Source organism: Euprymna scolopes, chromosome 46, assembly GCF_053919585.1.
Source record: "Euprymna scolopes isolate OS-2025 chromosome 46, ASM5391958v1, whole genome shotgun sequence".
In the NCBI taxonomy this organism is placed as follows: domain Eukaryota; kingdom Metazoa; phylum Mollusca; class Cephalopoda; order Sepiida; family Sepiolidae; genus Euprymna; species Euprymna scolopes.
The window spans coordinates 90,055,210-90,127,298 of NC_136527.1; the positions used below are offsets into that span (position 1 = coordinate 90,055,210).

Here is a 72,089-nt window from a genome sequence, read left to right on the forward strand (position 1 = left end):
GAGGTATAGGATACTGTCAGGCGTAAGTAGTTTTCTAGCACGGTAGAGGGAGCCAACCTTCCTTGCAGCAGCCTTGGCAATGCTCTCAATGTATCTATTCCAGTTCATATTCCCTGTAAACGTTAGGCCGAGGAGTTTAAAAGAAGTACTTTGAGGTAATGTGTTCTTGGCCATTGCTATTGGTGGTAGATCTATGTGTCTTACCGATATATCGCTCAATCTAGTTTTTTCCGTATCTATTGATCTTGATCTATCTGGAGACATAAACAAGAGATGAATGTGAAGAATGTTGATAAAAACTGTCAAAAAAGATCACGCTATATCATAGACAAGTTAGAAAAGAAAAAAATTGGAACTGTGGATCTATTTAACCATTAATATATAACTCATTTTCCTTACAAACATTTGAAATGCCCCCTGAAAACTTCTATTTCTATAAAGCTAAGTACGTGCTGGTTGGTTGGGTGTTTTTGTTTTACGGCATAACAATCCTTTTCAGATTATTTAATGCCGAATCCAAAGATTTTGAAGAAAGATTTTTTTAATAGAATATATTTGTTGTTTTCAAGTCGGTTTCTATTTAACCCATAGTTGGGACCCTAACAGGTACTACCACTCCAGGTCAGAGTAAACCTGGGAGCAATGGCAATTAAAGTGTGGCTCCACACTCCCCAAAGCCCACAAGCTGGGGCCTCACCACTGGATATAGTTTAAGGTTATATCCAGGACCTAAGCATGTGTATATGTTTATATATGTGTATATACACGATTCAATTTTAAACTAATTAACCGATCATTATCATCTGTTTAGCTTAATAGAACGTAATGTGGTCTATGTTAAATTAATTTAGTTGGATACAAGTTGGGTAAAAGTTTCGTGAAAAATCAAATACCTCCTTATGAACTTTAATCAATATCCCTCGATCTAGTTATCTCTCTATTTCTCTATCTATCCATCTCGATTTATCTATCTAACTGGTGAGATAAACAAGAGATGAAGAATGTTGATAAAAGCTGTCAAAATATGACAAAGCTATATCATGGACAAGTGTCACTGGAAGCATCTGATCAGCTGACTGAAGTAGATGTGGGTCACATGGTTCTAGCAAGCTGAGAAGAATCATTGGAGTTGGAACTTAGAATTGGAATGGAGCGGTTGGGTTTAACGGTCGTCTCTCCCCCCCCCCCCCTGGGAGGATGATGACATGCCTCAAAAATGGAGACTAATAGAATAAAGATGAATCCAACATGGCAAAAAGAAATTCACGTTCCATATTCATTTGCGTCGACATTCTGGAAAGTGGAATAAAGATAATATAAAATACAATCAGCGTTTTTGGAGTGAACGCATATTCGTCCAAACACGTTCCAGCTTCCCCTCTAAGAACAAGATGGATTCCAGATGGACCAGAATCAAGTATGTAGTGAAAATAAGGTATGTCAAAAATACCTCCGATGCTTATGACGTTCAAGCAATAGGTATTGGATATAAATTAATAAACGTTATGTAGTAGGCGAAGTAGTTATCTGTCTGTCGATATATCTATTTATCTATGTGTATTATCGATATATCTATTTATCTATGTGTATTATCGATATATCTATTTATCTATGTGTATTATCGATATATCTATTTATCTATGTGTATTATCGATATATCTATCGATCTAGTTATCTATTTCTCTATCTATCCATCTCCAACTGGAGAGATAAACAAGTGATGAATATAAAGAATGTTGATAAAAACTGTCAAAATATGATAAAACCATATCATAGACAAGTTTAGTCTATGGAGCTTTCTTTATAGTTCTTATAGTCCAGGAAATACTTGGTTGGTTACTAGTTGCCCCATTCATAGTGTTTTGTCAAGTTATCTAGTTATCTATCAATCTATCTGGAAAGATGAACAAGTGATGAATATGAAGAATTTAAAAAAAAAAAAACTGTCAAGGACGCATGAAAATACTTGTACGTTGAAAATACATGTATGAAACACACACACAGATGCATATAAACACTTCATCAAATCTCCACACTAACGTAATGTACTTGCAATAACCCTTATCCCTGAGTTGCTTCCGGGCCTTGATATGTGGTGACCACTGTGTAAAAAACAAAAAAAAAATTTTTACAGGTTATTTCTTCAGAAAAACATTATTTCAGATAATAAGTTAACTTTGCAGATATTTCTACTAATTGACTTGAGAGGATTTTTATTTAAAAAAGATGGCATAACAAAATGTAAACTTAAATTGCAAACAAAGAGAAAAAACTCTTTTCGACTTTCTAAAAATATTACGGCCTTCTATAAAAAAAACCTATGTTGGTCAAAATCTCATGTCACGAAAAAAACAGCAGCAAAAAAGTATAATCAACCCGTCTTTATTTCGATATTTCATACTTGTTGCAAAATCTTAGCAACAGGCAGATGTGAACCATTATTCTTTTTGACTCCTAAGTTTTTTTTTGTTTTTAATAAAACTGTTCGTTTCTATCCACCAAGTCTTTTCTTCTCATTTTTTATTGATTTTATTCGTCTTGTACGTTGAAAATACATGTATGACACACACACCTGCATATGAGCATTTAAACGTCTACCTCTGTCCTTCTCTGGCAGTGGAAAATAATTAAATGAGCTTAATGTTTAATAAATAACTTTATTTGTCATTCTCGTTAGTAGCGTTAGTAGAAGAAAGGAACTGGTTAGTAGATTGAAGTGTTCTTTTGTGAAGATAGATTTAATATATTGCCGGCTTGTTTAAATTAAAAGTATAATCAACCCATCTTTATTTCAATATTTCATACTTGTTGCAAAATCTTAGCAACAGGCAGATGTGAACCTTTAGTTTTTTTGACTATCCAGGAAATACTTGGTTGGTTACTAGTTGGCCCATTCATAGTGTTTTGTCAAGTTATCTAGTTATCTATCAATCTATCTTGAAGGATGAACAAGTGATGAATATAAAGAATTTTCAAAAAAAAACTGTCAAAATATAATAAAACCATATCATAGACAAGTTTACCGGAAGTATCTGATTAGCTGACGGTGTACGTGTATGTTACCATGTGATCAGATTAGCTGGAGATCACATGGGAATTGGAATTTGGCCGTTGAGCAGAGCAGATGGTTTAACAGGTCGTCTCCTCTTTCACTGGGGAGGGAGCTGACATGTCTTAGAATGGAGAATTAAAATTAACCATTCAAGCAAAGATATTCAATTTCCATTCTTTGTCGATCAACACCTGGAAAGTGAATAAAAATTATATAATTTCTTGGAAATGAATGCATATTCGTGCAAACAGGTTCTCGCCTCTCCTCCAAGAATGAGATTAATTCCAGGTGGATCCAGATCAACGACACATTAAAATAAGGCATGTCCAAAATACATGTATAATGCCCACACATGCAAGCACACCCGCATATGAACATTTAAACGATCTAGTTATCTCTCTATCCATCTCGTTCTATCTATTTAACTGGAGATAAACAACAGATGAATATGAAGGATTTTCACAAAAACTGTCAAAATATAACAAAACCATATCATAGACAAGTTTAGTCTATAGAGCTTTCTTTATTGTTCTTATTAATTCATAGTGTTTTGTCAAGTTGGAATAAAAAAATGTAGAATTGCAAACATTTGTTTTTTAGTGTGTTCGCATATGTCTTGCCAAACTAGAACTGACTGCAAATGCCAAACCACAAATGATACAAGAATATGGTTTCTCTCCAGTGTGTATTCGAAGGTGTTTTTGTAAACTGCCGTTTTGAGAAAATGACGATCTGCAGACATTACAAGAATATGGTTTCTCCCCGTTGTGAATTCGCATGTGTTTCGTCAGGTTGGAATGAATCGAGAATGCAGCATCACACACATTGCAAGAATGGGGTTTCTCTCCAGTGTGTATTCTCATATGTCGCGTCAAGCGTGAATTAACCGCGAATGCCAATCCGCAAATTTCACATGCAAATGGTTTCTCTCCTGTGTGTATCAAGCGGTGATTCTTCAAGTGCCAATTCACTGAAAACGCTGCTCCACACACATCGCATGAGTATGGCTTCTCACCTGTGTGGCTTCGTACATGTTTTTTTAAATTGGAAATCTGTGAAAATGATGAGCTGCAAACTTGACACGTAAAGGGTTTCACTCCAGTGTGACTTCGCATATGTTTTATTCGGCTACTACTCTGCGAAAACGAAGCCGGACACAGTTCACAACGAAATGGTTTAATGCCTGTGTGTGTACGCATGTGTAATTTTAGACGATACTTTGTTACAAATGCTGAACCACAAATTTCACAATTGTATGGCTTTGCGTCCACATGGTGTGATCGAACGTGTTTTGTTAAAATTGATTTCTTAATAAATGAAGATTTGCACAACTCACAAAGAAATGTGTTTTCTTCAGATTGTTGTTGCATTTTTTATTTTTCTTATATGATTTACTGTTAAAGTTTTATTTTTTCTATTTTCATATTTCTATGTAAACATTCAAGAAAATGATGAATAAAAATGTTTGAATAATAGAAACACAAGATGTTTCTCTGTTGAATCTGCAAATAAAGAAAAAACATCTTATCAAAACAGATCCAAGGCCATATATTCTACATATACGTATTTATGCACATATGACTTACACGTTTAAAATTATATATATATGGCAGAAACATGTACACACACACACACACACACACTTATATAAGTTTCGTGGTTATGTTTTAAATTCTGAAAAAACAACATATAGACACATATATTCGATTTAAGAATTTATTGCTTGACAAAAGGAATATATAGAAGGGGTTATATTAATTTCCTTAATCCATGGATTTTCAACAATGGCTCATATCATCAGAGGAAATGAATTTAAAACTTAACCACGAAACTTATATATTGCTCTATTCTTAAATATTGAGCTTTTCCTTTTTGGTTAGGATCTCCTTAAAGTAATATCTATCAGGATTTTCATCTGAATTCTATCAATGTCTTATCTCGCTTATATATATATATATATATATATATATATACAAGCCTTAAACTGTATTGTTTCTTTTTCAATGAGTTTGCGTATCTGCTAATGAAAGAAACATCTTAACGGAAATCCTAAGATATACTGTCAATTTAATAGTTTCACTTTTCTATAGAATTAATACATGTTAATATTTAACATTATATATATATATATATATATATATATTGTGAGAAATTCCATATACAGCAGCCACCTTTTCTTGTTTGTCAGCCCTTCACAATTGTATGGTTTTGCGTCCACATGGTGTGATCAGACGTGTTTTGTTAAAAATGATTTCTTAATAAATGAAGATTTGCACAACTCACAAATGTGTTTTCTTCCGATTGTTGTTGCATTTTTTATTTTTCTTATATGATTTACTTTTAAAGTTTTATTTTTTCTATTTTCATATTTCTATGAAAATGTTCAACAAAAAAATTTCCTTGCATTGTTCTAAAACAGAAAATGGTGGATGAAAAGGCTTTAAAAAATGCCACTCTAAAAATTGAATTTAGATTTTTCTCCGATGAATTTACGAATCCGCAAATACAAAAAAGACATCTTATCAGTACAAATTCAAGGCTATATATTCCACATATAAGTATGTCTGTGCATATATTACACGTTTGAGATTATACATGGATGCCTGATACATATATATACATATATATACACACACACACACAAAAGTATTCAATAATACTTAAGAGTCTAATATATATATATATATATATATATATTGAATATAATAAAAAATCTAGATTTGAAATTTCACCATTTCAAATCATAAAATTTAAATTACTAAATTATAGTTTATATATATATATATATATATATATATATATATATATATAAATCTGGGTGGTTATTTTTTGTGTATATCCGTTAGAAGTGTTGAGTGAAATTTGAAGAATAAAACATGTATAAATACATTTGAAGCCAAAACTGCAACACAAATTTTTTCTTTTTATAAAATAAACGGATGTTTATTTTTAAAGAAATATATATATAGTTTTGGCTTCAAATGTATTTATACATGTTTTATTCTTCAAATTTCACTCAACACTTCTGACGGATATACACAAAAAATAACCACCCAGATTTTCAAAATACGCGACCACGCGTCACCTATCCGGCTTCACAAAAACCCCGCAGTTAACAACATCACGTGGACTCTTCATCGAACTATCTCCCACTACATCATGTCGTGGAAGAAGAGAAAAAAAAAAAAAGATTGATAAAGGAGTCTTACTCCGAAATATATTTCTTTAAAAATAAACATCCGTTTATTTTATAAAAAGAAAAAATTTGTGTTGCAGTTTTGGCTTCAAATGTATTTATACATGTTTTATTCTTCACATATATATATATATATATATATATATATATATACAAGCATGGGTGCCCGGCGATGCCCAGGTATTTAGAGGTGTATGTTGAGCAAAAAAAAAGAAAAAAAAAAAAGCGGTAAATTTTTTTAACTTTGACCTCTATTCCTTAACATTTATTGTTTTGGGCTCAAATCAAGTTATTAAGTTTGATTCATGTCCAAGTTTAAATGTAATGTGAACCAATAACAATAAAAGTATGGAAGGGTAGAACATTTGTTAATCCTCATTCAATCCTGGACAATGCCAGGTCTCCCTGTTTGTGTCACATAGTTGGCATACTCATACAGGATATTATGAGGTGCCTTCAATGAATTTCCAGACTTTTTTTTGTACAGGCATTTAAAATTGTCGTAGACTCTTGAAAATTCAGTATGTTATTGCTATAGATCTTATGAGTTGACTGACCAATTTTTATGATTTAAGGTTCAAATCAACAGCTACAGCTGGAATTGGAATGCATCCTACTAAAGTGCTCGTCTGAGCTCCAATCTATGGTCCCCCCTCACCAGATGTTCACGAGAAACACTCGTCTGGCTAAAACCACTATCAATAATTTCCCCCACTTTTTTTCTGTGTCTAAACCTAAACATAGATTCCATGAACAAAGTTTCTTTCTTAGAACTGTGCACCTGTGGAATTGTCTTCCATTTGCCTGCTTTCCAGCTGACTACAATATGGCCGTCTTCAAGTCCAATGCAAACAAGTTCTTGATGAGCCATTCCACTTGACAAATTTACCAAATCTCAACTACTAACGATTACTAGGATTCTGATACTGTACTTTAACCCTTATCCTTCAGTAGCCTCTGGTCCTTGATAAGCGGTGACTCCCATGTAAAAAAAACCCTGATTGTCACAGCTGGTGAATTTCAAAAATGCAATCTGGACGTGAGGACACTTTAGAAGAATGATATTCAATAAAATTGTTTTAAACTTGGAAAAAATGTCACAGAAACGTATGGAATGCTTCAGACTGCTTTTGGACCATCTTGCATTAATTGAAAATCAGTTTTTGAATGGTATAAGAGATTAAAGCAAGGTTCTATAGCTTTAAATGAATTAGATTTATGACAATAACTGCCCTAATAGATTTGTGATATGTTTGAAGTATTCACTTGGGATATTAAGGATTCACGCTCGTAATAAACTTCTGAATATAACGAATCACACTCTTTAATATTTTCTTACAACATTTACAAATGAAACTTCATAAACTAGGTTTCTCTAGTTTGTGCAGTTCTAAATAATGTTTTGGTGATGAGGAATATGGGAACGAGGAAGTGATACCTCCAATTCGCCGTAGAAGTACGAGGAGGAAAAGAACGTAAAAAAAATTACATCCTTGCTGTTGCATCTATCGCCAAACCAGAAATGGTGAAGGTTTAAATCAAGGCTAGTCAATTGAAAAGTGGGGGATGACTTTCGAAAATATCGGCAAAAAAAGTGAGCCCTCCTTGTAGAAAAGTGCCCAGTTGAGGATGAAGGAATTAATGTTTTAGCCAATTTTTCGATATTTGTCGTCCAAAGGGTTGAGCTTCAAAACAATACAAATCTCGTGAAAATCTGTCACCTCTGTTGAAAGTTTTAGGCAGACATACATAAATAATCGCATCAAATTGTAACATAATGTTGACTGATGTTAAGAACAAATTAAGTAAACGATTCAATGATCTTGGCAAAATATCCTGGTTTCTGGGGATAGAATTTACTCAAAGCAAAGGACTTGTTATGATGACTCAATCGAGATACATCGAAAAAATACTATTAAAATTTGGAATGGGAGAGTGCAAGAAACGCTCTGCACCGGTCGAAAATGATATTAATAAAAAGTATACACACAGTCTGAAATAATGAATGACACACAATATCGCGAAATTATGGGTAGTCTTATATATATTTGGACAGAGCTAAACAAGTCCTACATTATTTAAAAGGAACTAAGGAGCAGGAGTTAGTATTTAGAAAATCAAGAAATCCCCTAAAATTAGAAGGTTTTTCGGATTCAGACTGGGCAAACGACGAAGATCGCAAGAGTGTATCTGGATATTGTTTCAGACTCTCAGAAAATGGGCCTATTATTTCATGGAAATCTAAAAAGCAACAGATTGTATCTCTCTCTACGTGTGAAGCAGAATTTATCGCGATTAAACACACAACCCAAGAAGCACTCTATCTTAAAACAATCCTGAAGACTATTTTAGAGCCAGAATTGATTACAAGCCCCGTGGTAATTAATTGTGATAATCAAGCCAGTATAGTCTTAGCACAGAGCACGGATGATTAATCAAAGATCTAGGCATATGGATATAAAATGCCATTTCGTAGAAAGCGAGAGATCTAGGCATATGGATATAAAATGCCATTTCGTAGAAAGCGAGAGATCTAGGCATATGGATATAAAATGTCATTTCGTAGAAAACGAGATAAAGCTACAACGTTTTTTCTCAAAACTTGTTGGTGAATTCGACTGAATATTTTTTTTTTCACTGCCCTGTATGTATATAGATTTCTATATATTAAAAATACAGACCAGCGAAGTTCCACTTATGAGAAGGCTATTACTTTTTTGCATGAATATCAGCAGAAAACCCTAGGGATAATGCTCAGTATATAGATTTTTCTATATATAAAAAGAAAAAAAAAATAGTCCTGGACAAGACGTTAAACTGTATCCATTTTATTTTGTATTAACACTTTAACCTACTAATACTTTTGCTTAGAAAAAAAAAAAAAAAAAAAATCTTTGTAATTTTCCCTTTTTGACGTTTGAACACAATTAAAAATGGCGTCTTTTTAAATGCTAAAATTCTAAGATCCAAATGATTTCTAATTTTTGGTATGTCTAAGTAAATATAAAAATATATATTTATTTTTGAGCAGAACAAACACTAGGGACTTCCCCATTATAAAAAAATAGGGAGGATGTTGGAATATTTTGGGAGACTAATGGGGTATGATCCCACACAGTCGGACGATTCTATTTATAAACGATGCTGCTAAGAACTGACGAATCAAATAAATTCACGTGCTGCTACCAACCAATCAGAAACCAGAATTGCTTCATAAATATTAAACCTTTTCTGGTGCAATTTCACATGTTCTTTCCCGGGTTTCGACACGGTAAGAATATTTTGTTCTGTGGAACTGTCTACTACAAACAAGTCACCTACCAGGACTTGTGTGTAACAGCGAACCATCTGAAACTCAAAATGGCTTACACTTGTACAGGGGGAAACCAGCACCCCATAAAGAGGAGAGTGTCTATATGAATAGCAATTGTCTGATATAAGAAGTTCCCCCACATTGATCATGTAAAATTTGACGTGAATAAATCTAGACGTGACGTGCGTTCACAAGTCTTAGATATTCCTCTCAAATACAGTCTTTGTGCAACTCCACAAGAGCCTTGTGCATCCTATCTTGGAGTATTGCCACTCTGTCTGGCAGCCGCACCATAAGACCTTATGCAGTGATCTGGAAGACGTACAGTGCCGAGCAACCAAGCTGCTGGCATCACTGAAGGACAAGCCATATTCTGAAAGATTGAGAACTCTGAGACTGCCCACTCTTGAGCATCGGAGAAATCGTGGTGACATGATCGATCTCTACAAGTACATCCATGGGATCTATGATACAAAAAAGCCATCTTTTCAGATTGCCAAAAACAGCGCAACCAGGGGGAACAGCCTAAAAATCGTAAAAAAAAACAAAACAAAGGGAATGATCTCACACATGCAGTTGTACACGCACAAACGGTAAACGCATTCAAAAGCAGACTTGACGTCCATTGGAGATTGCTGCCGAGTTTATATTGTCCATCCTCCTAAATGGAGGTGCAAATTCCTGGGTTTCTGTGCCATGCATGCTACAAAGTTGTCTAGGAATTTTTTCCCTTGGAACGATGAACAGGTCCAAAACCTGGACCTCAACCATGTATATGTAAAAGTCATATTATTATCTAGGGGGTATATAAACACTTCTATTTACCCTCCCCCTTCAAAAAATATTACTTCAAAAAATTAAAGATAGACGCAACCTCAATTTGTAACTTGTAGATATTATGATTTAGACAGTATATAAAAAGTTTTAAGGAGTGACCCGACTGAGTGCACTCTCCAAAAAAGCCTTTGACACACACACACACACACACATTTTCGTTTTTATATATACAGGGTGACCAAAAAAAACGGGCCCCAACTCTAATTAGCCCGTTCTTTAGTGTTTTGTCTGAATGAAATGAAACTTTGGTCATAACTAGTTTATTATATTCAATAAATCACATCAAAACACTAGGGTCTTTGGCCTTTTTTCTCCGTTGACTGTAAAATGCTCAGAAAAACAATTGAATATCCTGTTTTTTTTTGTGGGGGGGGGGGTCACCCTGTATAGTTATATTATGATCTTGAGGGACAACATTTTCAAAAAATTAGCAAAAGATTAGTAATTTTGGCTTAAAACAAGTATTGTCCCAACATCTTCTACAAATGACTTAAACCCTTAAGCAAGGTCTTATAACTTTTGATTACATGGAGAATATTAACCATCACATCAGAGTAATGAAGCACACTCGTCACAAACACTGACAGGATTCCTATTTACAATGCCTCCCCACGGGACAAAGTTAGACACCAGGGCCATTTTTTAACGTTGAGAAAAGAACAAAAATAAAAATTGTCTCAGTTATGAAGGATTTCTCCTCCACTGTGAGAGAACAAGAAATTGAAGTGCAGCATCTGAGGAACAGGTACTACACTTTGATCTTGACCTGACGACCAAGAATGTCTGCTCTTATGGTATTAGGGATTGTTCTGAATATAACTACCCTAATAATTTCAGAAATTTGTAATTTACTTCTGAAAAAGTTCTTCAGGATTTCACTGTTTGTTCACCCTTGTCTGTTTGTCTGTCAGCACTTTTCTCATTAACCACGTTTTGAAATTTTTTGAAATTTTGCACAAACATTAAACATGATATGAGTAAAAAAGTAACAAAACGCATTTTCCGAGAAAACTCCGATTGCCCCCCTAGGGGTGCCTTTTGGGTTAAAATGGCTAAAATTGACACTTTTGTGTTTATTAAAAAAAAAAAAATGATGCCTTGGATTTTTATAAAACCTTCTGAAAAGTTGTAACTAACTGATTTCTATATAATTTTGTTTGTCTATACTTCGCAATAACTCTTAGGTGTGCACCAGGGGCTCTTTTAGGGCTAATAAAAACACTCCATCTTTGGGACTATTTTACCATATTTGTCCAAAATTTTCTGTGTATGTCTATTTAGCAGTTTTGCATGGTGCTGAACTCAGATTTAAATATGTTAAGGCCTTGGGAACTTTTGGCACTAAATGGGGGGGGGGGGTTACTTATTCTTTTTTTTTTTTTTTTGTATGGTGCAGAACTCAAATTTTCATATGTTTAGACCTAAAACTGCACTGTTTATGCAGTTTTGCATGGTGCTGAACTCAAATTTAAATATGTTAAGGCTAAATGGGGGAGGGGGGGGCAAATGATGGACTTAGTTATTTTTTTTTTCACATGGTGCAGAACTCAAATTTACGTATGTTAAGGCCTAAAACTGCACCGTTTGTTCATTTTCACCAGGATTTGACGTTCACTGGGGACTTTTATGGCTAAATGGGGGAGGGCGAACAAATACTGAACTTAGTCATTATTTTATGCCTCGTTAACTGTGCACTCACGGGGGACCACGCATGCTTCACTTGTTTATTCCATAACAACCGACATTGGATTTCATAGATTTATTGCAAAACTTTGTTGAAATTACATTCAATGGAAAAATACTTTACAGAAAAATAGTTTCAGATATATTTAAGAAAGGAAAAAGACAAAAATTTGATCGTCTCTTGATGAAATTAGCAGTATTTCTTTGACTACAAACATTTCGACAGCTAATACAATTATTCTTGGTTTCAAATGATTTCAACAGTGTACAGCTAGGGTTAGAGTTGATCATTTCCTCACATGCAAGTATAAGTAAAGAATAACAAAATGGATGAAAGATATAAAATCTCCAATATCATTTTTTTTTGTATATTTTTGGTATTCAGCAGCAAATATGTGGGTTATTCATCTTGATGTTGTCTGGAATCATCTATAATATAAATCTCACCTGTTTAAATTTGTGTATGTATGTTTGTATGTCTTGCAAAAACTTTCGACAGAGGAGACAGATTTTCACGAGATCAGTAGCATTTTGAAGCTCGACCCTTTGGATGAAAAATATTGAAAAAATATGCCAAAAAAAATTCACTTATTAACTGGGCACTTTTTTACAGGGAGGGTAGGTTTTTTCTCTGACATTTTTTGCAAGTCATTCAAACCTCGTATCTACGATGTCAAATAAAAGGTGTTATTTCGACCACCCGTGATGTCACAACCGCAGTAGGCACATTGGTAAGACAGTTTGTTTTTTTCCTCTTTCCTCTGGCGCGTTATGGGTTCAGGACTGCCTGCCTACTACAACTGTTTTTTTTTTTTTGCTTAACACACACCTCCAAACACCCGGGCACCCAGGCTAGTTTATAATATAAATCTTACCTGTCTGTTTAAATGTATGTTTGTATGTCTGCCTAAAACTTTTGACAGAGGCGATGGATTTTCACAAGATCAGTATTGCTTTGAAGCTCGACTCTTCGGACGACAAATATCGAAAAATTTGTTAAAAACATTAATTCCCCCCCCCCTCCTCAACTGAACACTTTTATACAGGGAGAGGTCACTTTTTTCGCCGATATTTTCAAAAGTCATACACTCTTCGATTGACTAGCCTTAATTTAAACCTTCGTCACTTCTGGTTTGGCGATGGACGCAACAGCAAAGACATCACGTTTTTTTTTTGGGGGGGTCACATTCTTTTTCTCCTTTGCAGTACAGGTTTGAACCTGTCTGCCTACTACCACTTTTTTTTTTTTTTTTTTTTTTTGCTCAACACACATCTCCAAACACCCGGGCAACGCCGGGTACCCAGGCTAGTTAATTATCAAAAGTACTGCTGAAATCTTATAAGTAAATTAAGGAAATTCTAAAATGAATAAAAGTTGTCATTCTATAAAAATGTACGACTTTTAAAATCTATAGTGTACAATGCGTACGACATTGTTTTTGTTTTGAAAAAAGAAATTTTTATTAATTTTATTCTAATACAGTAGATGCTCAAATAATGAATGTTTTATTTTGTGTTCTTAGAAATTTTCAGCATCACTTTTGGTAAATATGAAATATCTTCACTCATTTTATTTTTATCGACATCATTTATATTTATAGCATTGATGCAGTGTTTACCGATGTATTGGAAAATTCAAAATGGCGCCCAACACTCTCTTTAACATGGTAAGTTTGGGAAAATGTGTTATAAATAATAAACTAGATAAAATACTATTAAAAAAACACCGAATATATGTCAACTTATGTCACGGTAACATATAATGAGCGAATTTCTAACAGTATTTTGTCTAGTTTATTATTTATAACATCTTTAGGGTTTGTATTACTGTACACATAGATTCGAAAAAGTTGTCAAAAAACAAATATATAACAAATAAATGTTATCAAAGGCAAGATAAGTTACTTTTCTACCAAACTGGATATATTTTTTTGGGTTTGTTTTACAATACACATAGATTCGGAAAGTTATCAAAAAACAAATAAATGTTATCAAAGGCAAGATAAGTTACTTTTCTACCTAACTGGATATGTTTTTAGTATTTTTATTTAATGTAACATGTTTATTAAGCTAAAAAAAACATGGTAAAACTATACAAACACCGTGACAGCGAATTAACCCTAACCCTAACCCTGACCCTAACCCCTAACCCTAACCCTAACCCTAAACCTAACCCTAAACCCTAAACCTAACCCTAAACCCTAAACCTAACCCTAAACCTAACCCTAACGCTGTCACGGTGTTTGTATAATAATACCAAAAACATACAGTGTTTATCGATGTATTGGAAAATTTAAAATGGCGCCGGACTCTCTGTTGAACAGGGTAAGCATGGGAAAATGAGTTAAAAATAAAAAATAAACAAAATACTGTTAAAAGCGTGGGCCCCACCGAATATATGTCAGCCTATGTCACGTTAACATATATTGAGCGAGTTTCTAACAGTATTTTGTATAATTTTTTAGTTTTAACTCATTTTCCCAATCTTACCGTGTTCAACAGAGAGTCCGGCGCCATTTTAAATTTTCCAATACATCGGTAAACAAGGTATGTTTTCGAACTGAATAAACATTTTATATTAAATAAAAACTCTAAAAAATTACATCTTGCCTTTAATAACATTTATTTGTTATACATTTGTTTTTTGAGAACTTTTTCGAATCTATGTGTATAGTAATATACAAACCCGAATCCATTTTTCTAAATTCGAAATACTTAAAAACACACACACACACACTGAATTATTGCGAGATTATACTTACTGTTTTTATCGTCAGTTTTTTTTTTTTTTTTACATTTTTTCTGATTTTCTTTGCTGAGGAGAAAGTTCAATAGATCATAAAAGAAAAGAAAGAATCTAAAATTCTTTCTTTTTTTTAAGTTTAGGAAATTTTCTATCTTGTTTTCTTTTCGCAAAAAAAAAAAAAAGAAAGATGGCGTCGTCAAGGGAGATAATCGATCATGTCTTAATACCTTTACACAAGTAAAGATTTTTCGGTATTTTTTTTTTTTAGATTAGGTCCACCTCCGCAATTTCCTTTGGTAAATGTTTACTTAAACTACAACAGAACGCCGACCAATAAAACTTGTTTTATGAAGGTTTTCGGGGTCGTTGACAACGAATCTGATATTCAAACCCGTCGCAAATTTACCGGTTGCATGGTAATAACCCGGGGAACCCTCGCAGTATTTTCACCGCCATCGTTTAGCGGTTGGTTCGGTTCTAAACCTTTTTTGACCCAGGACCCCTTTTCCCTTCTTTTTTTTTCTTGGTAGACCCCCTTATAATTTTTGGTCATAAAACAATATTCTATTTCTCAATATAATTTTTTGAGCTTTTAATAAACAAATAAATATTATATAATTAAACTTTATTTTGAAATGAAAACTAATTTAATGCAAATAAAGTATTTTACAACAATTATAATAATGAAAACTTGATTAACGCTAACTGTTTTTTGTGTTTTTGTTTTTGTAAATTCACGTAATGGAATGAATGTGTGTGTGTGGTTTTGGTACTTATGCAGGATACGGGCCGTGCTATTTTGTAGATAGGATTTTTAAGTTATACTCAATTTTTACGGTATGTTTTGTTCCTTTAAATTGTTAGGTGAATGTACATACATCTCAACCTTAAAAAATTTACTCGCAAAAATGTCCAAATTTTTCACAGATAAAATTGATTGAAAATCGCCCCCCAAAATTTGATTTTCGCCCACTAGGGGGCGATTCGCCCCCGGTTGAGAACCGCTGGTTTATGTGATGCGTCGATGCGACGATGCGTTCGCGCGTGGACGTGCGTAGTAAGGTGACTTGTCACATTGCGGAAAATTTTTTTAGCAGATATTTAAAATAACAAGAAAGTTTTCAAAAACAAAAAAAATGTGGTTCATTTTTCTGTGTTACATAGTTTTTGATGCTTTTTTAATCTATCTAAAAAATTAAGCATGAAATACTAGTGTCTGTACGTATAAATATGTTACGACGCCATATAAAGCATGTTCACGACTTCGTAAGCAGTATATATATATATATATATATATATATATATATAAAACTACATTATTTAATACAAAACAAAGTAAAGTTCCTACATTACTGCAATAATTTGGTAGGCACATAAAGATGTGTGATAGTGGCTTGTACGTGTTGACCTCTGTGGAAGCGAGCACAAATAGAGGTTACAGTTCATATTTTACACAAGCAATATATAGCTTCATTATAACAGTCTTGGATTGTTCATAGTGTATTAGTTCTACATGTAAGCATCTTAAAGGTACCAATGTTTATACAAAAAATATGCAAGCCTACCTCACATTTTTGTTTGCCATTCTTCGAGTACATGCTTACAAAGCGTGCGGGTTTATACGTGTGCACTGCTTGGTGTTGTGGCAGTTGACACGGTTAAGATTCGGATTAAAAATTGCTATAAAAATAAATACAATTTAGGCGCGCAGTATGATTATGATTATGTTGGCGCATGAAAAATAAAAAATAACTCCCACGCAAATTCCGGCGTGGCCTTATATATTAAATCGACTCAAAACGAGCGGACGTAGTACAGAGCACCCCACGTGATGTTTCCGTCCAATGGGATTTCTCCAAGGACATTTTTCTAAACTTTTCTTCTTAAGCTCGCTTGGAGCCGGTCCAAATAGTATTTAAGCACACACAAACATCAAATCTCTCTCTCAACTGTATTTTCATTCGGACATTCCACACGTGTTACAATCACTCTTCTATTTTCCCCGCTCTGCGCGCTTCATGCAATTTCACAGGCGAACATTATCTATTGCCTCTCTTAACATGTTTTAACATATGAACAGTTCAACAAAAAAAGACATTCTCCTTTTTTTATACGAACACTTAAAAATGATTTCTGAACTCATTATAAAGAGAATTATATTTTATTTGTTAATGGTTGGTTTCTGGGAATAAACCTCCGTTTGTTTTGCATGTAAGTCTTCTTTTTATTTTTATTTATTTGTGGAGGAAGTTAGTTCCTAAAAAGGCCTGACGACCCTGTAGTGTTATTATAGAACTACTTTCATACGCGTAACAAGGAAATCATGGCGTATGAATATTGATGTAAACCGCCTAATACATATCGTATTCGACAACATGGTGTAGACCTCTACACACGTACCTTCAATCTCTCTTCCTATGTAAATATGTAATAAAGTTCTATATCAAATAAAACCACAACTTGGTTATCAATTACTTATAATAACAAACTTAAACTAACGACATGGTGGCAGACCCCCACAGTGTCAAGCAAAAAAGAGGGAAAAGTCAAGGGAAACGGAAGGCTATGTCAGAGGTCACAGGAAATGTATGTGTATCAAAGTTATGTGATGCTTCCACTCCATGCGTGCGGGTGCTACTGCACACAGCTTGTTCCGTGTCTGTGTGTTTGATCTAGACAAAGCAAATTTGGCAGACGTAAACGGCTCAGTATAAATAATTATTTAATTATCTATATATCTATAAAAGTGAACGTGTCTGTCTGTCTGTCTGTGTGTCTGTCTGTCTGTCTGTCTGTCTGTCTGTGTACATTTCCTTACGCAATAACTCTGTCAATTTTTAGTCTATAGACTCGAAATTTGAAATACCGGGTACTGAGATTTGGGAAAATCGATGTGACGGGTGTCAGCCAGAAATTTGGCTGTTAAGGGGTCAAATTTCAACGATTTGACCTTTAAGAACTCTACCAAACTCCTCCAACAATTTTGGGTCTAGACACTTGAAATTTTAGATATAGGTTCCTTGAACCTGGATCTAACTTAATAAAGTGATTTGAGCCCGAAACTATAAATTTTAAGGGGTCATAATAGGGGTCAAATTAAAAAAAAAATTTACTCTTTTTTTTTTTTTTTTGCTCAGCATACACCTCCAAACACCCGGGCAACGCCGGGATGAAATGCTAGTTATCTATATATCTATAAAAGTGAACGTGTCTGTCTGTCTGTCTGTCTGTCTGTCTGTCTGTGTACATTTCCCTACGCAATAACTCTGTCAATTTTTAGTCTATAGACTCGAAATTTGAAATACCGGGTACTGAGATTTGGGAAAATCAAGGGGTCAAATTTCAACGATTTGACCTTTAAGAACTCTACCAAACTCCTCCGACAATTTTGGGTCTAGACACTTGAAATTTTAGATATAGGTTCCTTGAACCTGGATCTAACTTAATAAAGTGATTTGAGCCCGAAACTATAAATTTTAAGGCGTCATAATACGGGTCAAAGTTTTAAAAAATTAACCATTTTTTTTGTTTTTTTGCTTTTTTTGCACAGCATACACCTCCAAACGCCCGAGCAACGCCGGGCACCCCTGCTAGTAATTATATATTATGTAAATATCACCTGTCTCTTTAAATGCATGTATGTATGTATGCATGTTGGTGTCAGGTCATGTCATATGTATATATATATATATATATGGTCAGGTCATGTCATATGCTACTGGCACCATATAACCCAGTACTACTTGCCTCATGGTCGGGTCACCAGTAACTAAACTGGTTCCCCCACAGACTTGTTTGTGTAGGAGGGTGGCTAGTCTCCCTGAAGGATTAAAAACAAGAGCTTCCAAAGGGCGAATGAACCCTTTTTCGGGGTCAACGGCCAATTAGCACCATGTGTTTTAGTGTGTAAGTAGTGGTGTAAGTAATTTTCTAGCATGGTAGAGAGAGCCCACCTTCTTTGCAGCAGCCATGGCAATGCTCTCAATGTATCTATTCCAGTTCATGTTCCCTGTGAACGTTAAACTGAGGAGTTTGAAAAAAGAACTTTCAGATAATGTATAGTAGAGAAGGTTTCTTGTAATTATTGAAGGAAACAAGCTTAGTCTTGGCAGCATTGATTGTGACTTTCTCAAGTGTTTCTGCCATTTCCTGAGATATGTGTTCATTTGTTTTCCCCTCGTGCCTGTTATAGAGTGTGTTGTCATCAGAAAATATGCCCAACTCAGAATAATAAATAATATGACAACAGTACTCCATACATATAGATTGACTCCCGTGGTACTCCTGCATTTATATATTATTTAAGCCAAAGAGTTTGAAAGAATTACTTTCAGGTAATGTAACTTTAGTCATAACTAGTGGTGGTTGAGAAGGTTTCTTGTAATTATTGAAGGAAACAAGTTTAGTCTTGGTAGCATTGAATGTAACCATCCATTTTTGTCACCATTCCACTACAGATTGGAGGCCTTCCTCTAGTGTTTCTGCCATTTCCTTAGATATGTGTTCATTTGTTTTCCCTTCGTGCCTGCTATAGAGTGTGGTGTCATCAACAAATATACCTATCTCCGACACAATTTTATCAGGGAATTCATTTATGAATATTAGGTATAATAAAGGTCCAAGGACAGACCCCTGAGGTACTCCCGCATTTATATCATGTTGTTCAGATGTATGACCATCGAGGACAACCTGGATTTTTCTCTTACTTAAGAAGGATTTAATTACGTTGTATTCTTCCAGTGATGCCATATGATCTAATTTTCTTTAAAAGACCATCATTCCATACCCTGTCAAAAGCCTTATATATATCGGAGGCTATCGCTCTACCCCCCCCCCGGTTTTGTCCAGTGAACGGTATATACATTCAGAGATTACAGTTAATATATCTGCTGTTGAACAGGCTTGCCTAAATCCATATTGATTGTCGGTCAGGAGTTTAGCAGCTGTTAGGTGATAGACTAAAGCTTGATTAATTAAAGTCTCAAATATTCCGGTGAAAAGCGGGAGAAGGCTAATGGGGCGATAATTTAATAGGTCAGTTCTTTCGCCAGAATTCTTGAAAACTGGTACCACAGAAGCGGTTTTCCAGTAGTCAGGAAAGCAAAATTCGTTAAGGCATTTGTTGTAACGTTTGGAGAGAACTAGAGTAACCTCAGTGGAGCATTTTTTTAATAGCACAGCCGGGAGGAAATCGGGTCCACATGCTTTTGAGATGTCTAGGTTTTTTATGTACCTTAGAAGGGGTGATTTGACACACTTAGTCCGTTTTTTAAAGACTCTTCTGTCAAGCGCGGATCGAGAACTTTTTAAGTTATAAATTTATTATATGTTTTTATTAGAATATCTCCTCAACAAGCCGGCAATATATTAATTCCATCTTCACACAAGAACACTTAAACCTACTAACTCGTTTCTCTCTTCTACCAAAGCTACTAACGAGGATAACAAACAAAGTTGTTTATTAATATATAATGAAACTCCATTGCATTTCTCTCATCTCTATAATTCCTTCTTATTATAATCTATTCCTACCAACAAATATCCTAAAAAGGTACAACATCTATATATATCTATATATATAAAATGTAATTCTTGGTTCGTTATACGCGAATAAAACTATATTTCTACGTTACCAATTTATTTGAAATTTTCAGACAACCAATCTTTAGAGTCGAGGGATGTTTTTATGTTATTAAAATAAATTTACCTCGCGAATTATTAAAATATTAAATAAAATAAATATATTTTCGTAACGTTAGTGTGAACCTGTTTTGTTGATAAAACTGAACTTCCAGTTCGATTCATTTCACAGCCACGAATTGACGAAATGAAGTAATTTCATTTTCTTTTTACTCGATAAGTAAAAAAAAACAAAAAAAAGCATAATTCATTTGTTTATCTTCCAAATTTTTTAATTTAAACATTTTTTCTTTATTATATAAGGCAAAAAAAAAAGTTTGTCGCGTGCTTTTTGATTTTTTTTTTGTTCTTTTTGGTTTTTCGATATAAGATTGGTTGGTAAAAGTACAGTTTTTTACGGATTGGTAACTTGCTTAAATAATATTTGGTGCTAATGCAAAGAATGGTCCGCGCTATTTTTTAAATCGTATTTCCAGGTTTAATTAAAGTTTTATTATATGTTTTTTTATTCAATTGTAAGGTTAAAATACAGATTAGGTACAAAACACCCTCCCCATGTTAAGAATGGCTTTTTAAATAACGTTATTATTTCAACACGGATCACTCTCTGCATGAGTACTGTACTTTCACCTAACAATTTAATAAACAAAAGATGGTACTTATGCAGAGAAGGTACCATGCTGAAATAATGCTATTAAGAAAGCCATTCTTAACGTGGGAAAGGGAGAGTGTTCTGTAACTATTTTATATTTTCACCTAACAATTTAATAAACAAAAGATAGTACTTATGCAGAGAAGGTACCGTGCTGAAATAATACCGTTATTTAGAAAGCTATTCTTAACATGGGGCGGGAGTTTTGCATCTATTCTATAGTTTCACCTAACAATTTAATAAACAAAAAATGCATAGAAAATACCGTGCTGAAATAATGTTATTTAGAAAGACATTCTTAACATGGGGATGGTATTTTGTAACAATTCTCTCCTTTCACCTAACAATTTAAAAACAAAACATGGTACTTAATGACGTTATTATTTAGAAAGCTATTCTTGACATGGGGATAGGGGTGTTTTGTAACTATTCTGGACTTTCACCTAATAATTTAATAAACAAAAGTTAAACTTAAGCAGACAAGGAACAGTACTGAATCATTAACATTATTTAGAAAGCCATTCTTAACATGGGGAGGGAGGATGTTTTCTAACTATTCTGTACTTTCGGTGCTAATGCAGAGAGTGATTTGTGCTATTTTTTAAATTGCATTTCCACGTTTAATTAAAGTTTTATAATATGTTGTTTTATTCAATTGTAAGGTTAAAGTACAGAATAGGTACGAAACCCCCTCCCCATGTAAAGAATGGCTTTTTAAATTATAACGTTATTATTTCAGCACGGATCACTCTCTGCATGAATACCGATTAATGTTTTGTTCTTTGCTTTTTTTACCGTATTTTTTTGGGTTTTTTCAAGAAAACCTTTTTAACAAAAATTGAAAGTACACGTTTTTTCTTTTTTTTTTTACAGAAGTTGTTTTTACATAAGAAAATATGAATGCTTTTTCTTTATTAAAGAAATTAGCTACTCGTGCACTTATTGATCCGTGCTGAAATAATAACGTTATTATTTAAAAAGCCATTCTTAACATGGGGAGAAGAGGGTGTTTTGTACCTATTCTGTACTTTAACCTTACAATTGAATGAAAAAAAACGGTAAATTTTTAGATAAGGTCCACCGCCACAATTTTCTTTTAAATGACGACTTTTGCAGGTTTTCGACTATGCTGAATACGGAAATCGCATTGAAATTTTGCAGAAATAAATAGTTATCGAGATATTAAAAATTTGTATAATGCATTGTAATCTCTGGCAGCTGTCTTTTTTACATGCTTGCGCGCGTCATAAACAAATCTATGCGTGTAACAAAGATGGCCGCCAAAGAATACAATGCATAAAACAACTATCTATATCTCGATAACTACTTATTTCTGCAAAATTTCAATGCAATTTCTGTATTCAGCATAGTCGGAAACCTTTAAAAGTCGTCATTTAAAAGAAAATTGTGGAGGTGGACCTAATCTAAAAAAAATACCAAAAAAACATAAAACTTTAATTAAGCTTTGAAATACGATTTAAAAAAATAGTGCGGATCAGTAAGTGCATTAGCGCCTATTAATCGACTCATGTGACCTTATTGCCAAATAAGGACCGGCTACAATGGTGAACGTGCCGTTCACATTGTTTTTTTTGTTTTTTTTTTCAAGTTAAATTCAACTTTCACAATATCTTTTTATTTTTTTATAATTACACAATATCTTTTTTAATAATAAATTTTTAGTTACAAAACACCATCCCCTCTCTATGGTAAGAATGACTGAAAAAAATATTAGGTACTCATGTAGAGAGTGATCCGTGCTGAAATAATAACGTTATTATTTAAAAAGCCATTCTTAACATGGGGAGGGTAGGGTGTTTTGTATCTATTCTGTACTTTAACCTTACAATTGAATAAAAAAAACATATCATAAAACTTTAATTAAACTTGGAAATTCGATTAAAAAAATAGTGCGGATCAGTAAGTTCAGTAGCACCAGAAATTGTTAGGTGAAATACAGAAATGTTTCTACCAAGAAAGCCATTTTTTTTTTTTGCTATTCTTACCAAGGGGAGGGGGATGGTGTTTTGTCACTATTCTGTGCTTTCAACTAACAATTTATTAAAAAAAAAAGGTAAATTTCCCATTAGGTCCATCTCCACAATTTTTAATATGGGTAGGTTGGGGGGTGTTTATTCTGAAAGCCGTTCTTAACATGGGGAGAATGGTGGTATTTATTCCAAAAGCCGTTTTTAAAAGACGAAAGACAGGTAAAAGATTAAAACATGTGGTTAGGCATGGGTGTTGTTTATTCCGAAAGCCGTTCTTAATATGGGGAGGTTGGGAGTGTTTATTCATGGCCGTCAGTGAATTATAGTGCATAGTACAGGTCTTTATATTTCGAAAACTAATGGCCTCTGCAAATTTTGAATGAGATTTTCTTATTCAGCATAGTCCAAAATTGTGGAGGTAGACCTAATGTAATAAAAAATACCTTCCCCCCAAAAAGATATCGTGAAATTTAAATTTAAGTGCGGTAACAAAAATAAAATTAGACAGAAAAATACACCTTTGGGTTTGTACTTGCACAAAGACTTGAAAAAGTTGTCAACAAAAACAAATATATAACAAGTAAATATTTTCAAAGGCAAGATAAGTTACTTTTCTACCTAATTGGATAATTTTTAGTGTTTTTATTGGGTTTGTATTACTGTACATATAGATTCGAAAAAGTTGTCAAAAAATAAATGTATAACAAATATTATCAAAGGCAAGATATGTTACTTTATTACCAAAATGGATAATTTTTTTGTTTTTTTAATGCAAAATTTTTATTCGGCTCAAAAAACACAGCGTTTACTGTTATATTTGAAAATTACAAATGGCGGCAGACTGTGTTAACATATTAGGTTTGGAAAAATGAGTTAAAACTAAAAAAAAACTATACAAAATACTGTTAAAAACCACTGAATACATGTCTGCCTATGTCACAGTAACATATATTGAGTGAGTTCCTGACAGTATTTTGTATAGTTTTTTAGTTTTAACTCATTTTCCCAAAGTTAATGTGTTCAACAGTCTGCCGCCATTTGTATTTTTCAAATATACAGATAAACACTACATTTTTTCAAACCGATTAAACATTTTACACTAAATAAAAACACTAAAATCTTATCCAGTTAGGTAGAAAAGTAACTTATCTTGCCTTTGATAACATTTATTTGTTATATTTATTTTTCAACAACTTTTTCGTTTCTGTGTTTAGTAATACAAACCCATTCTATTTACTATAACGTTTAGTCGGCTCGAAGAACAGTGTTTATCAGTGTATTTGAAAAATACAAACGGTGATGGACACTGTTGATGATGTTAAGTTTGAGAAAATGATTTAAAACTAAAAAAACTATACAAAATACTATCAGAAACCCACCGAATATGTCAGCCTATGTCACAATAACATATAATCAGTAGGTGTCTGACATTGTTTTGTATAGTTTTTAACTGATTTTCCCAAACTTAACGTATTCAACAGAGTCCGCGACCATTCGTCTTTTTCAAATACATGGATAAACACTGCGTTTTTCAGCCGATTAAACATTTTATATTAAATAAAAAACACTAAAAAATTATCCAGTTAGATAGAAGATATAATTTACCTTACCTTTGCTTTCATTTATTCGTTTTTGAACAACTTTTTCGAATCTGTGTATAGTAACACCCCCCTCCTACCCAAATATTAATTAAAAACTCACATTTTTGAATACAATAAAAAAGAAAACTATTTAGCGTTTCAATGGTTTAGCAACTTTCGGCTTAATCCACTGAATGTTGGTCGAGCCCAAACCATGATTGATGGTAACTCCCGAGGATCCGGATCCAATTCTGCAAGAGTACCATTTTTTTTTCATTTTCGCCTTTTTTTTTTTACTTTTTGGAGTGGATTGCTTTACTAAGAATATAAGAAACATGCATTTTCTCTTTTCAGTAGAATTTTCCATTACACGAAATTAAGCCACAGCAACGCGTGGCAGGGTACAGCTAGTATATATCTATAAAAGTGAACTTGTGTGTCTGTGTGTCTGTCTGTGTACGTTTCCCTACGCAATAACTGTCAATTTTTAGTCTACATACATGAAATTTGATATACAGGGTGCTGAGATTTGGGAAAATCTTTGTGATCTGTTTTCGGCCAGAAATTTGGCTGTTTAGGGGTTAAAGTTCAACTTTGAAAACTCTACCAAACTCCTCTGCTAATTTTAGGTCTAAACACTTGAAAGTTTAGATATGGGTCCCTTGGACATGGATCTAACTTAATAACTCAATTAGAGCCCAAAACAATAAATGTTAAGGGGTCTTCATAGGGGTCAAAGTTAAAAAAACACCCAGGCAATGCCGCGCTGAAATGCTAGTACATATATACATAATTATTTACTATAATGATAATTAAATATCTACAGACACTAGTGTTTCATCATTGCAGGGATCATCAGTGCAGGGTGTCACGATTAATACCAGTCAATAGATTTGAACTAGTAAAAATATAAATTTATAACTTAAAATATTGCAGCATTAAATTTTTTTTTTAATTCAGTTTAACATTATATAATCAATTCTTAATGCTGCAATATTTTAAGTTATAAACTTATTATATTTTTTACTAGAATATCTTGTCCTTTTCTTTTCCAGTTTTAACAACTAGTCCTTTACTTTTCCATGTTTAAGCTTAACCATATTACTTTTCATGCTCACACTTTTCTATTGTAATAACATTATATAATCAATTCTTAATGCTGCAATATTTTAAGTTATAAATTTATTATATTTTTTACTAGACTATCTTGTCCTTTTCTTTTCCAGTTTTAACAACTAGTCCTTTACTTTTCCATGTTTAATCTTAACCATATTACTTTTGATGTTCGCATTTTTCTGTTGTAATAAAATTATATAATCAATTCTTAATGCGCAATATTTTAAGTTATGAATTTATTATATTTTTTACTAGAATATCTTGTCCTTTTCTTTTCCAGTTTTAACAACTAGTCCTTTACTTTTTCCATGTTTAAGCTTAACCATAATACTTTTCATGCTCGCATTTTTCTATTGTAATAACATTATATAATCAATTGTTAATGCTGCAATATTTTAAATTATAAATTTATTATATTTTTTACTAGAATATCTTGCCCTTTTCTTTTCCTTTTTTAACAACTAGTCCTTTACTTTTCCATGTTTAAGCTTAACCATAATACTTTTAATGCTCGCATTTTTCTATTGTAATAACATTATATAATCAATTCTTAATGCTGCAATATTTTAAGTTATAAATTTATTATACTTTTTACTAGACTATCTTGTCTTTTTCTGTTTCAGTTTTAACAACTAGTCCTTTACTTTTCCATGTTTAATCTTAACCATATTACTTTTGATGTCCGCATTTTTCTGTTGTAATAAAATTATATAATCAATTCTTAATGCGCAATATTTTAAGTTATAAATTTATTATATTTTTTACTAGAATATCTTGCCCTTTTCTTTTCCAGTTTTAACAGCTAGTCCTTTACTTTTCCATGTTTAAGCTTAACCATAATACTTTTCATGCTCGCATTTTTCTATTGTAATAACATTATATAATCAATTGTTAATGCTGCAATATTTTAAATTATAAATTTATTATATTTTTTACTAGAATATCTTGCCCTTTTCTTTTCCTTTTTTAACAACTAGTCCTTTACTTTTCCATGTTTAAGCTTAACCATAATACTTTTAATGCTCGCATTTTTCTATTGTAATATCATTATATAATCAATTCTTAATGCTGCAATATTTTAAGTTATAAATTTATTATATTTTTTATAAGAATATCTTGTCCTTTTCTTTTCCAGTTTTAACAACTAGTCCTTTACTTTTCCATGTTGAAGCTTAACCATATTACTTTTCATGCTCGCATTTTTCTATTGTAATATCATTATATAATCAATTGTTAATGCTGCAATATTTTAAGTTATAAATTTATTATACTTTTTACTAGAATATCTTGTCCTTTTCTTTTCCAGTTTTAACAACTAGTCCTTTACTTTTCCATGTTTAAGCTTAACCATATTACTTTTGATGTTCGCATTTTTCTATTGTAATAACATTATATAATCAATTCTTAATGCTGCAATATTTTAAGTTATAAATTTATTATACTTTTTACTAGACTATCTTGTCTTTTTCTGTTCCAGTTTTAACAACTAGTCCTTTACTTTTCCATGTTTAAGCTTAACCATATTACTTTTGATGTTCGCATTTTTCTATTGTAATAACATTATATAATCAATTCTTAATGCTGCAATATTTTAAATTATAAATTTATTATACTTTTTACTAGACTATCTTGTCTTTTTCTGTTTCAGTTTTAACAACTAGTCCTTTACTTTTCCATGTTTAATCTTAACCATATTACTTTTGATGTCCGCATTTTTCTGTTGTAATAAAATTATATAATCAATTCTTAATGCGCAATATTTTAAGTTATAAATTTATTATATTTTTTACTAGAATATCTTGCCCTTTTCTTTTCCAGTTTTAACAGCTAGTCCTTTACTTTTCCATGTTTAAGCTTAACCATAATACTTTTCATGCTCGCATTTTTCTATTGTAATAACATTATATAATCAATTGTTAATGCTGCAATATTTTAAATTATAAATTTATTATATTTTTTACTAGAATATCTTGCCCTTTTCTTTTCCTTTTTTAACAACTAGTCCTTTACTTTTCCATGTTTAAGCTTAACCATAATACTTTTAATGCTCGCATTTTTCTATTGTAATATCATTATATAATCAATTCTTAATGCTGCAATATTTTAAGTTATAAATTTATTATATTTTTTATAAGAATATCTTGTCCTTTTCTTTTCCAGTTTTAACAACTAGTCCTTTACTTTTCCATGTTGAAGCTTAACCATATTACTTTTCATGCTCGCATTTTTCTATTGTAATATCATTATATAATCAATTCTTAATGCTGCAATATTTTAAGTTATAAATTTATTATATTTTTTATAAGAATATCTTGTCCTTTTCTTTTCCAGTTTTAACAACTAGTCCTTTACTTTTCCATGTTTAATCTTAACCATATTACTTTTGATGTCCGCATTTTTCTGTTGTAATAAAATTATATAATCAATTCTTAATGCGCAATATTTTAAGTTATGAATTTATTATATTTTTTACTAGAATATCTTGTCCTTTTCTTTTCCAGTTTTAACAACTAGTCCTTTACTTTTTCCATGTTTAAGCTTAACCATAATACTTTTCATGCTCGCATTTTTCTATTGTAATAACATTATATAATCAATTGTTAATGCTGCAATATTTTAAATTATAAATTTATTATATTTTTTACTAGAATATCTTGCCCTTTTCTTTTCCTTTTTTAACAACTAGTCCTTTACTTTTCCATGTTTAAGCTTAACCATAATACTTTTAATGCTCGCATTTTTCTATTGTAATATCATTATATAATCAATTCTTAATGCTGCAATATTTTAAGTTATAAATTTATTATATTTTTTATTAGAATATCTTGTCCTTTTCTTTTCCAGTTTTAACAACTAGTCCTTTACTTTTCCATGTTGAAGCTTAACCATATTACTTTTCATGCTCGCATTTTTCTATTGTAATAACATTATATAATCAATTCTTAATGCTGCAATATTTTAAATTATAAATTTATTATATTTTTTATTAGAATATCTTGTCCTTTTCTTTTCCAGTTTTAACTAGTCCTTTACTTTTCCATGTTGAAGCTTAACCATATTACTTTTTATGCTCGCATTTTTCTATTGTAATAACATTACATAATCAATTCTTAATGCTGCAATATTTTAAGTTATAAATTTATTATATTTTTTACTAGAATATCTTGCCCTTTTCTTTTCCATTTTTAACAACTAGTCCTTTACTTTTCCATGTTTAAGCTTAACCATAATACTTTTAATGCTCGCATTTTTCTATTGTAATATCATTATATAATCAATTCTTAATGCTGCAATATTTTAAGTTATAAATTTATTATATTTTTTATTAGAATATCTTGTCCTTTTCTTTTCCAGTTTTAACAACTAGTCCTTTACTTTTCCATGTTGAAGCTTAACCATATTACTTTTCATGCTCGCATTTTTCTATTGTAATAACATTACATAATCAATTCTTAATGCTGCAATATTTTAAGTTATAAATTTATTATATTTTTTACTAGAATATCTTGCCCTTTTCTTTTCCATTTTTAACAACTAGTCCTTTACTTTTCCATGTTTAAGCTTAACCATAATACTTTTCATGCTCGAATTTTTCTATCATAATCCATGATTCTCCCAGGCTTCCAGTAAATTAATTTGTTTTGTTTAATTTCAGTTTTACTTTTTTGCCCCCATAAACATAACATACACATATGTAATAACAATGTACGGCACTCGTCTGCTTTCAATAAAATCACCCAATTATCTTCCTTTTATTCTCTCTGTTTCACTTGTTACTTCTCTTTTTGAGAGAGCGGTAAATTAGTAGCAATAATACTCGCTGAAGCGACATGGTTGCTATGGAAACCAGTCATAAAAATCGTTGCTCACCTCCTTACGAATAAATTTGTCATAAACGTTTTTAATTTACAGAATTTTATTCCAAGTCTTCATTTATACATATTGGTTTACATTGGAGGAGATGATATATTAAAACGTGTCATGTGTTATCTAGTGGATGTAAGATATTGTTTTTTTAACAGACAGATTATAAACGTATAAATCGTATGTATGTTGTTTAGCCAGGAGGACATGATATTGACGTGTAAACCAAGTCATGTTGTATCAGACTTATCACACGGAATATTTTTACATTTCATATGTAAGAAGAATAATATATGCTTCATACATTTTTTTCAAAAAGTTCTTCTGTATCTTCCTGCTGCTCCGTAACGAACCATGAAACGATCAGCACCATATAATTGAGACAACTGTTCTTATTTGTGAAACCATTAAAACAACTCTTTATATTTTTATAATATAAATTTATTACAGTTGTCTCAATTGCTTTTCACAGGATCTGCAATTTCTACATTTTCTATTCTTACAGCCCGCTCCTAGCTGTCTGTCCGCCCTTGTCTAGACGTCTGTCTGCTCTGGTGGTCAATCCTCAACTCTCTGAATCTCTCCAAAACTAACTACATCACGTGTTCTCTTACATTACCTAATTACATGCCTCATACCAATCTAATCCACCTAGTTATTTGTTTATTCAAAACCCCAAAATAATGTTTACATAAATTTTCTATTTTCACATTCTTTTTGCGATTCACACGTCAATCATTTCTTTCGCAATTTAATTGTTTATTCTTCTAATCATAATAACTGATCCAGTGACCATGCGTCACTCAAATCAATTAACAATAATACAATAACAATAATAATAATGTTTTGACCCTTGACCCCACTTGCCACCGTTAACAGATACTATGCTATGATCACAGCCTAAAGGGTCATAACATTACACATATATATGTATATTTATATATATATATACGAGCAAACAGTTAATACAACATGTTAAAAAACACTTTGAAATGAGTTAAAAAGATATTTAATCTGAAAAGGAAACACTAGATAAGTGGATAGTCCTTAATCTGCGGAGTTTTGAAGAAATACTTTCCTTCTCATCAGAGGGTAGGAATTAGCAAAATGCGGGATCGGATTTTGCTTGCAAAAGTATTTGATGAAACAACAAGTAAGTCAAAGATCTTACTTGAAAACAGAGGAAGTGAAGCAAAGGGAATATGGTGAAGAAAAAGGTGATCACACATGAATGGATAGTCTGGTGGAAGATAAAAATATATATATATATATATATATATATATGATTACTACATTTCCTCACATAAACATACGAAAATATAATTTTATGCATAAATTTTCAGTATTTACTTTAACAGTGCTCAATACATAGAGCTAAGTAATAAGTTATGACAATCTATATAGCAATTAAGCTACACACAATATTCTGCATTTCATTCTCATGAGAATTCATCAGTTGACCATCTATGTAGATTATGCCTGAATGAAAAGTTTGCTATCCTATTCTTTAAAGAACCCCAACATCTATTAAACTTCCAAATGCAATGCTTTCCAAGCAATTACAGTGTCAGACTTGGTAAACTAAAAAAATATATATTAAAAAATGTTTAAGCAAAATTACAAAGATTAATTTATGCAAACCCCTCCCCCAAATTATGCACTACAGAGAAACTAGAAATATAAAAAAAGCTCAACACAATCATTTTCTTGCTTTTCAGCTGACTATAATATGGTTGTCTTCAAGTCCAATGTAAACAAGTTCTTGATAAGCCGTTCCACTTAAGTTAACAAATTTATTGAATTTCCATTACTGACAATTACTATATTGTCCAATTGACTACTGTACACTCTTTAACCCTTATCCTCGAGTGGCCCCTGGGCCTTGATAAGTGGTGATGCCTATGTAAAAAATAAAATAAAATATCAATATTAATATATCTCTATCAAGGCAGGATAAGTCCTTTCTAGCAGCTCCTGCCCAAATGTGGCAACAGTACACAGTCCTTGAACGAACTTGGCTCATATAGAGAATTGCATCAGCAGTGAGATATGTACTGGATCGATAGAAGGATCCCACCATTTTCCCAGCGGCTTTGGCAACAGATTTGATGTACGTGTTCTATTTCAGATTAGGAGTAAAGGTCAAACCCAAAAGCTTGTCAAAACATGAGGCCTCCCAAAGACGAGAGTCATTCATTTCAATTGATGCCAGAGGGGGATCAGAGCATTGATGATGTAAAGATAGAAGCTTGGTTTTAGATGTATTAAAAGTAACCAACCACCTCTTTCCCCATTGTACCACTTGTTCAAAATCAGAGGAGAGAGAATCGGAGAGAACTATATCTATTTTAATTCTTTATCCCCTTCTCCCTCTCACTATCTCTCTGAATATATACATATAAATATACACATATGAAGATAAACATGCACCCACACACATAAACATGAAGAGAAGGGGTGAACCGGAGGTCAACTGTGCTTTTGCTCTGTAAGTGCCCGCTCATTGGCTGATTAGGATGACAACTATGAAGCTGATTGACTAACTAGAAAATCCAATGTATAAAAACACGCAATAACCACAACTTTTCGCATAAGCCTGACAAATTCTCACAAGCATGAAACGTGGAATATTCTATGTAGCTTAATTGTCATATATATTTTCATAACTTTATATAGCTATATATAAAAGTGAACGTGTCTGTGTGTATGTATGTGTATATTTTCCAACGCAATAACTGGCAATTTTCAGTCTACAGACTCGAAATTTGATATACAGGGTACTGAGATTTGGAAAAATTTTTGTAATCCGTTTTCAGCTAGAAATTTGGCTGTTAAGGGGTACAACTTCAACGATATGACCTTTGAGAACCCTACCAAACTCCTCCACCAATTTTGGGTCTAAACACTTGAAATTTTAGATATAGGTTTCTTGGACATGGATCTAATTTAATAACTTGATTCGAGCCTAAAACAATAAATGTTAAGGGGTCATAATAAGGGTCAAAGTTAAAAAAATTGACCCCCTTTTCTTTTTTCTTTTTTTTTTTTGGCTCAACATACACCTCCAAACACCGGTCCTCTTGCACTTTAAGTAAATGGAAATTAGGAAGATAAAAAAGGAACAGCAGTCGTCTTACACCGATTGAAAGAATGCCATTGATTGGATAGAGAAATTATGACGTCATTTTATAAATAAGATGGATTGACAATATTAGAAAACAGAATTTTTGTTAAATAGATGATTTAGGTTTGTATTACTGTACAACACGTAACTTATCTTGCCTTTGATAACAAAAATATCATATTCCAAAAATCACATAAATTTATCCAGTAGCTTTGTTTTAATCAAGAAAATCAAATGTTACGATTTTTAGCGATTAAAAAGTTTTAACTGTTTTGGATTTGTATTGCTGTACACGTAGATTACAAAAAGTTGTCAAAAAAACAAACAAAAAAAAAACAGGCAAGACTGGAGTTTAGGTGGAAAAATAATCTCGAACCCTTTATCACATAAAAGGAACTAATTTCCCTAATCACCAGTACGTTATTATGTCAATAATATATAAACAATAATATAGGTATTTCAGAAGTTGTTTTTGAAAACAACTTTTAAAAAAAAAAAACTTCTTTTTATATTGCTTTTAATTAAAATAAAAAAGGTTTTCGTAGGTTACAAGTCGGGCGCCATTTTGAATATCAGTAAACACTACATGTTTTTCGAGCTGAATAAACATGTTACATTGAATAAAAACACAAAAAATATATCCAGTTAAGCAGAAAAGTAACTTATCTTGCCTTTGATAACATTTATTTGTTACATATATGTGTTTTTTGACAACTTTTTCGAATCTTTGTGTACAGTAATACAAACCCTAAATTCTTTTACAACAATTTCAATTTTTAAATTTTATCAATATTTCATAGTAATGACGTCATAATTTCTCTATCCAATCAAATTGCATTCTTTCAACCGGTGTCAAACGACTGCTGTTCCTATTTTATCTTCTTAATTTCCATTTGATTAAAGTGCAAGAGGGCCCAAACACCTGGGCAACGCGGGGCTAAAATGCTAGTTTATATACAAAAGGTAAATATATTATTAGAAAAATATATACTAGCATATATAGATTTATTAATTTGAAAGAAATCATTTTACACCGGCATATATTTTTCTATTAACAATATATGTTTCTCTTGTATCTAAGCTCCTCCTGCATGTCAATCATTTTTATTATTATCATATCGAAAAGTATGTAGAATAGTCTTGGGGTTTGTATTACAGTCCACATAGATTCGAAAAAGTTGTCAAAAAACAAATATATAACAAATAAATGTTATCAAAGGCAAGATAAGTTACTTTTCTACCTAACTGGATATATATTTTTTTGTGTTTTTATTCAATGTAACATGTTTATTCAGCTCGAAAAACATACAGTGTTTACCGATGTATTCGAATATTCAAGATGGCGTCTCACACCCTCTTTAACACCGTAAGTATGGAAAAAGGTGTTATAAATAAAAAAAAAACTATACAAAATACTATTAAAAACCCGCCGAATATATGTCAACCTATGTCACGGTAACATATATTGAGCGAGTTTTTAACAGTATTTTATCCGGTTTTTTATTTATAACATCTTTTCCCACACTTACCGTATTAAAGAGAGAATAAGACGCCATCTTGAATGTTCCAATACATCGGTAAACACTGTATGTTTTTCGAGCTGAATAAATATGTTACATTGAATAAAAACACAAAAAATATATCCAGTTAGGTAGAAAAGTAACTTAGCTTGCCTTTGATAAAATTTATTTATTATATATTTGTTTTTTGACAACTTTTTCGAATCTATGTGTACAGTAATACAAACCCATAAATGTCCCAATCCAATTCTTATTTTTGAGGTACGTGTATGCGTTTGAATGTAGATATCATTTCCTGGGTTTGTATTACTGTACACAGTTTCGAAAAAGTTGTCAAAAAACAAATATATAACAAATAAATTTTATCAAAGGTTACTTTTCTACCAAACTGGATATAATTTCCGTGTTTTAATTCAATGTAACATGTTTATTCAGCTCGACTCTCTCTTTATCACGATAAGTTCGGGAAAAGGTGTTATAAATAATAAACTAGACAAAATACTGTTAGAAATTCGCTCAATATATATTACCGTGACATAGGTTGACATATATTCGGTATTTTTTAATAGTATTTTGCCTAGTTTATTATTTATAACACTTTTTCTCAAACTTACCGTGTTAAAGAGAAATTCGGGCGCCATTTTAAATTTTCCAATACATCGGTAAACACTGCATGTTTTTCAAGCTGAATAAACATGTTACATTGAATAAAAACACTAAAAATATATCCAGTTTGGTAGAAAAGTAACTTATCTTGCCTTTGATAACAGTTATTTGTTATATATTTGTTTTTTGACAACTTTTTCGAATCTATGTGTACAGGAATACAAACCTGAGAATTCTTTTTTAATTAAGAAAATCTTCAAAGTGCTTTCTTTTTATGTATCTCATCCAAGATTTTGAAAAACTCAGAGATTTTCATCTATATTTTTCGATTGCTATAAACTTTAATTATTTTAGAAGAAATCAACGGGAGACACCTACAATGTACAGCTGGCACCAACGAAATTAAAACAACAAAAAAAAAAACTTCCAAAGGATTTAAAACCTAATAATCAAGTGAACTCCCTCGGGTGGGGGTATATAGTTATTTAGCAAATAGATGCTAAACATTTGCAAAAGGAATAGTCAAGTTATCACTTGAAAGCATTTTTGAATGGCACAGACCTAACAAATGACCATGAAACCCTGCCAAACGATAAATCAGAAAGCAGTGAAACAGATGAACAAAGCACTTTGGTTGATCAGACACAATTTGCAAATTACAGCTTCAGTAAACAAGGAAAGTTTGTGGCAGTATTTGTATGACGATGACTTTTATTTAGGCCAAGTGATTTGTGCTACAAACCGTGAAGAAGAACAGATGAAATTTTTAGATAAGTGTAAGCCTTTTACATGGGCTAGGTCAGAAGTAGAAAGAGTTTCTTCCCTGCATGTGTTTGACTGGGGCTTTGAGGTAACCACCTCAAATCAGCGGATGTGGTCAGTTCCCAGCAAAAAGTTTAACAGAATCACAAAGAAATACCAATTGTATAAAGAACTCTATTTTTGATTGCGTGCAGCTTTCTTTTCTATTAAAGTTAAATTGTTGCTGAACATGTACGTTTACGTATATACATTGCCATGATAAACAAAGTTGAAAACACTGCATGAAATAAGTGCATTTTCTTGAGGATATTATTTAAGACCTACAAGTTGTAAAAAGCTGACATTTGGATGTGATATAAAGAAAAGAAATTAAATGCTTTGAATTAATTTAAAATCTGTAAACGTGACTCTTTTCAGTCTTAAGGTGTACATGAACAACTTCTAATAAATATCCCAGTCCAATTCTCCTTTTACAGGTGCTTGTATAATCACAGTAATAAATGTCCCAATTCCATTCAGAAGAATGGAATTGGGACATTTATTACTGTAATTAACAGAAAACGCGAATCGCTTAACCTACATAGACTAGGTCATTTCATGGAATTAGCAAGGAAAAAAATAAATAAGATAGCAGAAAAAAAAGACAAATTAAAATAGAAAAAGAATATATATATAAAAGCGAAAATGTGCGTGTGTTAGTGCGTGGGTGTGTATTTTTATGCATGTCTGCAAAAGGTTTCTCGCTCCTTCTTAAAACTTTTTATATCACATCTAAATCATAATATCTACGAGTTAACAGAGGTCACTTGTCTATTTAATTTGCCCGACTTTGAAAAGCTAAATATTCCACATTTTTTGATCGCCACGTGTTGATTCGTTTTTTTTTCATATTAAAAAAGTGAAACTAATTCGAAGCTTAAGTCATCATTCCCAGCGCGATCGCTGGGAACGTCCACAAGCAATCAGCTTTGATCAATGCGGAGTTTCTTCTTAGATCAGACAATTGCTATTCAATTTGGACAATCCCCTTTTTTATGGGGAGCTGGTTCCCCTCAGCATCTTGGGGAAACAAAAATAAATGCCCCGCAGTAAATAAAAAACTGCTCCGCAGCGAAAGTTGACCTCATTAAGTCAGTAAGTATGGGCACCTGTCGAGAACACGACCCAGTTTGAATTTAGTTTCACTTTATTTATACTAAAAAGCACGGCAAACAGGAGACAGAGCAAAATAGCGCGAATCTCATAAAAGTCGACGTAAATAAATGTAGAGGCGACCCGTGTTCCCAAATCGTAGATATTATTATCTAGGGGCTATATAAACAGTTCTAAACGATTGTAACCCCCCCCCCGGAGCATGTGCAAAAGAAGTCTTTGCGAGACATACACGAAATGGTCACACACATTTTGCCTATATATATATATATATATATATATATAATATATATATATATATATAGATACACAAGGAGAAAATAATAGAAAAACATATTGATCAATCTGAAATAAATCTATTTACACCAATATATATTTTCCTTTTGTATCTAAGCTCCACCTGCATATTGAGCTTTTTATTATATCGAAATGTCTCCATTTCTCCATTTAAAGAATACATATACTTTTTTGATCCCCTTATATCCACTCATGAGCAAAAAAAAAAAAATGTGCCAAGTGTGAAAGAAGGAAGAAATCGATTTTTCAATATTTTTCCATGAGTTTTTGTTAATTTTAACTGAAAATTTGTATTTTGCAGGTCATTATTTTTATAGCATGTAATAATAAGTGAAAAAATGAATCCTAAAAATGGTAAGATTGCATTTTAGTGAGGATATAAAAAACCAAATTGCAGGATTAAGGCAGTCCAAAATGACTTACAAGCAGATTTTTGATATTTTAAGAAAAGAAAAAGTAAAAACATCTCTTTCTGTAGTGAAGAGAATTGGTCGAAGGTTCAAAGTCGAATGCTTTATAAAAGGGAAATCTGGATCTGGTTGCACTAGAGCATCCACTTTGAAGGATGACCACAGGCTTAAATTAACTGTTTTGAAGGATCGAAAGAAAACTTATGTTGACCATAGCAAAGAATTCAAAACAGGGGCTGGAAATTCTCTTTCTAGATATACAATATCTAGACGAATCAAAGAAATGGGATGTTCTTCTAAAAGGTGTGCAAAGAAGCCATTTTTATCTAAGAGGAACATTAATGATAGAAAGAGATTTTTATCAAGAAGGATACAGATTCGTTCAGGAATGTTTTCTGGTTAGATGAATCAAGATTTTGTCTTGTTAGTGATGCTCCTGAATGGTGCAATCGAAGAACTGGAGAAAGATTTTCGCCAAGTTGCATAAAAACGACAGTTAAACACGGGGATCGAGAGGTAATGGTATGGGGAACTTTTACTGCAGCAGGAGTTGGGGAACTTATTAGATGTGAGAAGTCAATCAATGCAAAGGAATGCATTCGAATGTTAGAAACAGGACTGTTACCAAGTATCCAGAAGCTGGGAATATCCCAGAACATTATTTTTCAACATTATAATGCCCCTGCACACACTTCTAAAGTCACAAGAAAATGGTTTTCAGATAATTCAATTAATGTGATATTTTGGCCAGGTCAAAGCCCCGATTTAAATCCAATTGAGAATATTTGGTCCATAATATCTCATGCATTGGCTAGAAGAACTTTTTTGAACAATGACAAACTGTGGGAAGTTTATAACGGTTTAAGATTAAAACTTTGAAGGATATTAGTTCAATTGTGTATCTTTAAGGTTTAAATTTTAAGGGGGAGAAAACAAATCTATCAAAGAATAAGAAATAAAAGAAAGACAAAAAGAAAAAGTTTGGTTGAAATAAAAGTAGGCGATGGGGATGGGGAAGAGAAACTAGGCTGATAGTTAAAGTTATAAATAGCGCTTAGTAGTAATTTATACAGATTACCATGGCAATTGGTTGCAAAGTCAGCATTGGTCGGCATGGCGTGGTGTGGTGGGAGGAGGGAGAAGAGGTTGCATACAGGGTTTAAAGTGATAGTGATAGTGGTAGGTGGGGGGGGGTTGAATAATATTTTTTACTTATTTTTTGCTTTTTGAATTGTCGGACGCTGAGAGAGGGAAATAGAAGGAGAAATTAAGGAATTATACATTACAGGGTTTTTTTGATAATATATATATAAAAAAAAATTAAATTAAAAAAATAGGTAAGAATATCAGTAAATTAATAAAATAATAAAAATATTTAGGGAAATGCTTATGATAAGAAAAGGGTTATTGGACCAGAAATAACCAACTAATAATTAATAATAACCAACTAATAATTAATAATAAAAGACTAATAATAAACAGATGGGGGATTTATGAATCAATAAATAGTAAAATGTAGATTATAATGTAACAAATAACTAGTTGGTTAAAAGTTAAATATTAATATTATTAAGTAAGATTGAAATTAATGGGGGGGATATATATATATGTACGTACTTACACACATTGGCACACATATACACACACATGTACACATATGCACACACATCAATGGGAGAAAAGCACATGCATAAATATATATACATACGCATATATATATATATATATATATATATATATATATAAGCTTCGGATCAAAAAGATAATGATTAAAGAGAGAATTATTGAGAGGTAAATAAAAAAGGAGGAAAAATATATGTAGATGGTAAATTAAATAATTAGTTAAATAATGTAGATGTTAAATTAAAAAATTAGTTTTTAACAAGTAAATAATAAACAGAAGAGCAAGTCAGAGAGTACCGATTATGATAAAGACGTAACTAAAAAATTAGCAATCAAAACCTAGCAATCAAATTAGCCAATAAGAAACTATGAGGCGAGAATTCTGAGTGATTGGCGGATTATTAGGATAAACATATTACTGAAAGTTATGGGTTGTAAACATGTGGTAGATAGGGCTGCAGAGTCATATATGTGTGTATAGTATCCATGTTAAGGAACTGACACTTAAGGGGCTTAGGGGGTAAAGTTAGGAGGGGTTTGGAAGGTATTGTGGGGGGGGCTTTGAGGCAAATTCTTGGTGTGAGATGGAGGCGGTGTAGGGAAGTGAAAGTGGGAGAGGCGAGGTGTAAAATGCGGTGTGTTAATTAAAACCAGTGCTTGTGTGGTGTTATGAGGGGGAAGGAGGGTTAAGATGTGATTAATTAAAACCAGTGCTTGTGCCCAGATGTGGCAACAGTACTCCATCCTTGAACCTACCTGGCTCATATAGATAGAGAATTACATTACATCAACAGTGAGATATGTACTGGATCGATAGAAGGATCCGACCATTTTTCAAGTGCCCTTGGCAACAGATTTGATGTACATGTTCCATTTCAGATCAGGAGTAAAGGTCAAGCCCAGAAGCTTGTCAAAACATGACGCCTCCCCAAGACGAGAGCTATTCATTTCAATTGATGCCAGATGGGGATCAGAACATTGATAATGTAAAGATAGAAGCTTGGTTTTAGATGCATTAAAAGTAACCAGCCAATCCTTTCCCCATTGTACCACATGCTCCAGATCAGAGAAGAGAGAATCGGAGAGAACTTGGTCATTTATGGTCTTAAATGTGGTTCCATAGATGGTAGTGTTATCAGCATAAATGTCTACAAATGATGTAAGGAGGGGGAAGGAGGGCTAAGATGTGATTAAGGGTTGGGATTTAGATTTTAAATAATGAAATGAGGAGTGAGTTAGGCAGAGAGATATACAGTTAACAAGTCTGGGGATAAAATGGTAAGGGTTCTGTGAAGGGGTTCTTTTAGAGTGTATGGGGATATATACAGTTCCGGTTGTATGTAGGACGTGTGTAATTAAGGATCAAGTGAGTTGTGTGTTTCCTATAATTGGGCGATTACGTTATTGGTATGCGAACGGTATAGTATTTTATTTTAGAGGTGGGTTATAGATATTGTTAGAAGGGTGAGAAGTTACTTAAGAGGTGGGATTTATAATGTTCGCAATTAAGTGAGGTTTCGGTTTTTTTATTTAAAAGTTTGTCTATCTCTGAAATTAGTAATCAGTAATTTTTCAGTTAAGCATAAATAACATGGGGAGTTTAGTGATTTACAGGTACTAGATCTATTCAGAATTTCCCAGCTAATAATTGGGGTGAGGTTGTTACAGGTAAGTAGTAGATAGTGGTTAGTACTATTGGATTGGTTGGAGTTATTTAGGGAGCATTTGTGTACCCTAAATTTGTCTTTGAACGCAGTGCTTGAGAGGCCAATGTAGAATTTTTTGTTTTGTGGGTCTTCAGCAGGAGCAATATTTGCTTTGTAAACTACATTAGTTGAGAGACAATTTTGTGTGAGCGGGCATTGGGCGTTGTTAAAGCAGTTACAATTATTTTGACTATTGCTTTTATAGTTTTGGTTATTTTTTGTTGTGTTTTTTAATTTTATTTTCTAGATTAGTTGTGCAACTGTAGCTAAGTTTAATAGTGTTCTTATTTTTTAGGGGGGAAGTGATGGTTAAGAAACATAAAGAATTTTTTACCTAATTTAGATTTTATCATATAGGAAGAGTTAAACCAGAGGACTGTGTGGGATCTGTTATTCTTATTTGTATTATTGGGTTTATTAGGGTCCAGTATGTGATATTAGTGTTGGGGTATCCAGATTCCTTTGAAGTGTTTTCAAAGAAGGGTTTGTGTAGGTTAAAAATGCTGGGATTAGATGAGTTTGTGCTAAGCCTTTTTTTCTATTGATTTAGGGATATGTTTAATAATGTGTTTGGAGTGGTTGGACATAGGATGTATATATAGGGGGTATGTATTATTTTTGGTGTATGGTCCGTAGGTATTATTAGGGAGGTTAAAGGTAACATCTAGAAAATTTACTGTTTTTAAGTTGGAAGTCACTTCGATCTTTAGTTCCATATTTTCAATTCCCTGATTACATTCTTTTTAATGCCTTTGCACTTTGGGCCATTTGCGTTTTCAACAATGATAAGGCCATCATCTCTGTAAAGTCCAATGTTGTTGTTGAGGATAAACTTTGTGAGATTGTATAGGATGAAAAAACCTACTAAATCAGTGGCCTCCATTGAATCAAGGGTACCCATCACAAGGTCAAAGGAGGTAGGTTTGTCTTTTTTAGTCCATTGAGATTCCTAGCTTAGTAGGACAGTTTTATGGCATTTCATAATGATGTCAGTTTCGAATGGTTGAATATCGGAGAAGGTAGAAGCAAAATCCAAGACAATATCAAAAAGGCGTTTAGAAATAGAAGGGTAGTAATTAACTATGTCAAATTGGATAAATGCAGCCTTATTCTTGTTAGGTATCCTTTTGAACCAATTAATAGTGTCTTCGGTGTTAATCCACTGGGTTAGGTTGAATTTATTTTTGATTTGTTTATTAATTCTTTCAAGAATTATTTTGCTAATTCTGCCAATTTCAGGTCTGGTGGGGTTGATGAGCCTGGTTTGTGGTCTGGTATGAAAGTTTTCTTTGTGGTCTTTGATGAGGAGGTATGCATCTTTTGTATTTAGCTTAGCTACTCCGTTGCTTAAGTTTAGAGTATCTGTGATAACTTTCAGTAATATGTTTATCCTAATAATCCGCCAATCACTCAGAATTTTCGCCTCATAGTTTCTTATTGGCTAATTTGATTGCTAGGTTTTGATTGCTAATTTTTTTAGTTACGTCTTTATCATAATCTGTACTCTCTGACTTGCTCTTCTGTTTATTATTTACTTGTTAAAAACTAATTTTTTAATTTAACATCTACATTATTTAACTAATTATTTAATTTACCATCTACATATATTTTCCCCCTTTTTATTTACCTCTCAATAATTCTCTCTCTAATCATTATCGTTTTGATCCGAAGCTTATATGTATATATATATATATATATGTATGTGTGTATGTATATATATTTGTGCATGTGCTTTTCTCCCATTGATGTGTGTGTGCATATGTATGTGCCAATGTGTGTAAGTACGTATATATATCCCCCCATTAATTTCAATCTTACTTAATAATATTAATATTTACCTTTTAACCAACTAGTTATTTGTTAAATTATAATCTACATTTTACTATTTATTGATTCATAAATCCCCCCTCTGTTTATTATTAGTCCTTTCTTAGTAATTATTAGTTGGTTATTTCTTTTCTTCTCTCAGCGTCCGACAATTCAAAAAATAAAAAATATTATTCAAATTCCCCCCCCTCGCCTACCACTCTCACTATCACTTTAAACCCCGTATGCAACCTGTTCTCCCTCCTCCTACCACGTCACGCCACGCCGACCAATGCTGACTTTGCAACCAGTTGCCATGGTAATCTGTATAAATTACTACTAACTGCTACTTACAACTTTAACTATCAGCCTAGTTTCTCTCCCCAACCCCCATCGCCTACTTTTATTTCAACCAAACTTTTTGTTTTTGTCCTGGTCTTGCCTTTATTTCTTATTCTTTGATAGATTTGTTTTCTCCCCCTTAAAATTTAAACCTTAAAGATACACAATTGAACTAATATCCTTCAAAGTTTTAATCTTAAACTGTTATAAATTACAACAGCGTCTATAAACATAATTAATATTTAAATCCCCCTCTCATTATATACACTCCTACTACTTTAAATTCCAACGTTCTCCCCCTCCCTCTCCCCCCCCACTTCTAATGTAACTCCCCTTCACCTGCAACGATTTTTTCCATTCTTATTGGTATTAAAACTCAGTCCATCTATGAATTCTGACGAAGCTGGTCGGATCTCTCCTCATCTTCAGAGGATATCTTCAATATGTAAATTCATTCTGGACTCACAGCAATAGATTTTCTATATACTGCTCTGGCTACAATTTGAGCACTCTAGTCCGGTTTTTTTCACCACTGAAGAAATATATATATATATATATATATATATATATATATATATACTCTTCAGAATAAAATTATCCAACAATCAATTGGTATAGAAACCTGTGATTATAAGACTTAGAAGATATTACTGGCAGTAATATTCTAGAAGTATTATCCCATCTAAATAAGAATTGCTCGATATACAAGATAGAGCAAATAAATAAAATTTTAGTCATCAATGAATTTAAAACATTTTTGAAGTGAAATGTTTCAGTTTCATGTCAAAGATTTTTATTTTTCTAAGACAAAAAATACATTGGAAATTTTATCTCCTTATCCTATAGGGTTTCGATGTCTAAGGAGATAAAATTTCCAATGTATTTTTTGTCTTAGAAAAATAAAAATCTTTGATATGAAACTCAAACATTTCACTTCAAATTTTTTTTTAATTCATTGAATCACTAAAATTTGATATATATATATATATATATATATATATATATATATATTTGGAATATCTGGTCAGTTTATACTTGTATAAAGTATTAAATATTCTCATGCAAAGTTCTTCTGAATGGAGAGACTGAAGACTTTCAGGGATGTAGTAGCTAAGTCAATGACATCGATTCTTTAAGGGGAGATTTATTGGGATAATGTAAAGCTCAATATAATTAGAAAATATAAATATAAAAATGTATACAGATTTATTCATTTTTTCAACCAGGATACATCAATTACGGGTGTAGTTTTATCGTTTGCTGAATAAATGAATAAATCTATATACATTAATATATATTTTTATATTGTCATTTTCTTATTGTACTGATACTTATAATATATATATATATATATATATATATATATATATATATATATATATATATAAAATAAGTATTACAGTTAAGTTTCCCAAAATAATCCAAGATGGCAAAACTAAAGTATATTATAAATATTGAAGAGTTAATATTTATAAAGTAATCTCAACCAGATGTAAAAGCTCGATAACACCAAAAAGGAGATTGAGCTTTTAATAAGAACAAGTAGTTAATAAAACATGTTAAAAAACACTTTGAAAAAGACTTAAAAACATATTTACTTTTAAAAAGGAAGCACAAAATAAGTGGATAGTCCTTAATCCACGGAGTTTCGAAGAAATACTTTCCTTCTAATCAGAGGGTAGGATTTAGCAAGATGCGGGATCGGATTTTGCTTGCAAAAGTATTTGATGAAACTACAAGTAAGTCATAGATCATACTTGGTAACACATAGTGAAGGAGAGGGAATAGGGTGAAGGAAAAGGTGATTTCACGTGAACGATACATTATATATATATATACATATATATATATATATATATAGAGAGAGAGGGGGGGGGTAAAAAAAAGTGTTGATCTTTCTTTTGGTCTTATGTTGGTCTTACTGGATTCCAAGACAAAGACAATCAGGAGTTATTATCTATTTTGTGTGTGCGTTTTGCATATGTTTTTTTTTTTTAAATTAGATTTGATTTTTTTTTTAATTAGATTTGATTTTTTTTTTTAATTAGATTTGATTTTTTTTTTAACACTGTCCAAGAGCGAGAAACTATTGGCAGATGCACTAGCCCAGATTTGGCAAGAATCCTCCATGCGTGAGCAAAGGGTGGTTTTGTAAAGACAAATTCTTTGAAATCTGGTAGATTATTCAGCTTAGTGCTGGTATATATGGTAGCACCACTTGAAGTAAACAATAGTTGCGATTTTCTTTGGCTGCGAATATTATTTGGAATATCTGGTCAGTTTATACTTGTATAAAGTATTAAATATTTTCATGCGATGTTTTTCTGAATGGAGAGACTGAAGACTGTCAGGGATGTAGTAGCTAAGTCAAATTTTTTTTAATTTGTTCCAGTTCATGTTGCCTGTGAATGTGTGCGTTTTGTATGTGTGTTTTGCAATTATTTAGACTTGATTTTTTTGGACACTGTTTAAGAGAGAGAGAGAGAGAGAGAGAGAGAGAGAGACTAGCGGTAGATGAACCAGCCCACATGTAGCAACAATACTCCAAGCATGGGCAGAGTTCCCCCTTTTTAGAGGGGGGGGGGCTCCTCAACATTATAAGCTGAAAGCTTAACTGGCCTATAGCCAGATTTAAGTGCGTGGTTCTGAACTTTTCGCTATCTGCTATGGCATAATGGTTGACATAGATAAATTTGAATGCTTAAACTCTTCTGGTCATATCATGGCGCAGCAGTAAGATGTCAAGTTTTTTTTCACTTTCTTTTCTACCTTTGTGTCGCGGGTTCAAGCCTGCTTGCCTACCACGACTTTCCTTCTTTTTTTTTTAAGGATAACACTGTTCCAGTTCATGTTGCCTATGAGTGTTAAGTTAAGGGTGGCATGTACACTTTGGCCAGCGAATATTATTTTGAATATTTGGTCAAGTGTCTACTGAAAGTAGATTTGATCTTTTGGACACTGTCTCAGAGGAAGAGATTATCGGTAGATGCACTATCCCAGATGTGGCAACAATACATTCAACCTATTTTCTGTGTAAGTTTTGCATGTAAAAAAAAACTTTGTTTGTGTATCTGTGAGTTTGTTCGCTATGAATTCAAAAAGAGCTGGGTCGATTTTTTATGAAATTTAGCACGAATGTACTTTATGTGCCTGGCAGTGTTCTTAAATAGGTTTTGTTTCAGAATTTAGTTTAGTTTTTTTTGTGTGTGTTTTGCATGTGCATTTTTAAGTTCACTTTGAGTGAGAATGTTGTGCAACACACGTTATAAGAATAAGGCCCCCCCCCAGGTGCATTTGCAGGTGTGTCTAAGCTCAACAACAATAGAAATGCCGGTTAACAAACTTTACTTGTATGGGGGCAAGTATAAACACTTGTTGAGATTTTTGTTGCCTGTGGATGTTAAGTTGGGAAGTTTGTACGCAGTCTATTTTTTATGTGTTTTGAAATTAGATTTGATTCAGGGATGGTGTTGAGTAGTCCTCATTGTTTGTATTATTTGGAGTCATTGGATTATTGTTCTCATCATGAATGTGATTTTCACAACATTTTGGTCGATGTAACATCCGACCTTCTTCAGCTGTGTCTTGTTGAACACTGGAATGTTTCTGCCGAACTCTAGAATTTGGAGGGAATTTTGAGCGGAACCCTTTATTTACTTCACGGGGGTAGCATGCTCTTGTTCCATCAGCCATGACTGGATAGAGGTCCTAAGTAGGTACCATACAAAATGAATAGTCGATGCTCAAAATGTATAAACATTTTGACCCCTCCCTTTACTTAAAAATTCACCAAACATTCATGGGTAGCCTGCTTTTGGCCCATCAGCCATGACGAGATAGAGGTCCTAAGTAGGTACCATACAAAATGAATAGTCGATGCTCAAAATGTATAAACATTTTGACCCCTCCCTTTACTTAAAAATTCACCAAACATTCATGGGTAGCCTGCTTTTGGCCCATCAGCCATGACTGGATAGAGGTCCTAAGTAGGTACCATACAAAATGAATAGTCGATGCTCAAAATGTATAAACATTTTGACCCCTCCCTTTACTTAAAAATTCACCAAACATTCATGGGTAGCCTGCTTTTGGCCCATCAGCCATGACTGGATAGAGGTCCTAAGTAGGTACCATACAAAATGAATAGTCGATGCTCAAAATGTATAAACATTTTGACCCCTCCCTTTACTTAAAAATTCACCAAACATTCATGGGTAGCCTGCTTTTGGCCCATCAGCCATGACTGGATAGAGGTCCTAAGTAGGTACCATACAAAATGAATAGTCGATGCTCAAAATGTATAAACATTTTGACCCCTCCCTTTACTTAAAAATTCACCAAACATTCATGGGTAGCCTGCTTTTGGCCCATCAGCCATGACTGGATAGAGGTCCTAAGTAGGTACCATACAAAATGAATAGTCGATGCTCAAAATGTATAAACATTTTGACCCCTCCCTTTACTTAAAAATTCACCAAACATTCATGGGTAGCCTGCTTTTGGCCCATCAGCCATGACTGGATAGAGGTCCTAAGTAGGTACCATACAAAATGAATAGTCGATGCTCAAAATGTATAAACATTTTGACCCCTCCCTTTACTTAAAAATTCACCAAACATTCATGGGTAGCCTGCTTTTGGCCCATCAGCCATGACTGGATAGAGGTCCTAAGTAGGTACCATACAAAATGAATAGTCGATGCTCAAAATGTATAAACATTTTGACCCCTCCCTTTACTTAAAAATTCACCAAACATTCATGGGTAGCCTGCTTTTGGCCCATCAGCCATGACGAGATAGAGGTCCTAAGTAGGTACCATACAAAATGAATAGTCGATGCTCAAAATGTATAAACATTTTGACCCCTCCCTTTACTTAAAAATTCACCAAACATTCATGGGTAGCCTGCTTTTGGCCCATCAGCCATGACGAGATAGAGGTCCTAAGTAGGTACCATACAAAATGAATAGTCGATGCTCAAAATGTATAAACATTTTGACCCCTCCCTTTACTTAAAAATTCACCAAACATTCATGGGTAGCCTGCTTTTGGCCCATCAGCCATGACTGGATAGAGGTCCTAAGTAGGTACCATACAAAATGAATAGTCGATGCTCAAAATGTATAAACATTTTGACCCCTCCCTTTACTTAAAAATTCACCAAACATTCATGGGTAGCCTGCTTTTGGCCCATCAGCCATGACTGGATAGAGGTCCTAAGTAGGTACCATACAAAATGAATAGTCGATGCTCAAAATGTATAAACATTTTGACCCCTCCCTTTACTTAAAAATTCACCAAACATTCATGGGTAGCCTGCTTTTGGCCCATCAGCCATGACGAGATAGAGGTCCTAAGTAGGTACCATACAAAATGAATAGTCGATGCTCAAAATGTATAAACATTTTGACCCCTCCCTTTACTTAAAAATTCACCAAACATTCATGGGTAGCCTGCTTTTGGCCCATCAGCCATGACGAGATAGAGGTCCTAAGTAATTCACAATCCTATTTTTCAGTCGCCCACACTGAGGATTGAACCTTCAACCTTTAGGAGAAAATCACTTTTTACAATTGATATTTTCAAGTACTTTAACAACCATGACACGGATCCTTGTGGATAATTCTAGTACAAATTTTAGGAGCCTTAACGTTGTGAAAATCACACTCAAGATGAGAACAGTAGTCCGATGAATCCAGATACTAAGGAATAACCATTCCTCATCTAAAAAATTCAGAAACTTCTCTTAATTTGTTCAAGCGTAAGTCAATTTATTTTTTTGTGTGCGTTTTGCATGTGCGTTTTTAAGTTCACTTTGAGTGAGAATGCCGCGTCACACACTTCACAAGAATAAGGTTTTTCCCCCGGGTGCGTTTGCAGGTGAGTCTTCAAGCTCGACGACGACGGAAATGCTGCTCGACAGACTTTACACGGGAAAGGTCTCTCCCCCGTGTGCGTTCTCATATGCTGCGTTAGGTTCGAATTCACTGTGAACGCGGATCCGCAGACGTTGCAGACATACGGCTTTTCTTCACTGTGCACACGCATATGCGTTTTCAATGTGGAATTCTGTGAGAACGCGGACCCACACAGCTCACACGAATACGGACGCTCGCCAGAGTGTGTCCGCATGTGTTGCTTGAGGTTGTAGTTGACGGAGAACGCAAACCCGCAAAGCTTGCACACGTGTAAACGTTCGCCTGAATGGATACGCAGGTGTTTTTTCAGACTCGAGTTCTGTGTAAATGCCGACCCGCATGCGTCGCAGTAATAAGGCTTTTCGCCGGTGTGAGAACGCATGTGTTCGGTCAAGTGCGAATTTGCAGCAAACGCAGCATCGCAAACTTTACATGCGTAGGGACGGTCGCCAGTGTGTAAACGCATGTGTCGTTTTAAGCTCGATGCATGTGAAAACGCACTTGAGCACACATTGCACGAGTGGGGTTTCTCTCCCGTGTGAGTGCGCATGTGTTGCGCAAGACTGTACCTGCGAGAAAAGGCTGAGCCGCAAACTTGACAATTATGCTGCTTGTCGACTGCGTGTTGCGATCGGATGTGTTTTGTTAAAAAGGATTTTTTTGAAAATGAAGAGTCACATTCGCTGCACGAAAACGATGACTCGTCGGCAGATTTTTGCATTTTTTTTTTCTTTTGCGTTTCTCAAAAAATATTAAAAGGATAAATATAAATCTGCGAGTCTCTAAACTCGAGATTTTATTGCATGCGTTAGAAGAAAACCGCAGAGATATTGGAAAAATATTGGAATGTACTGCTTCTTACCGAACGTCTGCTTATTTTTCTGTCTTGCTTTGTTTTTTTTTCTTTTTTATTATTTCTTTTTTATCATGCCTCAGCAGCAGACTTTTGCCCGATGTTTTTTTTTGTTTCTCAAAAGAAACAACAGTGCAGTTTCAGGCCTTAACACGTGTATATTTGAGCTGACCACCATGAAAAACCGCGATATAGTCAGACATATCAAGTTTTTGTTGAGAAATATGAAAAAAGAGCCACAAAAGGGACGTTTTTAACACTAAAAGTCCTTGGAAACACAAAACAGAATTTTGCCAGGGTTGCGCATACTGGATTTATATTAAGAACATTGGTTTCCACATTTTGGCTGAGAATCAAAAAAATCTAATGGATGGATCAAAAGTTATTTTATTTATTTTTTTTTTTTTTTACACAGTGGTCACCACTTATCAAGGCCCGGAAGCCACTCAGGGATAAAGGTTATTGCAAGTACAGTACGTTAGTGTAGAGATTTGATGATGTGTTTTGTTAAGGGAGCGGTTCATTAGGAATTTGTTAACGTTGGACTTGAACACATCCAAGTTGTAGTCAGGTGGGAAGCAGGCAGACGGAACAGAGTTCCACAGGCGCGCAGTTCTAAGAAAGAAGCTTTGTTATAGGGCAAAATGTGTAACTTTTGGCCATTTTGGGGCATTTTTTTACCCCTTTTGAGCACTTGGGGAGGCAACGGGAATTTTTGCATAAAAAAGTTTTTTACTATGCACATCTATTTAATGAAATACAATTTGTGGCAAAATTTCAGAAAAAAACTAATGGATGGTTATCTGGACTAAGACGCACGGACATCACTGAAAACATCGGTCCCTTTCCAATAAATCTGGGGACCAAAATGACAAATATAAGACTGCAAGTCTTTAAACTCAAGACTTTATCCTTTTGTCCAATGAATTTGGTCAGGAGTTTGCATTCAGTCTATTTTTTGTGTGTGCGTTTGGTGTGTTTTGAAATTATTTAGATTTCATTTTTTGGAAGGGAGTAGCAGCAGACGTACCAATCCAGATGTAGCAAACATACCGTAGAGATATTGGAATGTACTTCTTATTACTAAACTGCTTTATTTTTTTCTTTTCTTATTCTTTATTATGGCTCATCAGCAGACTTGTGCACGATTTTTTTGTTTCTCAAAAGAAAAAACAGTTTCAGGCCTTAACATATTTGATATATTGATTTTGTATATTTGAGTTGACCACCGTGAAAACACCACTATATAGTCAGACATATCAAGTTTTTGTTGAGAAATATGAAAAAAGAGCCACAAAAAGAGGCATTTTTAGCACTGGATTTATATTAAGAACATTGGGTTCCACATTTTGGCCAAGTTTCAAAAACACCTAATGGATGGATCAAAAGTTATAGGGCAAAATGTGTCATTTTTGGCCATTTTGTGGCATTTTTTTTACCTCTTTTTTAGCCCCTAGGGACGCAACAGGAACTTTTGTAAAAAAAAAAATTTTTTACTGTGCACATTTAAGGAAATACAATTTGTGGTAAAATTTCAGGAAAAACTTATGGATGGTTATCTGGCAATAGTCTGGACTAACAGATGCACGGACGCCACTGAAAACATCAGTCCCTTTCCAATAAATCGAGGGACCAAAACTCGAGACTTTATCCTTTTATCCAATAAATATTTTTTGAGTGCGTTTTGCGTGTTTTAAAATCATTTAGATTTCATTTTTTATTTAGCAGTAGATGGTCCAGCCCAGATGTGTGCATAGAAAAAAATGGTGATTTTGTAAGTTCGTTTTTAACCTAGTTGATTATTTAGCTTCTTTGGACTGTGAATAATATAAGGGTTATTTTTTTATGTAATGTCGTTCTGACATGCAGAGATGGTTTTTAGTAGTTAACTCAAATTCTCTTTATGTTTTGGGAAGATGAGGACTCACATTCATTGCATGGAAATGATGCCAGCGTGTAAACGCATGTGTTGTTTTAAGCTCAACGCATTTGAAAACGCACCTGAGCACATGTTGCAGGAGTGGGGTTTCTCAGACGTTTGCATGTTTTTCTGTTTCTCAAAAATATATTGTCTTCAACTGTCGAGCATCCATTGGATACCTTGTGTGCTCTGAAATGTTTTCATTGGTGAGCACTGGTCATAATTGAATTAAATTGCATTTGGTTATAGTCTGTCATTGTCCGTCAATATCGATCATGACCAGTGTCAAACCTGTTAGACTGCTATGTCATCAATATCATGCATAAATAAATGCAAGTCTCTAAACTCAAGACTTTATTGCATCCGTTCGTCCAATGAATTTATGGATCTGTAAATAGAAAAAAAAATCTAATCAATATAAATCCTAGCCTACAAATGCAATATTCATATAAGTATATATGCGTGTGTGTGTGTGTGTGTGTGTATAACATGTTTGAGATGAGACATGCATCACAGAGACATTTATATATATAAAAGCGAAAATATATGTGTATGTTTGTGTGTCTGCTAAAAACTTTCGACAGACATGACGAAAATTCACAAACTCGGTATCATATCGAAACCCCATCCTTCGCTCAAAAAATATTGAACAATTGGCCAAATCGTTCATTTTTTTAACACCGAAATCGACAATTTTTGACAAGGGGGGGGGGGTCAACAAAAACGGTCCTCTCGTGACGACGACCGGTTCTACGCATGCGCCAGATGACGTCATCACCTGATTTACTTATTCATATACATATAAGTATATATATATGTGTGTGTGTGTGTATAACATGCTTGAGATTAGACACGCATCACAGAGACATATATATATACTAGCTGTACCCTGCCACGCATTGCTGTGGCTTAATTTCGTGTAATGGAAAATTCTAATAAAAAGAGAAAATGCATGTTTCTTATATTCTTAGTACAGCAATCCACTCCAAAAAATTAAAAAAAAAAAGGCGAAAATGAAAAAAAATATGGTACTCTTGCAGAATTGGTTCCGGATCCTCGGGAGTTACCATCAATCATGGCTTGGGCTCGACCAACATTCAGTGGATTAAGCCAAAAGTTGCTAAACCATTGAAACACTAAATAGTTTTCTTTTTTATTGTATTAAAAAATGTGAGTTTTTAATTAATATTTGGGTAAGGGGGGGGGGTGTTACTATACACAGATTCGAAAAAGTTGTTCAAAAACGAATAAATGAAAGCAAAGGTAAGGTAAATTACGTTTCTATCTAACTGGATAATTTTTTAGTGTTTTTATTTAATGTAAAATGTTTAATCAGCTCAAAAACGCAGTGTTTGAAAAAGACAAATGGTCGCGGACTCTGTTGAATACGTTAAGTTTGGGAAAATCAGTTAAAAACTATACAAAACAATGTCAAACACCTACTGATTATATGTTATTGTGATATAGCCTGATATATTCGGTGGGTTTCTGATAGTATTTTGTACAGTTTTTTAGTTTTAAATCATTTTCTCAAACTTAACATCATCAACAGTGTCCATCACCATTTGTATTTTTCAAATACACTGATAAACACTGTTCTTCGAGCCGACTAAACGTTACAGTAAATAAAACGGGTTTGTAATACTAAATACAGAAACGAAAAAGTTGTTGAAAAATAAATATAACAAATAAATGTTATCAAAGGCAAGATAAGTTACTTTTCTACCTAACTGGATAAGATTTTAGTGTTTTTATTTAGTGTAAAATGTTTAATCGGTTTGAAAAAATGTAGTGTTTATCTGTATATGTGAAAAATACAAATGGCGGCAGACTGTTGAACACATTAACTTTGGGAAAATGAGTTAAAACTAAAAAACTATACAAAATACTGTCAGGAACTCACTCAATATATGTTACTGCGACATAGGCAGACATGTATTCAGTGGTTTTTAACAGTATTTTGTATAGTTTATTTTTAGTTTTAACTCATTTTCTCAAACCTAATGTATTAACACAGTCTGCCGCCATTTGTAATTTTCAAATATAACAGTAAATGCTGTGTTTTTTGAGCCAAATAAAAAGTTTGCATTAAAAAAACAAAAGAAATTATCCATTTCGGTAATAAAGTAACATATCTTGCCTTTGATAATATTTGTTATACATTTATTTTTTGACAACTTTTTCGAATCTATATGTACAGTAGTACAAACCTAATAAAAACACTAAAAATTATCCAATTAGGTAGAAGAGTAACTTATCTTGCCTTTGAAAATATTTACTTGTTATATATTTGTTTTTGTTGACAACTTTTTCAAGTCTTTGTGCAAGTACAAACCCAAAGGTGTATTTTTCTGTCTAATTTTATTTTTGTTACCGCGCTTAAATTTAAATTTCACGATATCTTTTTAGGGGGGAAGGTATTTTTTATTACATTAGGTCCACCTCCACAATTTTCGACTATGCTGAATAAGAAAATCTCATTTAAAATTTGCAGATGCCATTAGTTTTCGAGATATAAAGACCTGTACTATGCACTATAATTCACTGACGGCCATAAATAAACACTCCCAACCTCCCCATATTAAGAACGGCTTTCGGAATAAACAACACCCATGCCTAACCACATGTTTTAACCTTTTACCTGTCTTTCGTCTTTTAAAAACGGCTTTTCGAATAAATACCACCATTCTCCCCATGTTAAGAACGGCTTTCAGAATAAACACCCCCAACCTACCCATGTTAAAAATTGTGGAGGTGGACCTCATGTAAAAATTTACCTTTTGTTTTTTTAATAAATTGTTAGTTGAAATCACAGAATAGTGACAAAACATCATCCCCTCCCCTTGGTAAGAATAGCAAAAAAAAAAAATAGTGGTTTTCTTGGTAGAAACTTTTCTGTATTTCACCTAACAATTTCTGGTGCTAATGAACTTACTAATCCGCGCTATTTTTTAAATCAAATTTCCAATATTATAAAACTTTAATTAAACGTGGAAATGCGATTTAAAAAATAGCGCAGATCACTCTCTGCATTAGCACCGAAAGTACAGAATAGTTAGAAAACATCCCCCCTCCCTATGTTAAGAATGGCTTTCTAAATAATGTTAATGATTCAGTACTGTTCCTTGTCTGCTTAAGTTTAACTTTTGTTTATTAAATTGTTAGGTGAAAGTCCAGAATAGTTACAAAACACCCCTATCCCCATGTTAAGAATGGCTTTCTAAATAATAACGTCATTAAGTACCATGTTTTGTTTTTAAATTGTTAGGTGAAAGGACAGAATTGTTACAAAATACCATCCCCATGTTAAGAATGTCTTCTTTTTTTTTTTTTTTTTTACAAAGGCATCATCACATTATCAAGGCCCAGAGGCCACTCAAGGATAAGGGTTAAAGAGTGTACAGTAGAAGTTGGTCAATATAGTAATCATTAGTAATGAAAATTTGGTAAATTTAATAACTTATATGGAACGGCTCATCAAGAACTTATTTACCTTAGACTTGAACACAACCATATTGTAGTCAGCCGGAAAGCAGGAAAACGGAAGACAATTCCACAGGCGTGCAGTTCTAAGAAAGAAGCTTTGTTCATGGAATCTATGTTTAGGTTTAGGCACAGATAAAGAGTGGGGGAAATTATTGATAGTGTTTACAGCTAGACGAGTGTTTCTTGGGAAAGTTTGGCGAGGGGGGACCATAGATTGAAGCTCAGTTGAACACTTTCCATGAAAATAACGATACATCAGAGACAAACTCGCAACATCTCTTCTGTGAGATAGAGGTTGTAAGGAGGAGAAAAGGACATCTCCTACGAGGCTACGAAGTCTATTTTGAACTCTATCAAGGCAAGACAAGTCCTTTCTAGCAGCTCCTGCCCAGATGTGGCAACAGTATTCCATCCTTGGACGTACCTGGCTCTTATATAGATAGAGAATAGCATCAGCAGTGAGATATCTACTGGATCGATAGAAAGATCCCACCATTTTTCCAGCGGCCTTGGCAACAGATTTGATATACGTGTTCCATTTAAGATCAGGAGTAATGGTCAAGCCCAGAAGCTTGTCAAAACTTGAGGCCTCCTGAAGACGAGAGCCATTCATTTCAATTGATGACAAATGTGGATTAAAATGTTGATGATGTAAAGAGAGAAGCTTGGTTTTAGATACATTAAAAGTAACCAGCCACTCCTTTCCCCATTGTACTACATGCTCAAGATCAGAGGAGAGAGAATTGGAGAGTACTTGCTCGTTTACTGTCTTAGATGTGGTACCATAAATGGTAGTGTCGTCAGCATAAATGTCTACAAATGATGTAAGGATATGATTTGGAAGATCATTAATGTAGATCAGGAAAAGAGTTGGGCCCAGGATGGATCCCTGAGGGACACCGGCATTAATACTGTGAGCTTCTGATTTTTGCCCCTCAACTACTACTCTTATGAACCTATCAGAAAGAAATGATTTAATAATTGAGAAGACTTTTCCAGCTATACCATAGCTAGCGATCTTATGAAGTAAACCTTTATGCCATACCCTATCAAAGGCTTTAGATATATCAAGAGCAATTGCCCTAGAAAGATTGCCACCGTCGAGAGATTTGCTAATCCTATGCGATATAACTGTAAGGACATCTGCTGTAGATCTAGCAGAACGGAAACCATATTGAGTGTCACTAAGAAGGTTATTTTTGTTGAGATGTTTGATTACTTCTGTATTTAACACAGATTCTAGCAACTTACTCATGACGCACAGGAGACTTATTGGCCTGTACTGAGAGGGGGATGAGCGATCACCTGAATTCTTAAATACAGGGCATACTGATGAGATTTTCCAGGGAGATGGGAAACTATTCTCCTTAAGACAACGTTTAAACAGTTTTGTAAGTATGGGCGCTAGTTCAGGTTGAAGTTTTTTGAGTACTATAATTGGAATACCATCAGGGCCAGTTGCTTTACTGGAATCAAGGTTTTTGATTAGCTTGGCAACATCACGTACAGATATACGTATATCACATAGCGTGTTTTCTGATACAGGAGGAAATATTGGGGGTTGGCGGTCTTGGTCGCAAAGGGTAGAATTAGCTGCAAAGTTCTTGACAAAGAGTTTGGCTTTGTCTGATGCTGACGAGATTACCTCAGGTCCATTGATAATAGTTGGGATGGAGCACACGCTTCTGTTCAGGATTCTGTTTGCTATTTGCCAAAACTGGTGGGAACCAAGCCGCTGCTCAGCTACTTTGGACTTAACAGATTGAGCATACAACTCTCTTGCGTTCCTTATTACTTTCTTACAATGGTTGCTGGCAGTCCTGAAAACGGCTTTAGTTTCCATACATCTATTACGTTTGAAGCAGTGGAAAAAGTGATTTCTGTGCGCAATGGCAGCAGCACATTCTGGAGAGAACCATGGCTGGCTGTTAGGTTTTTGCTGAAACTTTTTAGAGGGTATGAAATGGTCAATACCTACAATTAACCATTCAGTTAGGTCTAATACTATAGAGGACACATCCTTTTTAAACATGGAATGCAGAGGTAGATCAGATATAAATGTACGGAAGCTATCCCAGTCAGCCTTAGTGTATCGATATACTGTACGATGAAGTGGTACGTCTGGGGACTTATTACATTTCATTTTTATCTTAATTGATACAACAGAGTGGTCGGAAGATCCAAGAGGCGACAGAACAGAAACTGAACATAGTTCAGGGCAAGTTGTGAGAAAAAGGTCTAGTAGGCTCGCATACTGGCCGTCATTATCGGGCACACGGGTAGGTTCCTGAACAATCTGAGTGAGGTCATAGGCAATGGAGAAATCATGACAGAACCTCCCCTCATCATCGGTCTTGTTTGAGTGGGTCAACCATTCGACGTTGTGAACATTGAAGTCTCCACATACGTGAATGTTAGCTGAAGGATAAGTAGAAAGGACTTGGTCAATTTTCTCAGATATGCTTTGAAAGATAGTAACTCCGCTGTTGTGGGGGCGATAGAGAGTAAATATAAATGCAGTAGTGTGAGCTAAAGCAACCCGGAAGCACATATAGGGTAAGTTAGGATCTTCCCTGGAGATGTCCCTCCCACATGGAAAGCTATCTTTAATATAGGCACATATTCCATGCCCATGGCGATCTTGGGGGTCAGATTTAGAAGTTAAGTTAGAGTATCCTGTAATTGCAAACTCATCTAGGGAAATAGCCTGTCCAATGCCAGTTTCACTTAAAAATAAAAGGTCTGGTTTAGTCTCCTGTAATTGGGTTTCAACCTCTGGAAGGTTAGAACGTAGACCCCTGATGTTGGAGAAGGAGACATTGTAGTAGGGGTCTACGTTGGAAGTTGGAGAACCGGGTTTAATCGTGTATTTTTTCTTGAAACTTGTCATGATGAAATTTTGGAATTTGTGGACTAGGTTGACAGATTTACTTAGAGCAGGACAGAGAGGGGAAACTAAGAGAGAAAAAGAAACGAAGAATATTTTTTTTTGTACCACATGATAAGGTAAAGCCGTAACAATTACCCACTAGTATGGCATCGAGAGGCCCCACCAGAAGCTACTGCATGGTCCAGATTCCATTCACCAAATGGCAATACAGCAGCCCCAGTACTTTGCACCTGCTGATAGGACAGCCTCCTTAGTGGTTAATCCAAGGTTCGGGTCCCTGACTATCAGGCGGATAACGTCAGCCCAGACAAAACGTTTACCTCCAGCACCCTTACTAGTGACATGGCTACAAGGATAGACATAGAAACAGAAAATTTCCACCAACTCTGCCAACTGTTCGCGCAAAAATACTGCCAACCTAGAAAACAGCTTTTTCTTCTCCCTTTGTCAGAAAAATCACTCATTTAAAAAATGAGGACTGAGGGACAAATAAGAAGAAGCGAGAGTAACAGGAGCTGCCGATAACGCATCCACAATGCGTTTTCTACTCTCCATTAAAAAAAAAAAAAAAATAAATAAATAAATAAAAAATAACTATTAAGTATTGTACTTATAAAAGTCCAACGGACCTGTTTAAGGGAAAGTATGGTGATAGATTCCCCTCCCACGAACTAAAAATGAATACAATTAGGTAATCTATTTTTGCAATCAACTCGGTAGATAAATAAACATTTATGGACGAGAGAAAAAAAAAAAAAAAAAAAAAAAAAAAAAAAAGAAGCTAGCATTTAATACAACAGAAATACATAAATTAAATACTGAAATAAAATGTAGTTATTAATATTTGAATCTTAAAATAAAAAGTGCGAATTAGTAGAGAAAAAAAAATCACTTATCACAACAACGCATTCCGTCTCCAAACTAGTGAAGAATTTAACTTTTAATAGCGTTCAGAAGATTTTTTTTTTTTTAAATTAACCGTTAAGAGAAAGCGTGATTTTATTCTGAACTTTAACTAATCACGTTTTAAGCAACTTATGATATAAAACAAAATCGGATGGGGGGGGGGTTCTTCCGAAGTTAGTTGGTGACGTTATAAGTAATTGCGAGATAAGATGGGAGCCAGAAATTAGGGGTGGGGGACTGAAAATGATAATATAATGGATTGATTATACAATATTTAAGATCAACTTGGTAGATAAACATTTATGGACGAGAAAAAAAAAAAAAAAAAAAAAAAGAAGCTAGCATTTAATACAACAGAAATACATAAATTAAATACTGAAATAAAATGTAGTTAGTTATGTCTTTCTAAATAACATTATTGCAGCACGGTATTTTCTATGCATTTTTTGTTTATTAAATTGTTAGGTGAAACTATAGAATAGATGCAAAACTCCCGCCCCATGTTAAGAATAGCTTTCTAAATAACGGTATTATTTCAGCACGGTACCTTCTCTGCATAAGTACTATCTTTTGTTTATTAAATTGTTAGGTGAAAATATAAAATAGTTACAGAACACTCTCCCTTTCCCATCTTAAGAAGGGCTTTCTTAATAGCGTTATTTCAGCACGGTACCTTCTCTGCATAAGTACCATCTTTTGTTTATTAAATTGTTAGGTGAAAGTATAGAATAGTAACAAAACGTTCTCCCCATGTTAGAAATGGCTTTCTAAATAATGTTATTATTCTATTATTATATTATTTATGGTACTTTCTCTGCATAAGTACCATGTTTTGTTTATTAAATTGTTAGGTGAAAGTACAGTACTCATGCAGAGAGTGATCTGTGTTGAAATAATAACGTTATTATTTTAAAAAGCCATTCTTAACATGGGGAGGGTGCTTTGTACCTAATCTGTATTTTAACCTTACAATTGAATAAAAAAACATATAATAAAACTTTAATTAAACCTGGAAATACGGTTTAAATAATAGTGCGGACCACTCTTTGCATTAGCACCAAATATCATTTAAGCAAGTTACCAATCCGTAAAAAAAAACTGTACTTTTACCAACCAATCTTATATCGAAAAACGAAAAAAACAAAAAAACTCAAAAAGCAAGCGACAAACTTTTTTTTGCCTTATATAATAAAGAAAAAATGTTTAAATTAAAAAATTTGGAAGATAAACAAATGAATTATGTTTTTTTTGTTTTTTTTACTTATCGAGTAAACAGAAAATGAAATCTACTTCGTTTCGTGGCTGTGAAATGAATCGAACCAGAAGTTCAGTTTTATCAACAAAACAGGTTCGCACTAACGTTACGAAAATATATTTATTTTATTTAATATTTTAATAATTCGCGAGGTAAATTTATTTTAATAACATAAAAACATCCCTCGACTCTAAAGATGGGTTGTCTGAAAATTTCAAATAAATTGGTAACGTAGAAATATAGTTTTATTCGCTTATAACGAACCAAGAATTTTTATATATATAGATATATATAACTACTTCATTTATTCACATAAATTTAATATACAAAAGTATAGATTTATGCATAAACTTTAAGTATTTACTTCAAAAGTGCTCAATACGTAGGTAGAGCTAGTTACTAATTTATAAAATATATATGGCGATTAAGCTACACTGAATATTCTGCATTTCATCCAACTATAGGATTCGTCAGGCTTATGCGCATGTATATTTTATAAATTACTATATAGATATATATAGATGTTGTACCTTTTTAGGATATTTGTTGGTAGGAATAGATTATAATAAGAAGGAATTATAGAGATGAGAGACAATGAAATGGAGTTTCATTCTAAGATTTAATAAACAACTTTATATATATATATGAGAGAAACGCAATGGAGTTTCATTCTATATTAATAAACAACTTTATTTATTATCCTCGTTAGTAGCTTTGGTAGAAGAGAGAAAAACGAGTTAGTAGGTTGAAGTGTTCTTGTGTGAAGATGGAATTAATATATTGCCGGCTTGTTGAGGAGATATTCTAATAAAAACATACAATAAATTTATAACTTAAAAAGTTCTCGATTCGCGCTTGACAGAAGAGTCTTAAAAAAAACAGACTGAGTGTGTGAAATCACCCCTTCTCAGGTACATGGTATCATAAAAAACCTAGACATCTCAAAAGCATGTGGACCCGATTTTCTCCCGGCTGTGCTATTAAAAAAATGCTCCACTGAGGTTACTCTAGTTCTCTCCAAACTTTACAACAAATGCCTCAATGAATCTTGCTTTCCTGAATGCTGGAAAACCGCTTCTGTGGTACCAGTTTTCAAGAATTCTGGCGAAAGAACTGACCCATTAAATTATCGCCCCATTAGCCTTCTCCCGCGTTTTGCCAAAATATTTGCATCCTTAATTAATCAAGCTCTAGTCCATCACCTTACAGCTGCTAAACTCCTGACCAACAATCAATATGGATTTAGGCAAGCCCGTTCAACAGCAGATATCCTAACTAATCTCTGAATGTATATACCGTTCACTGGACAAAACAGGGGAGGGTAGAGAGGTATTCCTCGATATATCTAAGGCTTTTGACAGGGTATGTCACGATGGTCTTCTAAGGAAAATTAGATCATATGGTGTCACTGGAAAAATACATAATGTAATTAAATCCTTCTTAAGTATGAGAAAAATCTAGGTTATCCTCGACGGTCGTACATCAAAACAATATGATATAAATGCAGGAGTACCTCAGGGGTCTATTCTGAGACCTTTATTATTTCTAATATTCAATAATTGATAATTGTAGACATATATTTTAAGAAGCTAAATGTAATTACAGAGCAATATAGAGAATAAATGACAAAAAACTCTATTCAAAAATTCATGATGTTGACCATCTTATAATTTATTCCTTTAATTCAGTTGACATTTACAATTCTTGACAGTATCTGTTTCGTAGCGCAAAATCAATCATTTAATTATATCAATCAGTGAATCTATTATGCCTTTAACTCATCAGAAGAAATAGCCGATAGATTGATTGTTGCTAACAATTAATTATAACATAGTCAACATCATGAATTTTGGAATATAGTTTTTTGTCATTTATTCACTATATATGGCAAAATGGTGTAATGGAAACATATTATAAGGTATTTACAGCTTCTCTTCCAATTTTCAGATTTTAATCATGTCAAAACTTTATTTCCTTTTGATGGATTGTTTGTTGCTATTTCTTCTGATGAGTTAAGGGCAAAATAGATTCACTGATTGATATAATAATTAAGTGATTGATTTTGTGCTACAAAACAGATACTGCCAAGAATTGTAAATGTCAACTGAATTAAAGGAATAAATTATAAAATGGTAAATATCATGAACTTTGGAATATAGACTTTTGTCATTCATTCACTATATATATTTAAAAAAAATGATTACATATAATGATAGATGTATTGAGACACAGGAATGGGTTAGGGTTTTGATCTGGCAGAGTGGTGGTTCATTAAAATTGTGGGGTCTGCATGCGCGCCTGGTTCATAAAGTATAGAAATAAAAAATTTAAAAATGAAAAAAAAAAACGATGGATTGGTCGTTGCTATGTTTTCTGACGAGTTAAGGGCAAAATAGATTCACTGATTGATATAATAAGTGATTGCTTTTGCGCTACAAAACAGATACTGTCAAGAATTGTAAATGTCAACTGAATTAAAGGAATAAATTAAAAGATAGTCAACATCATAAACTTCGGAATATAGACTTTTGTCATTCATTCACTATATATATATATATATATATATAGATAGATAGATAGATATATATATATATATATATACTAGCAAAAGTACCCGTCGTTGACTGGGTTCAAAAACAGCCTACAGAAAATGGACTCTGATTTATGAAAGTATGATAGGTTATGAAAAGGAACGGTTGTAAAGAGATAGCTTCGAATTTGGGGGTATCAAAACCAAAGCAAAATATGATGAAAGTAAAAATAAAATAGATAAACCCCATAGTTTATTATACCATACCTGTTCACACTGAAACACTTATCACAATATTCTGTGGATCTATATTAAAAAACCTTGTTAAACTTTGTGACATATTTCCATTCTATGGAGGTCAGGCACGGATGAACACCCCATAATTTTATCATACCATATTTCTTCAAACTGAAACATAATTATCAAAGTATACTTACGCAGATAGATATGAAAAGTCTTTATCAAAGTTTGTGCCTATTTCCATTCTATGGAGGCCAGGCATGAACGCAGACCCCACAATTTTATTACACCACCCCTATTTAAGTTAAAACATACTTATCAAAGTATTCTTATGTACATCTATATAAAAGACACTTGTAAACGTTTTTTATTTATTTATTTATTTTTTTATTTCCATACTTTGGGAGACTGGCATGAACACAGACCCCAGAATTTTTATGAACCATCGTTCTGCCAGATCAAACATACCCATTCCTGTGTCTCAATACATCTTCTATCATTATATGTAATCAGTTTTGTGAAATAGTCAACCATATAGGAGCCTATTCGTGACCAGACACACACACACACACATACATTCAGCTTTATATATAGATATATAAGATACATAAGCATGTATGATTAAATATGACAGAGTTATTCTTTTTATGATCTTTCTGGATATCTTTTCCATTTGCCTAGCGTTTTTTTTTTAATTTCAGTAGGCATGCTATATAAACTAAACTAACAAAAAACTAAATAAACTATAAAATAGGAAAATCGAAATTAAAAAAAATAAAAATAAAGTAAAAATAATTTGCGCCCAACTCTCTGCACCCACTTTTATAGCAAAAAAAAAAAAAATATATATATATATTTTTTTTTGCTATAAAAGTGGGTGCAGGAGAGTTGGGCACAAATTATTTGAGACTTGGTGTATTAATATATATATATATATATATATATATATATATATATATATTAATACACCAAGTCTCAAAGAAAAACAAAAGAAAACAACATGATAATCACATGCACCAATAGAAAGTGCTTGAGAAGAATATGGTCAAACAACAATTTTTGGGCGCCATTTTATATAACATACCTGCTGAAATTAAAAAAAAACAATCTGCAAATGGAAAAGATATCCAGAAAGATAGAAAATAAGAATAACTCCATCGCATTCAATCAGACATGCTTGAATAATGAGTGCTGCCAAAATATAAAAACATATATATATATATATCAAAAACTCCAAATCTACATGAACCTATCAACAGCCATAACTCAACTACCAGATTAAATAATAACACCAACTTAAACTTAAACCAATCTACCGATCAATTACTAATCAACCCACCATATAATAATCCAACAATAGACCTAACGGAAAATAATCACAACAAGCAAGAGGTAATATATTTTGGTTCCACATCTGGCCTAATAAAACATAGAATTTCAACGCACAAACATTCTTTTAAAAATAACTCTCTGTCAAACCAAACTACTCTATCCAACTATATTTGGCAACTAAAAAACAGCAATATTTCTTTCAACTTAAAATGGCAAATAATTGAGACTTGCAAATCATATAAACCAGGAGATAAATTTTGTGCACTATGTACAAAAGAGACCCTAAAAATTTTAAAATATGAAGATATAAAAAGTACAACCAAACTATTAAATTCAAGACAGGAGCTTATGACATGTAGTCATAAACGTTGGTTTAAATTTAATAAATATAAACCACCTTAAATCATTAAAAATTACTTATTAGTAAAAATAGATTACAATTATTATTTTATTTATTTTTTTTTTAATAAATTAAGTTAGACTAATTACCTCCCTTACACCCGTCAAATAAATAATAAATAAAGTCAAGAAAACATGACAATTATCTCCCCTTAAAACATGTAATAATAATATTCTCTATATATAAACCGTAGCGTCTTTAAATCAAAAATACGCTAACGGAAACAATTTATTGCACGAGCGTCCCCCTTTTTAAAATTCATCATTCAATAAGATAAAAAGCTATAGCAAACATCTAAATGACTACTTTAACCACAGTTCCTGATTTCAAAAAAAGAAAAATTAAAAGGTAAATATCTCTATATATTTTTAAAGCAAATGTATTATGTAAATTCAAAAATATATATTTTTCTCTACTTATTTCTATCTCTAACCCATATTAATTTTCTTATAAATTTTAAATCCAGACCTTTTATTTCAATTTTTCAGATTCATCTGCCTTACTTTTAATGCTAGGTTTATTTATGGTGTCTTTTAAATTCAATAAAAACCCTCCAAAATTTGCTGATGAGGAGACCTTGCTTACCAAAAAACTATATATAATTATTCTACATAACTTGATGTATACCACAATAAAAAGCATTGTTTTCCAAAACGATCGTACAGATAATTGATTTTGTTGTTGTTCCTTCTTATGAAACTGATTTTTAAATTTTAAATTATAAATCACATTACTTAATATATATATATATATATATATATATATATAGTAGTTTCATGATAAACAACTGATGATCCCTGAAAGCTTAGAACTATTGTGAAAGATTCCCAAGTTCAACAAAAAGGTCGGAGGTCACAACAGTGGCTACAATATGATCAATAGGGATTTCTTGTTATTCCCACCTTGGACAGCAGGAGTTATAGCAATCACAAATATCTATAAAAGTGAACGTGTCTGTCTGTCTGTCTGTGTACATTTCCCTACTCAATAACTCTGTCAATTTTAAGTCTACAGACTCGAAATTTGATATACAGGGTACTGGAATTTGGGAAAATCTTTGTGGCCGGTTTTCGGCGAGAAATTTGGCTGTTAAGGGGTCAAAATTCAATGATTTGGTCTTTGATAACTATATGAAACTCCTCCGCTAATTTTTGGTCTAAACACTTGAAATTTTAAATATAGTTTCCTTAGACATGGATCTTACTTAATAACTTGATTTGAGCCCAAAACAATAAATGTTAAGGGGTCATAATAGGGGTCAAATCTAAAAAAATTGACCGTTTTTTTTTTTTTGCTTAACATACACCTCCAAACACCCGGGCAATGCTGGGCTGAAATGCTAGCCACAAATAAAATAAAGACTTAGTTTATTTCGCAAATCAATGTGATTTAATCATCTGTCACCATTACCAGGCACATAAAGTACATTTGTGTGAAATTTTTTTAAAAAATCAGCGCAGCTGTTTAGGAGTCCATAGGGAACATACTCTCACAAAGTTTTATATAGCAGAGATTCACAACAAGCAGAGAGACATCTTCATAATTCAGTTTTAAAAAGAGAAATAAGATGGTCATTCCAAAAGTAAAGCATACAATTTTTATTAAACTAAAAAAGTTGAAGAGCTACGAAGACGGGAGTGGTACTATTAAAACAAGCAACCTCTTGTGCTCCAGAAGTTTTTTCTCTACAGAGTCACTACCATTCTCAATGCACTTTTGCCAGGAATTCCATTTTATAGTACCACTCCTGTCTATGTAGCTCTTCAACTTCAAGGTGACCATAATAAATCAGACACAAAATGTGTTGTCTATAAATTTAATTCGTGTTGGCCACAAAATTTGTGGCGTGCCTGAATGGAATACCCTTCTTGCTTTACAAACAATGCCATAATGTGATAGATGGTCAAAAGCGCTAAACCATGAATGTATAAGGAGTATATCGTTGTTGTTCGATTGAAGCATTATTTGTGTTTTAAGGCTTATCAACGCAGGAATTATTTAGTTGTTATAAACAGATAAATGAATAAATAATAAATATTTATTTTTTTAAATTTTTTTTTTACATAGGCATCACCACTTATCAAGGCCAAGAGGCCACTCAAGGATAAGGGTTAAAGAGTGTGCAGTAGACATTGGACAATATAGTAATCATTAGTAATGAAAATTTGGTAAATTTGATAACTTATATAGAACGGCTCATCAAAAACTTATTTACGTTAGACTTGAACACAACCATGTTGTAGTCAGCCGGAAAGCAGGAAAACGGAAGACAATTCCACAGGCGTGCAGTTCTAAGAAGGAAGCTTTGTTCATGGAATCTACGTTTAGGTTTAGGCACAGATAAAGAGTGGGGGGAATTATTGATAGTGTTTACAGCTAGACGAGTGTTTCTTGTGAAAGTTTGGCGAGGGGGGACCATAGATTGAAGCTCAGTTGAACACCTTCCATGAAAATAATGATACATCAGAGACAAACTCGCAACATCTCTTCTGTGAGATAGAGGTTGCAAGGAAGAGAAAAGGACATCTCCTACGAGGCTACGAAGTCTATTTTGAACTCTATCAAGGCAGGACAAGTCCTTTCTAGCGGCTCCTGCCCAGATGTGGCAACAATATTCCATCCTTGGACGTACCTGGCTCTTATATAGATAGAGAATAGCATCAGCAGTGAGATATTTACCGGATCGATAGAAAGATCCCACCATTTTTCCAACAGATTTGATGTACGTGTTCCATTTAAGATCAGGAGTAAAGGTCAAGCCCAGAAGCTTGTCAAAACTTGAGGCCTCCTGAAGACGAGAGCCATTCATTTTCATTTATTTACCTGACTGTAGATGGTATATTCCTCAAATATTTTCGGGAGCAACTCCAATTCTCATGTAGCAACCCCCCCTTGCTACACTCAAGTCACTTAAGGGCATCCACAGATACCGGAAGTTAATTGTTTTAGATATTGCCTGCTTGCATATGATAAGATTTTTATTTTTTGATATACACACATATATATGTCCTTTTTATAATATTTCAAGCCCAAGGTAAGACTTTTACTGTAATATTTCACTTGACTAATGATTAAACCAAAACTTTAACAAGGTATAATGTATATTTGTACTGACTTCCCCCCCCCCCAATATTTTTTTTTTTTTTTTTTTTTTTTTGCTAAATTTGAGTCTTTTTCGAAAAATTTGCCGCCATTTTGACTTTTGGGGCATATTTTAAGGTTTTGTCAATTTGCGATGTTCAAATCAAATTTTGTTTTGGAGTGTAAAATAAATTATTAATTAACAAATTATTTATCTCAAAAGTAATTCAAAATTAATTTAATAATAATTTTAGCTAATTAGTATTTACTTGTGTTTTTTGTTACGGGTGTCAAAAATTAGTGGCATACTAAACTTATGGTGACAATTAAAATACAGGAAATTTTGTACACGTTATAGAACGAATACATTATATTAAAAAAATCATGTAAATCGATCAAGTAGTTTTTTTTTTTAACTAAGAAAATGAAACTTTACGATTTTTAGCGATTTTGCTACTAAACTGCATTGAACATAAGACTGATTTTTTTACCTTTGACACTTCGATTTGAGCCGAAAGTAAGACTTTTACTGTAATATTTCACTTGACTAATGATTAAACCAAAACTTTAACAAGGTATAAAATGTATATTTGTACTGAATTTATTCCTCAATATATTTTTTTTTTTTTTTTTTTTTTTGCTTAATTTGACTCTTTTTCGAAAAATTTGCCGCCATTTTTATTTTGGGGGCATTTTTTAAGGTTTTGTCAATTTGCGATGTTCAAATCAAATTTTGTTTTTGAGTGTAAAATAGAGAATGTTTATATGCGATTTAGGGTTTGTATTACTGTACACATAGATTCGAAAAAGTTGTCAAAAAACAAATAAATATTATCAAAGGCAAGATAAGTTACTTTTCTGCCAAACTGGATATAATTTTCGTGTTTTTATTTAATGCAACATGTTTATTCAGCTCGAAAAGCATACAGTGTTTACCGATGTATTCGAAAATTCAAAATGGCGGCCGACACTCTCTTTAACATGGTAAGTTCAGGAAAAGATGTTATAAATAATAAACTAGACAAAATACTGTTAGAAATTCGCTCATTATATGTTACCGTGACATAAGTTGACATATATTCGGTGTTTTTTTAATAGTATTTTGTCTAGTTTATTATTTATAACACCTTTTCCCAAACTTACCATGTTAAAGAGAGTCTCGGGTGCCAGTTTGAATTTTCCAATACATCGGTAAACACTGTATGTTTTTCGAGCTGAATAAACATGTTACGTTCAATAAAAACGCAAAAAATATATCCAGTTAGGTAGAAAAGTAACTTATCTTGCCTTTGATAATATTTATTTGTTATATATTTGTTTTTTGACAACTTTTTCGAATCTATGTGTACAGTAATACAACCCCCAATTTTCTTTACTTTTAATTGTCGCCACAAGTGACAATCTGAGTAAGCAGTTTAAAATAGCTGTATAATTTATTTTTTTTTAAGATGAAATATTTCAACTAAAAACGCATTTAAGACGAAAGTATTTTTCAATTTTAAAAATAAATTGGAAATGAAATTGATGCAAACCAAAACTAAACGACGTCCATTGTTCGAAAATTATTTGAATTACAACGAAATTATACTTACCTTTTTTTTTTTTTTTGTCTATTCTTCAATTTTTTTTTTATATTTGTTTATATTTTGTCTTAAAAAAAAAAAACGTTAAAATATTAAATAAAAAAAAAGATTTTTAGAATTAAATGTCGGCTGGGTCAAATATATTTTCTTTCACAAACAGAAAAATGCGTCTTCAAGGGAGATAATCGAACAACTCGTCAAGGGAGATAATCGAACAAATTTTTACAAATAAGTTTTTTCAGGTTACATTTCTTCGGCAGATTTGCTGTTTAGTTGTACAAATATTTATTATTTAACAAATAATAAAGAAGAAATAATGAAATATAAAGTTTTAAAATGATTAAATGTGTTGTATGTTATAATGTAAAATTTTTATTTTATAATTTAAATTTTTTATTTTATCATTTAAAATCTAAAACATTGAACAATAAAAATAATACGTTGGTTAACAAATAATACAAAAAAATAATGAAAAATAAAGTTTTAAAATGATTAAATATATTTATTTTATAATTTAAAAAAATTATTCTATAATTTAAAATTCAAAACATTGAACAATAAAAATAATACGTTGGTTAACAAATAAACAACAAAAAACGAAATAATGAAAGTTTAAAACTTCATCTTTCATTCTTTCTTTTCTTTTTTTTATTTGTTAAACAACGTGATTAATTTACATTAAATTTTAATCAAAGGATTACATTTTCAATCACGTAAATATAAACAAACGTTTGTTCACATTAATCGTTATATACCGGTGCCGACCCAACGTGTCTCTTTTTGTGATAATACGGTTCGAGGCTATTTGTACAACTAAACGGCAAATCTGCCCATTCTTCGGTAGTTCTGCAGTTTAATTACCGCGTGAAAGTGATTACGTTATTCTTAAGAAACCTATTCTTAAGATAGAGGGGAATAAAATAAATGATACAACGTTACTCATCTCCAAAGTAATTCCAAATTAATTCAATAATAAACCATTCGACAGCAGAAGAACAAAAAAAAAAATAAATAAATAAAAATCTGGATTTATAAGACCAAAAAAAATCCAAGCTTGATTACAAAAAAAAAAGAAGCTCTTTGGGGTCCATGGCGCAGTGGTTAGAGATGAGCACTGTCTAAAAATAGCGGTTTCAATCCCTGCCAATTCTGGCCAGAGCATTAGTTGGCCAAACCATGGTGACACAACAACAACTATGGAAGGCAGTAATTGCTGTGGATGCAATTGGGAGATTTGACATTCCTATCCTATGACAGTTAACCACCTGATGAATAATTGGTCGAAACGTCATGAAACAACAACTACAAGATGAGGATGATTCAGCGGCGTCAATTATTTGACAGACAAAAATTTATAAAAACTATTTATTTTTATGTAAAACACATTTTTAGACCCTAAGGCTGAAATAAAAACCCGAAAAAATTTGATTTTTATTATTTTTTCCACATTTTTTTATTAGACTAAATGTACATGCCTAACTTGTTTTGAAAATTTAGCCTCAGTCTTTAGAAAGGCCAAATTTTCAAAACAAGATGGCGGCCCCGATTGTTGTACATTTAGTCTAATAGACAAGTCACGCGTTCGATACAACTAATATAGTTACTGCTGGTATGCAGGCGGGAGATATCACATCTGCAAATATGAACTGAAATCAACCGACTCTTTCTTTTTTTCTCTTCTTAATCACTCTCTCTCCATTATAATCTTTTAACTTTATTTAAATTGCCCCCTCCCTCTTTACATCTTATAATTAAAGTTCTGTGTTTTAAGTTTTTTAACTCCAACTTTTAAAGAGTTCCTACCTAAAATAAAAATCCATTATTCATTGAACTTTTGAATAGTCAGGTCGCTGCCTGATGATATCTGTTGTTTGATTGAAATAAGTGGCTATTTGTAGCAGCAGGATGTGAGCATGTTTATATAACAATAAACAAGTATATATATATATATATATATATATATATATATATATATATATATATATATATATATATAGACACATACACACACGTGTATATATATATATATATATATATATATATATATATATATATATATGCAGAGCCTTTATTTCCATATCCGCATCAGTCCCCATTGAGTGTCCGTTTGCTGTTTTGGGCTACAGCCAGCCTTTTTGTTATCGAGATACACACTGATGGTAAAATGTGTATTCCATTGTATATCAAGTAATGCCTGTGCTTGAAGCTTTTTATAGTGAGGAAAGACTTTGCACCGAGACAATCCCACTCTCTGAACAACTGCCACATTAAACCAAAAAGAGCAAGTCGACATCATTGGATGCAGCATTTGCCGCAGGTTTTATATCAGGGTTTTCCTTCTCCTAGAGAGGTTCCCTTCACCGCGGCTTACAGAGCCCTCTCCACCCATCATGCTATTTGATCCATGACTTGGACAGGTTGCTGGGCACCAGAGCATATTCCGCACGCCGGTGGGTCATGTATGCCACAGCTGACAGGGCCTAAGCTCCTCTAGAGGTTTCTGTCAGGGTTACCTCAACCTTAGCCTTTGGTTAAAAGAACCTTGGCCCACAAGGAAGTGGAGGTCCAATTATACAGCGCAGGGCACTCGTCGTTCATCAGAGCTCCATCTGCATGGCAGTGGTCACAACGTGCACGTGGGGTTGATTTGTCTAGGAGAAGCGCAGTATGACGCTAA

At 33.0% G+C, this 72,089-nt stretch overlaps 1 long non-coding RNA gene across 1 annotated transcript; it reads right to left on the reverse strand.

The window, feature by feature from the left end:
• Nucleotides 1-2,366: 2,366 nt before the first annotated feature.
• Nucleotides 2,367-15,661, reverse strand: LOC145270375 (uncharacterized). Its single transcript, XR_013865328.1, has 2 exons — nt 14,844-15,661; nt 2,367-4,554 (listed from the first exon to the last, which is right to left on the reverse strand). It is a non-coding gene; the product is annotated as an uncharacterized LOC145270375 (long non-coding RNA).
• Nucleotides 15,662-72,089: the final 56,428 nt, after the last annotated feature.